Source organism: Gossypium hirsutum, chromosome A13 (genome assembly GCF_007990345.1).
Source record: "Gossypium hirsutum isolate 1008001.06 chromosome A13, Gossypium_hirsutum_v2.1, whole genome shotgun sequence".
Lineage (NCBI taxonomy): Eukaryota > Viridiplantae > Streptophyta > Magnoliopsida > Malvales > Malvaceae > Gossypium > Gossypium hirsutum.
Genome location: NC_053436.1, coordinates 99530083 through 99602171, shown reverse-complemented (window position 1 = coordinate 99602171; position 72089 = coordinate 99530083). Strand labels below are relative to the sequence as shown.

At 34.9% G+C, this 72089-nt stretch overlaps 4 protein-coding genes across 4 annotated transcripts; 1 reads left to right on the top strand and 3 right to left on the bottom strand.

The window, feature by feature from the left end:
* Nucleotides 1-16900: 16900 nt before the first annotated feature.
* On the bottom strand, nucleotides 16901-17575 carry LOC107911055 (secreted RxLR effector protein 161-like). The gene has a single exon (XM_016838947.2). The coding sequence runs from the start codon at nucleotides 17573-17575 to the stop codon at nucleotides 16901-16903; it is 675 nt and encodes a 224-aa protein (XP_016694436.2).
* A 4133-nt stretch (nucleotides 17576-21708) lies between these two features.
* LOC107911054 (tabersonine 6,7-epoxidase-like) lies at nucleotides 21709-22669 on the top strand. The gene is made up of 3 exons (XM_016838946.1): nucleotides 21709-21948; nucleotides 22047-22148; nucleotides 22280-22669. The coding sequence occupies exons 1-3, from the start codon at nucleotides 21709-21711 to the stop codon at nucleotides 22667-22669; spliced, it is 732 nt and encodes a 243-aa protein (XP_016694435.1).
* A 13212-nt stretch (nucleotides 22670-35881) lies between these two features.
* LOC107912962 (uncharacterized protein At1g51745) lies at nucleotides 35882-42345 on the bottom strand. Its single transcript, XM_016841365.2, has 4 exons — nucleotides 41844-42345; nucleotides 39332-39885; nucleotides 38854-39156; nucleotides 35882-37822 (listed from the first exon to the last, which is right to left on the bottom strand). Exons 1-4 carry the CDS (start codon nucleotides 42008-42010, stop codon nucleotides 36528-36530), a joined length of 2319 nt encoding a protein of 772 aa, XP_016696854.1. The 5' UTR covers nucleotides 42011-42345; the 3' UTR covers nucleotides 35882-36527.
* An 8842-nt stretch (nucleotides 42346-51187) lies between these two features.
* Nucleotides 51188-53521, bottom strand: LOC107912960 (probable UDP-arabinopyranose mutase 5). Its single transcript, XM_016841364.2, has 2 exons — nucleotides 52715-53521; nucleotides 51188-52622 (listed from the first exon to the last, which is right to left on the bottom strand). The coding sequence occupies exon 2, from the start codon at nucleotides 52493-52495 to the stop codon at nucleotides 51437-51439; it is 1059 nt and encodes a 352-aa protein (XP_016696853.1). The 5' UTR covers nucleotides 52496-52622; nucleotides 52715-53521; the 3' UTR covers nucleotides 51188-51436.
* Between the last annotated feature and the right edge of the window lie 18568 nt (nucleotides 53522-72089).

The window sequence follows — 72089 nt, the reverse complement described above, 5'->3', positions numbered from 1 at the left end:
TTGTAGACCAAAAATCATCATTTTAATAAATTTAAATATTTGTAAAATAATTGAATTATTAGGTGATCCGATCATATCTAAATAAAAAGAATTGGTGACGACTCCCGTTTCCATTTTCAAAATAAAAAGTTGACACTTTTTCAGAAAAATGGTTTCAACAAAAGCAAAATAAGAGAAAAAAATACTTTAATATGATATTGAATTGGTTGGCGTAATTTGCTTTTCTTTGAACTTGTTGATTTTCACCTTAAGCTCTTTGAATCTTTAATATTGTTTCTTCTTCAATGAGCTTAATAGTCAATTTATTAACATTCCATTTATTTTTAATAGTTTTGTAGTTAATTTGAAATGATTCATAATTCGAAGGTAGTAAATTTAATATGAATTGCACTAAGAAGGAGTTATCTACCATCATCCCTAAGGTCTTTAGTCTTGTTACAATATTAGTTATCTCGATGATATGCTTTTCCATTCCCTTCACCCTGTCATACTTTGTTGCGCTGAAGCGTGTGAAAGAGTAAAATTATTGTACTAAAAAATCACACTAAGTTCAATTCCCAAGAAAGAGAGGTGAATCACGAGGATCACTTAAGTACCAAGTCTTTCCTAGCCAGAATATCCCTCTATCGTAATTTAATAGCACAATAAATCACTACAATCACATTCACAAAATATGAAAAATAAATAGTAAAGAACACCAGAATTTAACGAGGTTCGGCAAATCTTGCCTACGTCCTCGAGCATTACCAAATATATTTCACTCCAAAATACAAGTGAAACTTTACAAATAGGGAGAGAGAACAATGCCTTAAGTAGAGAATGGCAAATGTGGGATTATTAGAATGAGCAAAGGTTAGGCCTATTTATAGTTGAGGTTCAAGGGCCACCTTGCAAAGTCCCTATACAATTTGGGACTAAAAATTGCTATTATCCCATGCCCAACACTAAATAAATATTTGGTGCCCATAACTTTGACCTTTCCAAGGTATGGGCAAGGAATGGGGTATATTCTAATAATCTCCACCTAGAAGATTTGATTAGGATAATCTTATCTTCACAAAATTCTTTCTGTCTTTGACAACAATACTTGATAGTGCCTTCTTCAACTGTTAAACTTGCAGGTTATTGATCAAGTTCAAACAATGTTCGAACTTGGTTGCTGTTACTACCTTGGTCATCATATCTGCGGGATTATCTGCAGTCTTGATCTTCTGAAGACAAATTTTCCCTTCTTCAATAATTTCCTGCACAAAATGGAATCGTACGTCGATATGCTTTGTACGTGCATGATAGACTTGATTCTTTGCTAAATGAATAGCACTTTGACTATCACAATACACGTTAATATGCTCCTGAACCAACCCCAAGGTTTTAGCCATACCTTGTAACCAAATAGCCTCATTTACAGCCTCTGTTACAGCCATGTACTCGGCTTCTGTGGTTGACAATGCAACTGTAGACAGTAATGTAGACTTCCAACTTATTGGTCCTCCAGCAAGTGTAAACACATAACTGGTGGTTGATCTTCGCTTGTCCAAATCACCGGTATAGTCAGAATCAACGTACTCAATAACACCTTTACCAAGTGTATTATCTTGCTTGAACAATAATCCAACATCCACGGTCTTCTGAATATATCGTAGAATCCATTTCACAGCTTGCCAATGCCCTTTTCCAGGATTATGCATATACCTGCTCACTATACTAACTGCCTGTGAAATGTCGGGTCTTGTACACACCATTGCATACATCAAGCTACCCACTGCATTAGAATACGAAACTTGCAACATGTATTCTCGTTCCGTATTCGTCGAAGGAGATAGTTGTGCAGAAAGTTTGAAATGAGAAGCCAACGGGGTACTTACAGGTTTTGTCTGCTCATTCATGCCAAACTGCTGTAGTACCTTTTTCAAATACTGCTTCTGAGTCAAGCTAACTCTATCATGAGCTCTATCTCTCCATATTTTCATGCCGAGAATCCTTTTAGCTTCTCCTAGATCTTTCATCTCAAACTCGAGATTGAGTTGAGTCTTCAATCTTTCAATCTCAACTTTGCTCTTAGATGCTATTAGCATATCATCAACATATAAGATTAAGTATATGAAAGTTCCTTCTTGTAGTTTCTGAAAATACACGCAATGATCAAATTTACTTCTTGTGTACCTTTGTCCTTTCATGAACTGATCAAATCGCTTGTACCACTGCCTCGGAGATTGCTTCAATCCATAAAGTGACTTTGTCAGTTTGCAAACCTAATTTTCTTTTCCAGCAACCTTGAATCCATCTGGCTGAGTCATATAGATTTTCTCTTCCAAATCACCGTGTAAAAACGCGGTCTTTACATCAAGTTGAACTAGTTCAAGATCATATTGCGCAACCAAGGCTAGCAAAATCCGAATAGACGAATGCTTCACAACTGGAGAAAATACTTCATTGTAGTCTATTCCTTCTTTCTGAGCGTAACCCTTTGCTACCAATCTAGCCTTGTATCGAATTTCATTTTTACCAGGAAATCCTTCCTTCTTTGCATATACCCATTTGCATCCAATTGCCTTCTTTCCCTTGGGCAGTGTCACCAACTCCCAGGTCCTATTTTTATGAAGAGACTGCATTTCTTCATTCATTGCTTGCTTCCACTTTACACCATCAGGGTTACTTATTGCTTCTGTGTAAGTAGAAGGAACATCATCATCTGCAATTGGAAGTGCATAGGCCACTATATCATCAAAGCGAGCAGGCTTACGAATCTCTTTTCTTGGCCTCCTATATGCAATTGAATCTTGTTGCTGTAGAGGTTCTTGGGTAGGAACCTCTTCATCATTTGTCCCTCCGATATTAGCTGGATCATCGTTAACCTTTTCAAGCTCCACCTGCTGCAAAGTACTACTGGTTTTGTCATCCTTTTGTGAATCCTTGTTCTTTAACATGGTTGATTCATCAAAAGTCACATCTCTACTGAAAACAATCTTCCTTGTATCAGGACACCAGAGACGATATCCTTTTACTCCATCAGTTATACCCAAGAATAATGCTTTCTTTGCTCTTGGGTCTAACTTAGATTCTTTTACATGATAATATGCAGTGGAACCAAATACATGTAAATAATCATAATCAGTAGCAGATTTACCAGTCCACATCTCCATAGGAGTTTTTCCATTTATTGCAGCTGATGGCAAACGGTTAATTAGATGGCACGCATATATAACTGCCTTAGCCCAAAATTCCTTGCCCAATCCAGCATTGGACAACATACATCGAACTTTCTCCAGTATAGTTTGATTCATGTGTTCTGCCACCCCATTCTGCTGTGGTGTATCCCGAATAGTGAAGTGTCGCACAATGCCCTCATCTTGGCATACTTGTAGAAATAGATCGTTTTTGTACTCAATACCATTATCTGATCGAAGTCGTTTGACCTTTCGACTAGTCTGAGTCTCTACCATCTTCTTCCATTTCAGAAATGCATCCAAAACTTTACTTTTTCTTTTCATTAGATACACCCATACTTTTCTTGAATAATCATCAACAAAAATAACAAAACAGTGCATACCTCCCAAAGAAGCCACTTTGGTAGGTCCCCACACATCACTGTGAACGTAGTCCAGAATTCCTTTCGTATTGTGAATTGCTGGACCAAATTTTACCCTCTTCTGCTTGCCCAGAACACAATGTTCACAGAATTCCATTTTGCAAGATTTTCACCTTTCAACAAGCCTTGCTTCGCCAATGTCTGCAAAGCTTTTTCAGCAGCATGTCCCAATCACATATGCCATAATCTGGTAGCCTTTGAATTTACATCTTTTGTAGGAACTGTTGATGTTAATCCAATAACTGTACTTCCATTTAAAAAGTACAAGTTATTTCTTCTTGTGCCTTTTATCACCGTCATTTGCCCAGCTACTACCTTTAGTAATCCATCTCTCAAAGTGATTGTGAGCCCTTTAGATTTTAGGGCCCCTAATGAGATGAGATTTTTCTTCAGGCTAGGTACGTAGCGAACATCTGTCAAGACTTGGATTGAGCCATCGTGATTCTTCAATTGGACTGTACCCACTCCCATTGTCTTACAAGCACTATCATTGCCCATAAGAACAATTCCACTTTCTAGCTCTTTAAGACTAGAAAACAAGTCCTTATTAGGACACATATGGTAAGTACATCCTGAATCCAAAATCCACTCATCCGTTTGACATACCATTGCCATGCCAACCAAGCTAAAGTCTGACTCCTCATCATGCTCCGCTACACATGCATTAGAAATAGCCTTGCCCTTTTGTAGCTTAGGACAATTCTTTTTCCAATGCCATTTTTCACGACAAAAGGCACATTCATCTTTGGCGGGTCTCCCTTTGGACTTTCCCCTTCTACCAGATTTGCTACTGTGTGAACGACCTCTTACTGTTAAGACTTCTACAGTTGTATCTCTGTGATCTCTTTTATCTTTCTTTCGAGTCTCAGATCTATACAACGCACTACAGACTGCATCAAATGTGATCGTGTCCTTCCCATGAAGCAATGTGGTGGTAAGATGATCATATTCATCAAGAAGGGAATTCAACAACAATAATGCCTTGTCTTCATCTTCAAATTTCTCATCCAAATTTAGCAAGTCTGCTAAAATTTTATTGAATGAGTTCACATGGTCATTCATCGACATACCGAGTGCATACGTGAATCGATAAAGTTTCTTTTTCATATAAAGCCTATTCTCAAGACTTTTCGTTAGAAACTTTTCTTCCAGTGTGTCCCATAACTTCTTCACTGATGTCTCCTTCATGACAGAGTACTTCTGCTCTTTGGCCAAACATAGGCGGATTGTACCACACGCCTGTCTATTGATCTTGGCCCACTCCTTGTCATCCATCTTGTCAAGTTTTTCTTCAAGGGCTATATCTAGCTCTTTCTGACATAAGACATCCAGGATCTCACATTGCCACATACAAAAATTATTGGTACCGTCTAATTTCTCTACTTCAAATTTTGTATTTGTCACAGTAGTCCTTGCTGATGACGATGCTGCTGCCATTTTTCTCCTCAATCCCAACTACTGTATACGTGAACAGTACCGTATACATGAATAGTGCTGTATACATGAATAGTGTCGTAAATGGTCGTATTCCCCAAGTACGAATCTGGCTCTGACACCAATTGTTGCGCGGAAGCGTGTGAAAGAGTAAAATTATTGTACTAAAAAATCACACTAAGTTCAATTCCTAGGAAAGAGAGGTGAATCACGAGGATCACTTAAGTACCAAGTCTTTCCTAGCCAGAATATCCCTCTATTGTAATTTAATAGCACAATAAATCACTACAATCACATTCACAAAATATGAAAAATAAATAGTAAAGAACACCAGAATTTAACGAGGTTCGGCAAATCTTGCCTACGTCCTCGAGCACTACCAAATATATTTCACTCCAAAATACAAGTGAAACTTTACAAATAGGGAGAGAGAACAATGCCTTAAGTAGAGAATGGCAAATGTGGGATGATTAGAATGAGCAAAGGTGCAAATGTGGGATGATTAGAATGAGCAAAGGTTAGGCCTATTTATAGTTGAGGTTCAAGGGCCACCTTGCAAAGTCCCTATACAATTTGGGACCAAAAATTTCTATTATCCCATGCCCAACACTAAATAAATATTTGGTGCCCATAACTTTGACCTTTCCAAGGTATGGGCAAGAAATGAGGTATATTCTAATATACTTCATGGTCGTAAGTTTCTTGGAACCACATAAACATTATCATAAAGAATAATTGTAATGGAAAATCATATATTCTTTACTTAAGCTCATGATACCACATGCAAAATCTTTATGATATTAATATTATGCAAACCAAACTCTAATATTGCACAAACAAAGATAGTAAGATCTTTAGAATGATAGGATTTTCACAAGTTTAAAGATTATCTACTACGGAATTGGAGTTGGTTATTGGGTTTGATGAAGAAGAATACCCTGGTAAAATGACATTTCCCTCTTGACCTTTTTCCTTTATTACATAAACTCTAAACAATGGAGGGTATAATTTTTTTTTATGTGTGTTTGAGTAACCTTAATAAGTAGAAGGAGAATAAATTTATAATGATCAATCTTTAATCCGGTACATCCATCAAATACTAAAGTAAAACACCATATTATCTTAGATTTGTTTGGACTTACAAAATTTGGACTAAAAATCTTACGTCATTTGATTCAATTACTTAACAAAAGTGATCTTATTTATTTTTCTTGTATTAAAATAGTAATGTTAATAATTCACTATGCAGTACTTTGGGCATTAGCCATTTATCGACTGTAAGTGGCAATAAGTGTGATTATTTCATTAGATGGAATTAAAAAATTTTGAGTTAGTTAAATTGATGAGTTTTACTTATTATTCTAACTCAATTTGAAATCTTTTTATATCGAGTCAAAGTAAAATAAGAAAAAAAATACATTAATATGATAAACTGAAATTTGTAATTTATCTGTTTAAGTCTTCAAAATGATTATTTTGGAATTTTAAAAACAAATTTAAAATTTTTATATTCTTTAGAATTTTTAATTTTTATAGCTTAAAAAATGAAAATTTGGAAATTTTATTTAAATATTTTTAAAATTTTGAATTTTTTATTTTTCTTTTATATTTTTTGTTGAGAAAGATCAAATTATTCATTTTCAAAATTGATAGGGACTAAAGGGATATTTATACTAATATATTATTCGAACTGTAAAATTCAACTTGATTCGAATTCAAAAAACCAAATTACTTATTTAAATTAATTTAAAAAAGCTTAATAACTCAAACAAATCAAAATTAAAAAAAATTAATTTTTTGAGAAGAACCGAGTTTTGCCCCCACTAAGCGGCAAGACATGCTTAGTATTTTTTTACTCCTAGTAGGTTTTAATTTCTTTGAGTAAAAGTTTCATCTAAAACAATAACATTACGTTTGATTTGCTATAATGAAATAAAATTATAATGTAATAGAGTTATAATCAGTAATTCACCTGTTTAGTTGAATAGAATGGAATAAGACTATAATAGTATTATTGTGTTTGGTTGAATAAAATGATGTCATAATAACATAAGAAAAAACTTAAATGACCAGAATACTCTTAACAGAATTTTTTTAAGTAGATTACTAATATTATTATTATTGTTGTTGTTGTTATTAAACTTTTAATAGGATTATTATTAAAAATACTTTAATAAAAAATAAAAAATAATTTAATCATATTTTAATAATAGTTTTAATATAATTATATTAAAATATTTTATTTTAAATTATATTTTGAAATTAAATATTTTATATTAAATTATATTAAATTATATTAAAATATTTCAAATATTTTATTTTTATGTTTTTTAAGTTCAAATTTTAAAGGATTAAACTAGAAAATTTTTTTACTAAAGAATGGCTATTTCAGAAAGACAAATAATAGGGAAATAATGATAATTTCATTAAATAAATATTCAACCAAATAAATAAATAATCTACCATTCAATGAATAAGGAAAAATAGTATTCTATTCCCCAAACAATGTAAGTTTTAGATATTTAGTCACTAATGTAGGAAATCTACCAAAATTGAATTACTTGCTCTTCTGCGTTATAATAATGTCTCATCTCTGTCTTTTTCTATACACACAATATTTACAATACAAAATAATTTTGTGATTATGTTTGTCTTTTATTATAAATACAATAAAGTTACGACACAAAGTACATTAATATTAATTTATAGTACTTTGAATAAAAAACCGACAAATCATGATAAATTATGAAGATAATATATCTTAAATTGAAACATGACATCTAATTTTTAAATTATACAATAATAATAATAGATTAATTTGTATATCTATGCGATTCTTGAATTTGAATATATATATATCTATTAAAATATATTATGTAAATATCAAATTAATTTGGGCTGTCATAGTCATAAAAAAAAAAAAGAAATGCTCTCGCCTTCTTCGATTTCTAAAGCAAGCAGTTTTGAGGATGGTGACTCTCTTCCTGAGGATTCCATCACAAAGGCGGCTCGATTCAAGGATTCAAATGTGATTATTGTATGAGGAAGGATTAGCACCCTCACTACGCCCAAAATTGGTATCAAATTGATTAGATACTGTCCTTATGTCTAAATAAAAAAATGTTTTTGAAATGTGGTTCTATTTTAATAACATTTGAGTAACCCGAGTTGGTTGCCAAAATCTTCTTGTTTCGACGTCCAAAAGTTTATAATTTGAAAATTACAAAGGATGCCCAACTATTTGGTCCAACGAAAAACCGAAACCCAGCACAGTAGGGTATGACCCTCGAATTTCCAAACATCGAACATCGCCTTTGTTTTAAAGGGTTTTCTTAAAACACGAGTGAAAACCTAAAGGAATATTCGATTGTTTTGAGCAAATGAGAAATCATAACCCAGCACGATAGGGCATGATTCCCGAATTGTCAAACACCGAGTATTGCCTTCGTTTTAAAGGATTTTTAGAAGACATGAGTGAAATTTTGAAGGGAAATTTGATTATTTTAAACAAACAAGAAGTCGCAACCCAGCACGTTAGGGCACGTTTCCGCGAATTGCCAATAATTGCACATCACCTTCGTTTAAGGGATTTTTAAAAGACATGGATAAAATTTTAAAGGGACCTTCGATTACTTTGAGCAAACGAGAAATTACAACCCAACACGTTAGGGCACGATTCCACAAATTACCAAATATCGAATATCGCCTTCGTTTTAAAGGATTCTTAATAGTTGTGAAACTAGTTTAAAACGCATTAATTTGATTTGAAATAAGACGAAATTAATCATAAAATTTGGATTTTATAAAACCACATTTCGAAAATCAAATGGAAAGCGATGAATGGGGTAATATGTGTATGCATAAAAATACGACAATGGAAAAATGAAGATAATACAATTTATTTAATCAACTACAAGAGCTTAAATGATTAAGCATAACTAGTTTGGAAATATAACTCAATTTCAACCATGCATGGAGAATAATTAACATGACAATATGAAACAATGAATAAATAATATGCAACGATAACATACATGACATAATAAAATGATTACTATTAGATACACAAACAAAATGCAAATCGAAGAAATAGTATGGTATAAAACTATTTTAAAGTAACGACGAATGAATGGGCACATAAAATGTAGGTTGACAAATTTGTATATAAAAAACTAGGGTTAGATATATAGTTTTTTTTGAAATAGACATTACAGAATGAAAGTTTGAATCAAATTGTATGTGAAATATTTTAAACACAAGTACATTTAAAAGTTGACAAACTACATGATGATTTAAACAATATATATAATACAAAAGAATAATAATGAAGATATATGACAAGACATAACACACAAAACAGATTTATAGAAAATATGTACATGTAAGTTTATTGTAAGAAAAAAAAACATGAGATTGATAATAAGATATATATAAATTTTTAAAAGTCTAAAAATTATACATATCTTTATATCAAGACGTTTAAAATAATAGACTACACAAACACCTAAGCAATATATAGATCTACTCAAAAATAATAATTTTATAATTACAAAGGTGGAGTTTCTAAAAATAATTTCACATATATATAGAGAGAGAATATTTAATAAATTATAAAGCAAAAAGTATTTTAAAATTAAAAAAAAAACTATTAAAGTAATACGTTTATAGATATGTATACATATAAATTTAAAAGAGAGTACATGCAAATTTGTATAGAAATGATAATGTGCATAGGGCTAAATTAATTTTATTATAAATTATATAATATACTTAAGAACATGCTTATATATATGCAAGAAAACTATAGGTATAAAAATATATAGATTTAGAAATATATATAAAATATGTGTACTAATATAAGTAAGTATAAAAATAATTTAAACTTTATGCAAAACGTATATACAAAACACATTAGAATAACAAAAATATATATACCAAAATACATGGATAAAGTCAAAAATCATTATATGCATGCAAATACGTTAACTTTATTATAATATATATGTATATCTATATAAAAGAGCGTTTTAAACAAACAAATTTAAAAGAAAATAAATAGATATATATATATGTATAATTACACATAGATGCACGTACATGGGATAATGTTAACTCATTATAAAGTGTATATATATGTATACATAATATATGACAATGTGTAAAAAAATTGTACAAAATACGTAAAATGTGACGATGATATTATATATATAAAAAATTACAATAAAAAAAAGCAATCATCAAGGCAGTTAAAAAATATAAATAAGTAACAAATAAAAAAAACTGGGAACTAAAAGGATTAAATTAGAATCAAACAAAAACAAAAGGGATAACTTGAAGACATAAATAATAATAAAGGGCAATACGCGATGCGCACAAATGTCGAAGGACCTAAACTGGAAATATTCCAGGCCCCTGAAACTCAGCACACAAGCGCAGACTTAAATGCAAATGCGCATAAATTGACGAACTAATTTCAAAGAAAAAGAACGCAAATATCGGCTAATTTGAACACAGCGCGAAAGGGGAGGGACCGACATTGTAAATAAACCCTCACAGCCAAAACGCGCGGGTCATCGGGGCACCAGGGAACGGATCGGGTCGGGCTATCTAAACAGTGTCGTTTCAAGGCTACACACCATGCCTTAAACGGCACCGTTTCACATCGCCGAATAAAAGAGGACAAAGCCCCTGAAAACCCTAGATATTTTAGTCAAAACAATGGCGAGAGGGGAACCCAAGGGTTCTGCGCCGTTCGGCCATCATTTTATCACTGTGACGATGGATGATGACCTTCGGTGACCCATTTTTGCTCGTCCATTTACTCTAGCGTGGTATTTGTCGATTTAGGCCCCAAAATCCCATCCTCAATTTCGATTTCAGCGAAAAGGATGAGGTCTCCGATGGCTCGTACGCGAAGGTAAGTCTCTTCCTCTTCACTTTATTTGCTTTCGAGTAAAAAAGGATACAAAACAAAGAACAATCGAAAAAAAAGGGAATGCCCTGCAAATCTAAACCGAAAAATCACCTTCGAATATAGGTAGCCTATTCTTTGTATTCAATATGTGTATCTTCGTTCGTAACCTTACAACTGATGAAATCCCTTGGCTTTATAGCTGAAGGGGTAAAATGGTAGAAAATAAACCAAAAATACAATATTTTCCGTTGTTTTTTGTCTGTTTTGCTGTGTGTTTGTATTTGCTGCTGTGTTTGTCCCTTTTGCAGGTACGAGACGTGCTGGCGTTCAGGTACGAGAGCTGACGTACAGGCGTGCGAGTGACTGCTAAAATGCTGGAGCGTACCGGGGCGGTGGAGGCCGAATGGTTGCGGCGCATCTACTGATAGGGCTAGGGTTTGGTGAAATTTGTTTAGCATTTGGGCCGTTTGGGCTCAATTCGAGTATTGGGTCAGTCTTTGGGCCGTGGGGTTTTAGTTATTGGGTCTAGGGTCATTTATTAAATTTAGGTTTTGGACTGTAAAAAGGACTTTTTAATTAATGGATTTTTTTATTTATTGTATTTTTTTGTATTTTGGTTTCTTCTTCGGGCCCGGGCAAATTGGCCTATTTACAGATTCAATAGTATCTTCCTGAAGATCATTGGCTAAGAACAAGCAGGCATCATTGCAGGGAGAAGCATTATCGATAACATCATCATCGCTCAGGAAGTGTTGCATTTAATGAGATCCAAGAAGAAAATTCAGTGGATGGCTATCAAAATTGATTTGGAGAAGGCTTATGATAGAGTTAGATAGGATTTCGTGGAAGCTTCTCTCAATGTAGCAGGTACCCCTTCTTACTTGGTTAAAGTAATTATGAATGCTATTTCGTCTTCCTCTATGCAGGTTTTATGGAATGGTGTTCCAACTTAAAAGTTTAGGTCGGTTAGGGGTATTCGGTAAGGATGTCCTTTGTCACTATCTCTCTTTGCTCTTGTATGGAATGGTTGGGTTATAGTTTTCATGCGGGTATTTCCTCAGGGGAGTGGAGTCCCATTCGATTATCTCGTACAGGGCTGAACCTCTCACATTTGTTTTTTATAGATTATTTGGTGATTTTCAGTCGAGCAGATTTGACTCATAGTGGAATCCTCAAGAATTTTCTGAGGAATTTTTGTGAGGTATCAGGGCCTAAGGTCAATGTCAGGAAAACTAATGTTTTCTTCTTCACGGGTGTTAACGAGTCCTTAAGGAGTGAGATCAATGGCATGCTTGGCTTTCAAGAAGTTAATAATTTGGGTCACTATCTCAGGGTTCCACTTTTTCATAAAAGGGTCACCAATGGTATTCTTAATTTTCTGATGGAAAGAATTCGAAGTCGGCTTTCTAGTTGGGATGCGAAACGGCTTTCTTTTGCTGGTAGGGTTACCTTAGCACATTTTGTGCTTCTGGCTATCCCGAGTTATCTTATGTAGTCAACTTTAGGCCCTAAAGGGGTTTGTGACTCCATCGAAGAATTAGTTAGACAGTTCATTTGGGGGGCTACGGAGGGAAAAAGGAAATTAGCTTTGGTAGGGTGGAATAACATTTGTCAGCCTAAGTTACATGGAGGTCTTTGTTTTCGACGTTTGGAGGATCAGAATAAAGCTTTCATGATGAAAATTGGGTATAGTCTTATTATTAAGACTGAAGCTTTAGGGTTCAAGTTTTTAGAGCTAAGTATGGTCTCCAAGAAGGAACGTTAGATTCCATTATGCGGAATAGGTGTTCTTATATGTGGAAACCAGTTGCTAAAGTTTGGCCTTTGTTACATAGTAATATGATCTGGTCTATCGGTAATGGGAGGACAATCCGTTATTGGGAGGATAACTGGGTTCTAAATGTTGGACCCCTCAATCAGTATGTACTAGACCAAGTCAACATTGCTCCTCAAAGTAAAGTTAATGAGATGGTAATCGATAATGGTGATTGGAATCTTGATCTCTTCAGATTGTGGTTGCCAGAAGAAGTGGTCAGTAAAATCATTAGCATTCCTCCTCCTTTATACTCAGCCGAGCCTGATATTATTTCTTGGTTTAGGACTACGAATGGTGTTTTTCTATGAAAAGTGCTTACTTTTTGCTTAAGGAGGAGTCTTGGAATTCGAAGGATGTGAACTAGAATACTGTTTGGAAAATTCCAGGGCCCCAACAAGTTAAATAGTTTATCTAGTTGGTTCTTAAGCAGCGTCTTTTAACTAATCCTGAAAGGGTTAGAAGAGGTATTAGGCAAGACACTTCGTGTCATCTCTGTGGTCATTTAACGGAGGATATTCTTCATACCCTTCGGGATTGTTCTCATGCAAAGGAAATTTGGAAACAAGTCATCCCTTCCAACCATTTTGATAGTTTCTTCGTTGGTAATATTTTTGAGTGGCTGCTCTCGAATTTGCATTTTCAACCTTCTGTTGGTGCAAATATCTCTAATTGGACTTGCCTTTTTGGGATTCTTCTTTGGCGCATTTGGAAGAACCGGAAATTGATCATTTTTCAAGGGAATTCTATGAGTACTAAGGACATCATCAATACCTCTTATAGTTGGGCGAATCATTTTTCCTCTACTCAGACTACAGCAATGGATTGCCAGCCAAATTAGTTTGCTATTCATTAGAATTCAGGTACGTGTTTCTACCTTAATACAGACTGTTCCGTTCACTCTGTGTCTAGTTTTTCTGCTACAGGAGGAGTTATACGTGATGGTAGAGGATAGTGGATCTTAGGGTACAATCGACCTTTGGGGAAATGTATAGCAGCGGTTGCTGAGCTATGGGGAATATTGGATGGGTTAATTCTCATTCAAAAACAAGGCTTTGTTGAGGTCATTATTCAATCTGATAACCTTGAAAATGTTATCTCTATTTGTGGAAGCAAGCCTAATGGCCCAAAAAGCTCTCTAATAAGGAGGATTCAACAAATTTTAGCCTTTGAAGAGAAGTGGTTTTTGAATTATGTTCCAAGAGAATCCAATCTGGTAGCAGATGCTTTAGCAAAAATGGCTTTAACGAGGAGCGAAACATTACACATGTTTGAGGATCCCCCTTTGGAGATTAAAGAGATAATGAAGGAAGACTGTACTCTCGATAATATGTTTAGGAATTAATATTTGTATTTCTTTGTTTCATTTACCAAAAAATATATATATTATGTAAATTTATTATAAAATTATAAAAATATTACAATTGAGAAAGTGAAAACAAAATAATATAAGCGTTTTATACTGATAATAAAATGTCAACCGACATATTAAGATCATTGCATTAAATATTGAAATGTGTGTGCCTTTTTAAAGCATTATTTAAGAAAAGAAGTGTATTATTAGATCATGCTTGATATCGATAGCTTGAATTTCGCTTACCACATTTGTCAATCTAAGTGGGTACTTAACTTTGTGCTTCATACAATTTTTTTCATATTCATTATACGGTTTGAGCAAAAGAATTACTCTAATATTAATTATTGATTGATAGTAGCAGTGATCAATATTATAATTGATAAAATATAATAATAGCGTGAATTATTCGTGTATTATTTATTACAATGTTTATTTTTTAAAAATTATATATTTGGTTTATGTAAAAAAGTTTAATTGACAATTAGTTATGCATTAAATAAAATTTATAAGAAAAACCCATAAACACATTCATTCTAAAGGAATTTTAAAAAATTATTTCTAAGATTAAACTTTTTAATACAAATTGTATTGGAAGATTCTTTGTCTGAATTATCATATGACTCAACTTATTGAGTGAGTTCTTGACATCTTCTAAATGATTTTTTGTTCGGATCCTAGAATTAACCATTTTTTGTTATGGTTCACTGTAATTTGTTACATTATATTTGATATGGTTTTCCTATGATGTGTATTTTAAAATTAATATTTTCCATATATATAACGACGATATCAAAATATATTACCATATATTTATTTATATTTACATTATGTAAATATAAATATATGTTACCTTATATAATATTTTATATATTAAATTTACGGCGACAATTATAGCTAGAACTTTTAAAATGAGAATCAAAATGATTTTAGCTATTACATTAAAGTAAATGGTTCTAAGTTTTAGATTTTATATTTATTTTATCTTATTAAAATAAAATCACTAACACCCAATTTTTCATTTCTTTTTTCTTTCACGGTGTAATTGAAGTCTTAAGGTGAAATTTTTTTTGGGTAATCTTTACTTCCAGCTTTAATTTTTTGTTTGAGAAAAAATTAGAATGAAAAATAAGAGATTAAAATTATTAAGATTAATCAAAATGATTATAACATATTTATTTTTCTTAATTGAATAAAATGGTCGGCCATTTTAAAATGAGATGGTCAACTAATTTTATCAATCAAAAAAAGAAATACTTAATACATAAATTGATTAATCTTAATAACTCTAATATTTTACTTTTCATTCAAATCTTATAGATCATAAATTCGAGAGGAGAAACACTTGAATAAACATAATAAAAATTTAAAATTTTTTCGAGTTGCAGTACAACTTTAACTTAATTATAAACTTGAATAGACATAATAAAAATTTAAAATTTTTTCGAGTTGCAGTACAGCTTTAACTCAATTATAAACGTCTCTTATTTATTACACATGTTATTAAATTTTAAAAGAAAATTAAATATGTAAAAGTTTATATATTTATAGTTTTGTATTTATTTAAATCAGCTTTTAAAATGGTCCAATAGAGGCCATCTGAATAATAATGTAGCTAATCATTACAACTAGTTTAATCAGAAAAAAGGTTAGAAGGAAAAGTTTCCAATCGCAGATCCAATTTTCATCTTTTTATATAAAACCCCAAAAAATGGGAATGGATTATCAGCTCGAAACGTTTTGCCTTAAAAATCTTGTCCTTCAAAACCAATGGAGCTTCCTTTTCCCTCCTTGCTAGTCGTGTTTTCCTCCTTTCTCTTATTGTCAGTCGTAGTTAAAATAGTAAAGAAAATGAAAACCATTGATTCAACCAAGAAGCTGCCACCAGGGCCATGGAAATTACCCTTTATAGGCAACTTACATTAGCTAGTTGGCTCACTACCTCATCGAATTCTTAGAGATTTGGTGTTGGTGTTAGACACACTTTATCCAGATGAAATAAGAACTTCAATCTGGACTTTAACAGCAATGTAATGTACCCGGATGAAGAATGAAGGAAAAATACTTGAAATTCAAGCTTTTAGCTTCAAGCAGGAATAGAAACAGAATTTACCAAGCAAAGAAAATATGGAGCATATGGAAGGAAAATCTGATGATTTCATTCAAAAAGAAACTTTGGCTCAAAGCCATTACATATACCTGATATTGGCTGGTTAAAAAACAACAAATTCATCACCTAAACACTACCTAACTCCACTTAATACATTGGAACTAGGTGATGTTAACTTGTACATTTGAACAAAGTTGGTAACCAGTTCTTTTACCATCAAGTTACGTCAATTGTCATCCAAACATAATTCAAAATGAACTAATTAAAAAAACATTGTTAAAAGTAACAAAATGAAACTGAGATGAAACAGTAGCATTAACATCTCCTGTTGCATGTATTTCATCTGGAAAACTTATGTGCATAAATTCTTGCGTGCATGAATGTGCATGAGCTGCATGTCCATCTTTGTTGCTGCATGTGTTGCATGGGAACTAACTTCAACATTTCTCCTTAGTTTCCATACTTGTAATACCTAACTGCTTTCTCAGTTTTATAAACCTTGACACACCAAGGGCCTTTGTGAAGATATCAGCAACATGTTCCTCTGAATTGCAATGAATCAGCTCCACCTCTCGAGCTTGTTCCATCTCCCTTATCACATGTAACTTGATGCTAAAGTTCTTCGTTCTACCATGGAAGACAGTATTCTTTGCAATTGCAACAGCAGAGTTGTTATCACAAAAGATCTATGTTGCCTCCCTTTGATGTAGGTTAAGATCAGCTAGAATTTTTCTCACCCAAATGGCTTGATTTACAGCATTTGCAGCTGCAACATATTCAGCTTCTGCTGTTGATTGAGCCACCATCGGTTGTTTCCTTGAGCTCCAACAAAACATGGTTGAGCCAAGGGTAAAAGCATATCCAGAGGTGCTTTTCATATCATCACTTGAACCAGCCCAGTCATTATCAGTATAGCCTCTCAACTTCAAACTTTCAGCTTTGTTGAATAACACACCATAGTCAAGACTGCCTTTGATGTACCTTAGCACTCTCTTTGCTGCTTGAAAGTGCTGGACATTACAGTAATGCATAAACCTTGATAACATATTCACAGCAAACAAGATATCTGGCTTAGTTGCTATCAAATATAACAAGCAACCAACTAGGCTCCTGTAGATAGACTCATTGACTGGTTCATAATCTCCTTGGCTTGACAGCTTCATTCCAATAGCAATAGGAGTGGTTGTTGGTTTACAATTCTCCATTGAGAACTTGGACAAAACCTTCAAGGCAAATGTTCTCTGTCCCAAGAAGATTTTTCCTTCTGCTTGGCGCACCTCTATTCCCAAAAAGTATGTCATTAGCCCCAAGTCAGGCATTTCAAACAAGTCCTTCATTTTGGCTTTGAATTCAGCCAACATGTCTTGATCTCCTCCATCACCAAAAGGTCATCGACATAGAGGGATACAATAAGCTGTATTTCAGCTTCATTCTTCTTGACATATAGTGTAGGCTCACTAACACTTCTGTTAAATCCCAAACTGACCAAGTAACTGTCAATTCGAGCATATCAGGCTCTAGGAGCCTGTTTCAGGCCATACAATGCCTTCTTAAGCCTATACACCATTTGTTCTTTGCCAAACTCAACGAAGCCTTGAGGCTGACCAATGTATATCTCTTCTTCAAGGAAGCCATTTAGGAATGCAGACTTGACATCTAACTGATGAATGGCCCATTGCTTTTGTGCTGCTAAAGCAACTAGCAATCTGATGGTGTCAAGTCTGGCTACTGGTGCAAAAGTCTCCAAGTAGTCAAGGCCATTTCTTTGACTGAAGCCTTTGACAACAAGTCTGGCTTTCAGCTTGTTTAAACTGCCATCAGCATTTTGTTTGGCTCGATAGACCCATTTAACACCAATGGTCTTTCTGTTGGTAGGCTTTTCAACTAGCTCCCAGGTTTGATTCTTTTGAATCATCTTGATTTCTTCAACCATGGTTTGTTTCCATCCTTCATCAGCTTCAGCTTCTTCAAAACTGCATGGCTCCAATATGGCAACTTGTGCTCTTTCATAAATTTCAGCCAAAGGTCTAGTGCCTCTGACTGGCATGTCATCAATGTCCATTTCAGGACTAACTTGATTAGGTTCAGCATGATCAGCCATCAGTTCTTCAGAAATAGCCTCTAGGTCATTCTTCTCCCAATTCTAGCATCCTTTTTCATCAAAGATCACATCTCTACTTACTTGAATTTTGTTTGTTAAAGGGTCCAAGATCCTATAGCCCTTCTTGACCATACTATATCCGACTAAAATACCAGGAAGAGCTCTTTTGGACAACTTATCCCTCTTTACAGCTTGTATTTGGCTGTAACATAGGTAACCAAAGACTTTCATATGAGCCAATGATGGCTTGAACCCGAACCAGGCCTCAAAAGGTGTCTTGTGAGCAAGTGCTTTGGTTGGAAGCCTATTCTGAATATAGACAGCAGTATTGACTGCTTCAGCCCACATAGTCTTGGGAAAATTCTTCCCAAACAGTAAACATCTGGCCATATCCATCAAGCTCCTGTTCTTCCTTTCACTTACACTATTTTGTTGAGGTGTATAAGTGTTGGTGAGCTGGTGTCTAATGTCTGCTTCATCAAAAAAGGTATTAAATTCGGATAAAGTATACTCTGTTCCATTATCAGACCTAATAGTCTTGAGTTTACAGCCTGTTTCAGTTTCTGCTGCAGCTTTAAATTTTTGGAATATTGAAAGTACTTCATACTTATTCCGGTGAAAGTATGTCGAACAATACCTGGAGTAATCATCAATAAATAAAATGAAGTATCTGCTTCCATTCAATGATTCAATCTTCATGGAGCCACACACATCTGTGTGTACAAGCTATAGTTTCTCAGAGGCTCTCCATGCTTGATTTGTAGAAAATGGCAATCTTGTTTGTTTTCCCAATTGACAGACCTCACACACCTCTTCTTCCTCAACAAAGTTGGTGAAGTTTCAAACCAATTCTTCACTGATAATCTGAGTCATTGATCTGAAGTTGGCATGCCCTAGCCTTTGGTGCCAAAGCTTGGAATCCTCTGTAGAGGCAATGCAGGTTGAGTGTAAGTCACTTGGCCAGCTGACTTCAAAGCATTTATCAGTCATAGTGACTGACATGAACTTGGATCCAATTGGATCACTTATCTGGCATTCTTCACTTTTGAACACAACAGAATAACCTTTCTCAAGCAATTGAGCAATGCTGAGAAGGTTTCTGCCAATCTCAGGCACTAGCAGCACATTTGGAATGGCTTTATTGCCTGTAAGAGTGCATATCAGCACATCCCCTTTCAGCTTTTATGAACTGTCCAGTACTAACTTTGACTTTGGTCTTGCAGCTTCTATCCAAAGTCTTAAAGATGGTTACATCAGGTGACATGTGGTTAGTGTAGCCACTGTCCAACAACCAGCCTTTTGAACCTTTCTTTTGGCCAGCTGAGCATGAAACAGCAAAGACCTGCTCTTCATGGTCACTATGTCTTCAGCCACGTGAACTTCAACATTTTTGTATTGTGCTTGATTCTGGCCAGGTCTGCCCTTTTGTTTGCAGACTCTTTCAACATGCCTCTTAATTTTGCAATGTTAACATACAACATTTGGTCTGAACCAGCATTTGGCCTCTAGATGACCAGGCCTTTTACAAAATCTGCAGAGTTGATCTCTTCCTCTTACAGCATTAAGCTTAGGCCTGTTTTTTTGAGGTCTTCATGCCTTTGTAGGCTGAGGAACTTGAAGCAGACTTGGTTTTAGCTTGGAAAGCACCCTCTTGGTGCTGCTTCATCCTGCTAGCTCTCCTTTGCTCCTGATTATAGAGGGCATTAATGAGCTCAGTTAAGGAGATGCTTGCTAGGTCTCTTGAATCCTCTAAGGAGGATATTTTTGCTTCATACTTTTCTGGTAAGGTAGAGAGCACTTTCTCCACAATTCTTGCCTCATCAAATTGCTCACCAAGGAGCCTTATGCTGTTAACTACAGCCATGATTCTGTCAGAATACTTCCTGACAGTTTCTTCTTCCTTCATCTTCAAGTTCTCAAAGTCCCTTCTCAAGTTTAGAAGCTGTTGTTGCCTTGTTCTTTCAGTACCTTGGAACTCTTCCTTCAATTTTTCCCAGGCTTGCTTTGGTGTCTCACAGGCCATAATCCTTGTAAAGATCACATCTGAGACACAGTTCTGAATATAGGACATAGCTTTGTGCCTCTTAGTCTTTTCATCAGCATGTTGCCTGATCTGTGCAACTGTTGGATTTGCTCTCAATGGTGCTGGTTCAATATCTGAGTTGACCACCTCCTATAGATCAAATGCTTGGAGATAGGTCCTCATCTTAACCACCCAAATGTGGTATCCTTCTCCACTGAAGACTGGAGGTGCAGTTGGTGAGAAGCCTAATGAAGCCATTGTTTTGAAAGTATGCAAGGACAGGTCCACTAAGATTACTGCTCTAGATACCAATTGTTGGTGTTAGATACACTTTATCCGGATGAAGTAAGAACTTCAATCTGGACTTTAACAGCAATGTAATGTACCCGGATGAAGAATAAAGGAAAAATACTTGAAATTCAAGCTTTTAGCTTCAAGTAGGAATAGAAACAAAATTTAGCAAGCAAAGAAAATATGGAGCATATGAAAGGAATATATGATGATTTCATTCAAAAAGAAACTTTGGCTCAAAGCCATTACATATACCAGACATTGGCTGGTCAAAAAACAACAAATTCATCACCTAAACACTACCTAACCCCACTTAATAAATTGGAACTAGGTGATGTTAACTTGTACATTTGAACAAAGTTGGTAACCAGTTCTTTTACCATCAAGTTACATCAATTGTCATCCAAACATAATTCAAAATGAACTAAATTACAAAAACATTGTTAAAAGTAACAAAATGAAACTGAGATGAAACAGTAGCATTAACATCTCCTGTTGCATGTATTTCATCTGAAAAACTTATGTGCATAAATTCTTGCGTGCATGAATTTGCATGAGCTGCATGTCCACTTTTGTTGCTGCATGTGTTGCATGGGAACTAACTTCAACATTTGGCCAATCAACATGGACCCTTAATGCACCTACAACTTGGTGAAATTTCCACCATCGTTGTTTCATCAGCAGAAATTGCCAAAGAGGTGATGATAACACATGGTATTATCTTTGCTGATAGACCTTATGTGGCCGCTTTGGATATTCTGACTTATGGTTCTAGGGACATTGCCATGGCACATTATGGCAATTGCTGGAGACAAATATGAAAAATTTGTACCGTGGAGCTTTTAACAGCGAAAAGAGTGCAATCGTTTGAATCATTCAGACAAGAGGAAGTCTCAGCTCTTGTGAAATCTATATCTTCAAACCAAGGATCACCAGTCAATCTCAGCAAGAAAATATTTTCCTTGACATATAGGATTACATCAAGAGCAATATTTGGTAACGTATGCAATGACCATGAATTATACTCATCAGTTGTGGATGAATTAGTAAAGCTGGGTTCTGGATTTAGACTGGCAGACATGTATCCGTCTTTTAGAGTGCTTGAACGAATTAATGGACTGAGACAGAAAGCTGAGGCCTGGCTTCAGAAGACTGATAAGATACTTCAAGGTATCATTAATGAAGATAGAGCTGGTCTGGAGAGTGAAATAATAAGTGAAGAAGCCAAGGAAGACTTGGTTACTGTTCTTTTAAAGATTCAACAACTTGGTGGTCTTGAATTTCCCTTGACTGAAAAGGAAATCAAAGTAATCATTTGGGTTAGTATGTCCTTTTTTCCTTTTTTGAGCTAATATATAGACTGGTTCCTCAAATATGCTTCTCTTGCTTGAAGTAACATTGGCTCATAATCTATCAGGATATCTTTAGTAGAGGGAGTGAAACATCATCAACAAGTGTAGACTGGGCAATGACAGAAATGGTGAGAAATCCAAGGCTGTTAAAAAAGGCACAAAATGAGGTAAGATAAGTCTGCAATGGAAAGGGAGATGTGGACGAAGCAAGTATTAAAGAATTAAAATATTTAGCATTAGTTATCAAAGAAACCTTGAGGTTATACCCTCCATTTCCTTTGCTACTTCTAAAAGAAAGTCGAGAGAATTACGAAATCAATTGCTACAAATTCCTTCCAAGACTAAAGTCATAATCAATGCATGGGCTATAGGAAGAGATCCTAAGCACTGGAGTGAAGCTGAAACGTTTTATCCTAAAAGGTTCCTCTATAGTTCTAGTGATTTCAAAGGAACAGGTTTGGAATATATCCCATTTGGTGCAGGAAGAAGGATTTGTCCAGGCATATTATTTGCACTTTCTAACATTGAGCTGCCTCTAGCAAAATTGCTTTACCATTTTGATTGGGAGCTTCCTAATAGAGCGAGACATGAAGATTTAGATATGACTGAAGCCTTCAGCGTGACTGTGAGTAGGAAAGATGATCTAATCTTAATTCCAACCAATCATACCAATGAATCTACTGAATAACATTTTTCTTTTGACTATTTACTGTTATTGAAATAAGGATGTTTTTAGTGTCACAATAATTTGTACATTCAGCACTAAGAACGTGAGGATCAGATTCCGAGAGGAACATGTTTTAGGTTGCAAAAGTTTTTCTGTTCCGAGTTCCACCTCAATTATTCAATTCATGGTTATAAGAAAAACATTACCCTTCATTTCAATCTCGCTAATCTTACTAAAAACACATACAACAGTTATTTTCTCTGATTTTCTCTCCCAAATGTAAAATAATTTAATATAGATGAATAAAAGAATGGTCTAATCTAGTCATGAAACAGCATCATGAATTATAAACATAATTTTTTAGTAATTTTGATGTGATTATGACACTTAAAATTATATAAAATTATATAAACAAGATAAAGACAAACAAACAATTTCAAACTTTTAATTCAAGTTTAAATCATATTGGGTACGATTTTAGGTTTAATTTTTAATGTATGAGTCAAATTCGAATTTATTAGGTTTTACTATTTATTTATTCTAAATTTTGGATATTATTTAAGTCTTTTGTGTTATTTAGGAGTTTTATGTTTCTTTGTCAACAAGAAAGTGTAGTTTAAAAATACTTATTGTTTAGATTATTTAGAGAGCTTCAGTATATTTGAGAGTTTTATTTTGGATGTACTTAGCCATCCTATATAGGTCTCTTTATTGTTCATTAGATACACAATTGTTTCTTCATTAATGAAATTCTCAAGTCTCGGAGTTAATTTCTTTTTGTAAGATTGCATTCTTGTTATTAATCAAAAGGTCTTTAGAGGATTGTAGAAAGGCTTGGTTAGGGTGTGTGGTCACAAGCTGAAAGAAAGGGTTAGAATCGAGATTGAATTGAAAAATTACCTAACCAAAAAAAGAGTTAATCATTACTTGCATACAACAGAGCTTCTTCTTAGACAATGGAATTTAACTTTTGAAGCTTACAAACAGAAGATAACTACTAATGTGTATACATGTTTTTTTTTAAGAACAAGTTTAAATAATATAGACTAACTATTAAGAACAAAATATAGCTAAGCAATCCATTCAACTCAAATCTTGACAAAAATAGGGATTAATTTAGGGGATTTCAACAATAATGGGTTAAGGGTTAATATTGAGGTTAATACAAGGAATGGCTTGTTGGCTCAAGGGGGTTTACTAGGGGTTAATCGTGGAGGTAGGCTTTTCACGGCATGAATGGGTTAATCCTAAGTGCCTTAATCATTTTGATATATCAAATCAAATGGTGTAGTCTCGACATGCATAATCAAGCAAGTTCTAGAATAACAGCTCAGTACTGACGCACTCAAGAAATAATAAAAGTGAGCATGAAAGGATTAATAGATGCTCAAAAGGCTAAAAAATCTCACAAAAATTATGGCTTTTTGATGTTTAGACTCGTGAACTCCAATTCAAAGTAATACCTAGACTTGGGGGAACAACCTATAATTTTAAATTCTTAAAAATCAACTCATCATACTTGATTCTCTAATGTCTTAAAGTTTAAACAAAGGCTTATGTTTGAATTCAAGATATATCAATCAAAATCATAAATCAATTAAAATTTATCCTAAATATGATATGAAAACTTTTCAAAAGAACAAGGCAAGCAGGACATGGCAATCATGGAGAACCTTTCCCGCTGGAGGTTTAGTTCCTATGTGATGATGAGCTTAAGAGCTCTATAGAACTGTGATAAGATCAGGAACTTTTTAGGGGATATTAGGAAGAATAATTAACCGAAATTAGCAATTAAAAATAAAATTTCTAAAATCTAATAAAAATAAAAAGTAGTTCAATAAAAATTAAAAACATAAAATAATAAATAAATATTTTTAAATATCTTCATCGCTGGATGGTTCTCGAGGTGGGACTGGCGATGAGATGTGGAGGTGCTGACAAATCTGCTGTAAAGTAGCATCAATGTTGTCAAATCGTTGAAAACACTACTGCTCGAATCGGGTGAGGCGCTCAGAGATATCAGCATATGAAGCCTCCGTATGAACTGGACGAGAGGGTGGTGGTGGCTGAGTTGGTGGGCCCTCGTGCTGTGGGGGGACATCATCAGGAATGTCCTCGTAGGCCTCCTCCTTGGTAGATTGGGTGAGACGATACTAGGGAGGGTAGGTTCCTCGGCGCCTCTCGATCATCCTCATGCTAAGCATGCTCAAGATGCATTGTGGAGACATCTAACCGATGAGGGTGAGGGATGATTCTTGGGCCGCGGTCTTGAGGAGCCCGAAGTGTCTCGCCAGCCAAGTCACGTAGGGGCCAATAGAGATGACCCCCTTCCGATACCGCTCAATCTGGTGCTGAATCGCAACGGCGATGAAATAGGCAAGGTCGGTGACGTGTCCTTGCGACATACACCATAAGAAGTAGAAGTCGTGGGTGTTGACGACGCCAGTGCTCTCTCTCCTCCCTGTAATCGTGTGTACTAAAATAGTGTGTAAGTACTCAGGGATGGTGGGAGAACTGATGCCTTGGAGCGGCTAGGATTGTAGGAGGCCGTGCTAGGGGCCAAAGTGTGCCAGCACTTCGAGGGAGAGAAATGTATGTGGCGACTGAGAGCATGTAGTTCATTCTCCTCTTTGAACTCCTCCGTATATAAGCCTAGTGCAGCACTAAACTCTGGGACACTTAGCTGGCGGATTAATCCACCTAGGCGAAATTGAACCGTGCCGGGATCATCGTAGTTCGTCATTACGGTCTGAAGATTGAATGTTGAGCATAGTTCCATCGTGAGCTCAAGGTATATTGGCTCGATAATCCAAAGAATAGCTCTTAAAGGTCGATGGTTAGGAGGGTTAGGATCGAATCAGCCAACTGAACCTGTTCTACAGTAGCCCAGTCGATGCAGCGACTCGCAATTAAAGGTCGAGCCCGAAGTATTTGGAACAGAACTTTCTGGGGCCCTCAAGGGAACTGTAGGAGAGGGTGACGAATTTTCACGGTGAGAGCCGCGGAAGAGAATGCTCCCTTCCTCTTCTTTGAAGCAGGTACGGTGGTTTTCTTTCCTCTTGAAGACGAAATTGTGAGCCTGTAATATAAAGAATAATAATAATAGGTAAATGAATTTGAAAAAATAAAACGCATGAATTTGAAACTAATTATTTCAGCCAATACTATTAATATAAAGTAAACTCAACACAATAACAATGAGAACGAGAATAGAAACGTAATCGGTATGAGGTTTTCCTAATCTCAATTTAACACAAAATGTATGATAACTAACCTAGGAATGCAAATTAAATGATAGAAAAATGAAAAATAGTTCAAAATATATGAAGTTTATGTTGATAATAATTATTAGAAATAAGTAAAATAGAAGTGAAAGGAGTAAACAAACGCTAAGGGAAAGAGATTGGGCGTCAAAAATGAAGTGGAAAGCGGTGCACGGGTGTGCCAGGGAGGCCGTGTGGAGTTGCAGCGGCTAGGGTTAGGGTTTTTGAATGGGGAATAAAATGAATAGTGCAGGGTATTTATAGATTTTGGGCTACACGGCCAGGGCACACGCCCGTGTTCCCCAATTTCAGCCCGTGTGATTCGCGAATTTCAAATTTGGACACGTCTGACATTTAGTACACGCCTGTGTTCCTTGGGCATGTGGGTTTACATGGCCGTGTCGCACGACCGTGTCTAGCTTCGTTCGCTTCTCCCACGCCCGTGTGTGCAAGCCTCACGCCCCTGTTAATTTAATAGGTTTGACCACAGGTGTTTTACACGGGCGTGTCGAACGCCCGTGTTGTTTTAATAGGTTCACCCACGGTTCTTCCACACGGGCGTTTCGCACGCCCGTATTGTTTTGGCAGGCTCGACTATGGACATATTGCACGGCCATGGCGTTTAATCGTAGCTCGTGTTGGGGAAATCTTTTGCCCTGTTTTTACACAGCCTTAAGCACGCCAGTGTGCTTGGCCGTGTCTCTATGGAAACACCTGTATTTAAGATTTCTATTAATAAGTTAGGAGTTAAATACCAAAATTTAAATAAATCAACATTGTTAGTGCTCGGGTTACCTCTCGAGAAGCGCTTATTTATAGTCTAAGCTCGACTTACCTCTCCAGTGAATGGTCATGGTGGTTTGAGGAGTTTATCCTCCTCATTCCTGCTATTAATCTCATCAAAATAAGGTTTTAATCGGGTGTTGTTTACCTTAAAAGTGCCGAACTTGGGATGACTCACCTCCACCATACCGAATGCAAAAATACTGAGTACTGTAAGAGGGATTTCCTCATTCGGTATGGTAGTGACAATGTGGGGATCTGCGGCATCTAATAAAACCTTATCACCAGCCTTAAGTTGATTTAGAGATGTATCGGGCTCGTTTTGGCGTAGTTTCAGTTTGTCAGGTGTTCTTGGTTTGTGCATCCACCATTCATCGAGTTCCTCAATTTGTTTACTTCGATCTTCATGAATAGGTCCTCTACTGGTGCTTGAGAACGACTCGTGTGCTTCCTTCAGACTCATTTTCTGCAAAATAGGTTACACCATATTGTTACTTTTAGTAGAATGGTTTAAATGATCACCTTCAATTCTTGATGTGTTGCTAGAATTACGAGCTTGAAGGGTGATTGTTTGGTCTCCCACCCGGAGTGTGAGTTCACATGTGCCAACATCAATGATGGTTTTAGCAGTTGCTAAAAAGGGCCTTCCTAGAATTAAGGGAGTGTTGCTATCCTCTTCTATGTCTAGAACAATAAAGTCAACGGGAAATATAAATTTATCAATTTTAACTAGCACATCTTCAATAATACCTCTAGGGAATCTTATAGTTTTATCTGCTAATTGAATGCTCGTCCTAGTCTGTTTAGGTTTCCCAAGACCTAGTTGCTTAAACATTTTTTAAGGCATGTCGTTGATACTAGCCCCTAGATCAACTAATGCATGATTAACATCTAACTACCAATTAAGAAAGGAATAGTAAAGCTCTTTGGATCTTTTAGTTTGTTAGGTAGTTTATTTTGGAGAATGGCCGAGTAAACTGCGTTCAGCTCCACATGTGACGCCTCGTCCAACTTCCGCTTATTTTCTAAAAGCTTCTTTAAAAATTTCATTGCATTTGGCATCTGCGATAGAACTTCAATAAACGGTAAGTTAATATGTAATTTTTTAAGAGTTTAATGAATTTACCAAATTGTTCATCTAAGCGGTCTTTTCTTGTTGAATATTAATTGCGTTGAGTTGTTCCCTTGGGTTAGGTTCGGTATTACTTGGCAAAATACATTGTGGTCATTCGGAGATTAGTTTGGAAAGCTAGCCTATCTGAGTTTCGAGGCTTTGGATCAATGCTTGTTGATTTTTAAGTGCTGTCTCAGTATTCTGAAAACGAGTTTCTGACACTGATATAAACTTTGAGAGCATGTCTTCAAGGTTTGGCTTCTTTTCCTGTTGATAGGGTGGTTGTTGGTAGCCCGGAAGATGTTGTGGTTTTTGATTTCCTTGACCGCCCCCACAAGAAATTGGGGTGGTTCCTCCAACCTGCATTATAAGTGTTTCTATATGGATTGTTTTGAGGTCAAGGATTATTACCCATGTAGTTTAATTGTTTGTTATCCATGTTGTGTCCATAAGGTTGGTATTCCGAATGGTTTGTTCCACCGCTACTTGCTTCGCACTGCATTACTAGGTGAACCTGTGAAGAATTAAAAAAACCATCAATCTTTTTATTCAAGAGTTCTACCTGATTAGAGAGCATGGTGACCGAATCGACGTTATAAACGTCGGCTGTTTTTGTTGGCTTTGTCTTCATGACTTGCCACTGATAGTTATTCAGTGACATTTCCTCTATAAACTCATAGACATCTTCTGGTGTTTTATTGTTGATGGTTCCGCCCGCCGCTGCGTCAACCATTTGCCGAGTCGAAGGATTCAGACCATTCTGAAATGTTTGTACTTGGAGCCAAAGCAGTAACCCATAGTGAGGGCACCTCCTCAGAAGGTCATTGTATCTCTCCCATACATCGTAGAGTGTATTTATAGGCTTTGGAATGCCTTAAAGCCCTCAAAATTAGCCTTTTCCGAATTGGACTCAACTTGGGCTCGACAGGGACACGCCCGTGGCACACGCCCGTTTTGATTACTTCAAGCCGTGTTTGAGCCTGCCAAATTGACACGGCCGTGTGGTCTGCCCATATAAGGAGGTCCAGGCCGTGTTGATTTCGTACTTTGGCCCATTTTCTCTGTTTTTGGCCTATTTCTCGTTCCTTTTGTTCTCCTAAGCTCTCCTAAGTATAAAACATGAAATTAAATTATTAGGAGAATCGAATTCACTAATTCTAATGAGAAATCATCTATAAAATGCATTAAACATGGGGTAAAAATATGTATAATTTATGGTTTATCAGAATAACCGAAGGCGAATGGCGTAATCAAAAACACCATTAATTTTAAATGTATCACATAGTTCCAAAAAGTTTTCCAAGTAAGCGTTAGGATCTTAGTCCTACAAACCATCAAACTGAACAAATTACGTATCATTTGAATTGTGTTAGGTTTCAGTTCAAAAGTATTTGCAGCTACAGCAAGTCTAACTATGCTCGATTCAGTTCCTGTTAAACAAGGTTTAGCATAATCATACATAGTGCGCGGAGCAGGATTCTGATTAATAGCAATCGCAGGAGGAAACAGATTTTCTTGGTTTTCAGCCATCTCCTCGGTTATGGTTGAAGTATCGTCCTCTTGCTCTTCTGTGTGTTGTAAGCTTTACCTTATTTCTCTTCGATTTTTGCGAACTGTACGATCAATTTCACCGTAAAAAAGTAGTGGTCTGACGGGACCTGTCAGAAGAAAATAAGAGAAAAATTAGAAAAGAAAAGGAAATAAAAACTTAAATTACAAATAAAGTAAATGGCCAAAGTAATAAAAATCGAGTTTTCCTAATATCCTAGTTCTCCGGCAATGGCGCCAAAAACTTGATGCGTGATATTCGTAACAGGTTTTAAAAATTTATAAAAGAATCATTCTTGAGACTAACTTATTATCACGATTAAGGCAAGTGTGCCTATCGAACAGTAGTATAGTTTAGCAAGACCGGATTGTCAAACCCAAAGGAACTACGAGTACTAGTATTTACTTCCTTTTTGTTATCTAGCCTAAAAATTAAGAGGTTTGGTTATCTATACTAATTACAAACTAAAAAATGCACAGAAAGAAAATTTAGGAAAATACTTTTTGAAAAATTCGATTGATTAAGACAATACCTAAGGAAAAATCCACCTAGACTTCACTTGTTATTTGACTCTGAATCAGACGATTTATTCATTTGACTTGATCTGTAGAAATCCCTAAGTTATATTATTATCTCTCTCAAGACTAATAACGTCTAACCCTAGGTTGAATAATTGAAATCTCTTTCTAATTAACACCCTAGAATTGCATTAACTCGATCTATGTATTCTCTTATTAGGTTTCACCCTAATCTGGCAAAATCTTATCACCTTATCTCTAGGCGTGCAATCAACTCCGCTTAATTATGACAAATTTATCTTAGACAAGGTCTATTCCTCCTCTGAATAAGAGCTTAACTTGAATTAATCCCCTTAGGTATTTAGGGGGTTTAGTTCATACTTATGAAAGAAAACATCTCAAAAGCATAAAGATAACAAAACATAAGAAAACCCAAAACTCCTGAAGGAACTTGAAAGGACATCTTCAGTCTTGATGATGAATCCGGCTTCTGAGATGAATCAATCAGCTTTCCTCGAGTAATTCTTTGCTTCCTACTCTGCGTCCCCCTTCTAAGTGCCTTCTCATGTGTTTAAATAAGCTTTAGAATGCCTAAGAGCCCCCAAAATTGGCCTTTTCCGAATAGGGTAATACTTGGGCTCAGTAGGGACATGCCCGTGTGCGATTACTCCAGCCCGTGGTCAAGGCTGTTGAATAGGCACGAGCGTGTAGTATACACGTGTAAGTCATGCTTCAATCCTGCCAAAGGGACGCGACCGTGTGACACACCCGTGTGAGGAAGTCCAGGCCGTGTTGATTTCTCATGTGGGTCCATTTTCTCCATTTTCGGCCCGTTTCTCGCTATTTTTACTCTCATGTGCTCACCTAAGTATAAAACATGAAATTAAAGGATTAGGAGCATCGACTTCACCAATTTTAAGGAGAAACCATCCATAAATGTGGTAAGTATGGGATAAAAATATGTATAAATTATGGTTTATCAACAGGAGGTCTAACTATACTCGATTCAATTCTTGTTAAAGTAGGTTTAGCATAATCATACATAGTACGAGTAGTAGGATTCTAATTTACTGGATTTGCAGCAACTACAGGAGGTAATGGGTTATTCTGATTATTCGCCATCTCTTCGGTAATATCAGTCTCGTCCTCTTGCTTTTCTTCTACATACTGTAGGTTTCGCCTTATTTCTCTTCGATTTCTGCGAGCTGTGCTTTCTATCTCACTTCAAATAGCAAAGGTCCGACGGGTTCCTTCTAGTCATAAACTAGAGATTCTTGCCAAAAGCAAATAATAGGGAGATTAGAAGATAATTAAAAATTAAATTAAAACAAAAAGAAATTTGAAATAAAAATAAAAAATGGCTAAAGTAATGAAATTCAAACATTCCTAATATCTTAGTCTCCGACAACGGCGCCAAAAACTTGATGGTCGCTAAACTAACTAAAAATTCGACTAAGGCAAGTGCACCTATTGAACAGTAGTATAGTTATGGTGAGACTGGAAATATCGTATCCACAAGGACTAAAAGTACTAGTAATTACTATCTTTTTATTATCTAGCCTAAGAATTAAAAGGATGTTTTAAACTAAGATTAACTATCTAATTAACTAAGAACACGATAGAAATAAAAGTTGGAAAATACTTTTGGAAAACCGATAGAGAAGACAATACCAAGGAAAAATCCACCTAGACTTCACTTACTACTTCTGAACTAGACGATCTATTCACTTGACTTAATTCGTAGAAATCCCTAGTTTATGTTAATATCTCTCTCGAGACTAAAAACAACTGACTCTAGGTTGATTAATTGAAATCTCTTTTTAATTAAAACCCCTATTGTCGCATTAACTCGATCTATGGATTCCCTTATTAGATTTGACTCTAATCCGGTAGATATATGTTGTCCTATCTCTAGGATTGCATACAACTCCGCTTAGTTATGGAAGATCTACTCTTAAACAGAGACTTTTGCTCCACTGAATAAGTACATCAAAACCTGAATTAATATCCTGAAATATTATCGCAAGGATTAAAACTCATAATTAAGAATAAGAACAATTATTTATCATATAATTCAAAAGATAATAAGATTCATCTTAGGTTTCATCTTCCCTAGGTATTTAGGGAATTTAGCTCATAATGATGGAGGAAAACATCTCAAAATTGGGAAAACAAAAAAACATAAAGAAACCCAAAAACTTCGGTAGAAATTGAATAGAAATCTTTAATCTTGAAGTAAATCCTACTTCCGAGCTGATTCCAATGCTTGTCTTCAAGTATTTTTTACCTTCTACTCCGTGTCCACCCTTTGATCCTCTTCTAGGATATTTATATAGACTTTAGAATGCCCAAAATTAGCCTTTTCCGAATAAAATTAGACTTGGGCTCGACAGGAACACGGCTGTGTGCCACGCCCGTGTGAAGGTGCTCAGGACGTGTGCAATTCTGATGTGGTTTAATGTCAACACGGCTATGACATATGGGCTTGTGTAGATTACCCGTGTGAAAGTGCCAAGGCCGTGTGAAACACTGAAATAAACCCATTTTGTCTGTTTTTGGCATTTTTCTTGTACTTTTCGCTTTCCTATACTCATCTGGATATAAAACATGAAATTAAAGGATTAGGAGCATCAAATCCACTAAATCTTATGATAAATCATTCAAAAATATGCCAAGCATGTAATTAAAATATGTTACTTCTGAGGTTTATCAGTGTTGACCCCCCACACAGCCTAGGCATTTTCACATAACCAGAGCACACGACCATATGGTCTTTAGTCACCAATTTTAGTTCTGTGTATGCTTTTTTTTACTTGAAATTGTGTCTGTGTGTTCCAACCCTTGGTTAGGCTTTAGTGAGGGTAGTTAAGACTCTGATCTGGGCTTCGGCTTATGTGTTATTTGTGACTGTTGTGTGAGAAGTCTGATTCTGAACCTGGTTAGCTGGGTGTTTGCATGTCTGTTTCTGTTTGACTGTCTGTCGATGTGTTCATTGTTTCTGTGAGGTTGTAAGCATACATGCACTTGCATAAAGTAATTTTTGGGTTGGTTGTGAAGAGAAGGAAGATTGATTCTGATCTGGCAGTTTAACTGCAACTTATCAGTACAGCGGTTTACCGCACTGTACCGTATGTACATCAAATTTGCTACGTACTATTATCTAAGTAACTTTGTCCATATACATGGTGTGTAGGGTTGGATAGGCCTTTCGAGGTCCTATGTGGTGTGTTTGGTTGGATGAGCTTATACAGCTCTTTTGGGGTGTGATTAGGGGACGGAAAGGTGTGTTGGCTGGGTGGGTGGGTTTTTTACTTTACTGCCTTCAAACGCATCTGTTTGAGTATTCTGGGTGTAAGATTATTTGGCTGTATTTTGTCTGACTGAATAACACTTGTGACTGAGTGACTGTGTGTGACATGGTGTGGTTGAATTGTTACATTCTGTTGGGACGCTAGTTCCAAGTTCACTTAAGTATGTTTCGCTTTCGAAATGGTTTCTGTAATTCTGCTATTAGTCACGTGTCGAACTCACACTGAGCTTGTGTAGCTCACCCCCTTAGTGTTTCCCCTTTCAGGTACATTTTCGAATTCTAATGTTGGACTCGGTATGCGGAGGTCTCGGACAGTCACAGTTAAAAAATACTTTAATAGTATTTTTAATAATTTCTGATTTTATAATTAAACACTTTGAATTGTAAGTATTTTTTAGAAAAATGTGGTACGAAATTTTGTGTTTTATGCACGTAAGTGTCATTGGGGCTGTACTTTCTTTTGAAATATCAGGATTTTATAACTAAGAATTTTACGTAACTTAAATGTTGTAATGTTTTTCGATTTGTTAAACTAAACTTTCCTACGACCACTTCGGTGATCAATGTGACCTCCAAAATTCGGTCTAAACTCCTAGGTTGGGTACTGGGGTGTTTCATTATTATTTAAATTTTTTTTTTTAATTTTATACTTGAATAACAATTCTTGTTATTAATATTTTCACCTACATAATTTTAATTAATAATAAAATTAATTATTTTAAATTTATAAATAATATATATCTTTGAAATAATATTATTTAAAAATTTTCAAATATTTAATAGTTTTATAAAATTAAATTTTGATCCTTTAATATGACTTTTTATTAATTGTCAAAGTTTTATCAATTTTATAAAATCAGGTATGGCAGAGTTTGTAATTAAATTATTTTAAATATTTAAATATTTAAATTTATAAATTATTGATATTATTCAAATAATATATCATAATTTCAAAATTATATTCTATTTTAAAATAACAAAAAAATGAAAGTAAATATTACAATAAATATGTCATGTGTCAATAAATTAATCCTCCATATAGCATGGGAAAAGGTTACAAACAGTTGAAAATTGAATGCGATAATTCACTTTTTGTTGAATCCTTCATTTTTTGTAGTGTTGCCAATAGTAATATTGTGGAACTTCGGTTAATCAAAGGATATCTTATTCCAGATTGGAATATAAGAATTCGGCATATTCCTAAAGCTCAAAATATAACTGCTGATCGAATGGCGAAATGCGTTTATGACAACTCTTTGAGTCTGAAACTTTTTAAAGTTTATGACAACAGTATTTTAAGATTACTGTTATCAAAATATTGTTATCAAGATACTGTTGAAAGTCATTTTAGGTACAAAAATCTTAAAATTATATTTACTTTTTTTTATAATTTATATTTACTTCTCAAAAGTTTTAAGGTTTTTTATAATTTTAATAATTACGACTAAAATAACAAACCATGTAAGCATTGAGAGCTAAGCTTGTTGAATTTTTTAGATATAAAGATCAAACTAATAGAATGTATGAATATTGAAGGGCTAAATTTATTATTAAGCTAATAAAACAAAGCCCACGTTAGGCTTCCATTAGACAACTAATAGAAGAGTGACTAAAATATTTAATTTTAAAAAATTAACTAAAACGAAAAAATAAATAATTTAGCGACCAAAATAGAATGAAACAAATAGTTAAGTGAATATTCTTGTATTTTACCTTTATATATAATTTGTTTATATTTTACACTATGCCTTTTTATTTACATTTTTCATTATATTTTTATATTAGAGGAAAATTAAACAGTCCACCTTTACTTAGACTGAGCTTTACAACTAAATTTATGTACCAAAAGAAAAGTTTTACGATTAAAATACGAAATTTCGATTTCATTTTGCCACTAAGTTATAATTTTTTTATTAACTTTTATTTCTCAAAATTGATTTTAAATGAATTAAAGGCAAATTTTTACCCAAAAAATTATAAGTAGTTAATGATAAAAAAAATTAAAAATAAACATATTAACAAAATTATTAAAATTCAAGAAAATAAAATAAATTTTTTATTTCATTTGAATTTTTTTTATAAAAACTAAAAAGAAAAATTATCAATTCATTAAATTTTAAAAAAATATATATCGTTCTTTTATTAGTGATAAATCAATAAAACATTGAGCAAACTCAAAATCCCAAGATTATTTTAACGCAAGATTACTATTTTATTTTCTAAAAACACAAAAACAAAACCAAAGACAATTAAAATGATTATAAAGTCGATTCGATGGGAAAGAAACTTGTTTTTTAAAATAAGTAGAATTTTATAAATCAAACATCCTTCATAACATTATCACATGTGTCATCGATAGGGAATTTTTCTTTTTAATTTTTCTGGAGGGAATTGTTTATGGGAATGTTTTTTGGTTGCTAGCAATCTTTAAGAAGGAACAGTCAACCAAAGCATTTCAAGAATCAGATGAATGAAACAAACATTTGAAAGCTCAATTGACTACAACAAATTGGTAGAAACTTATACGATTATTTATTTTTAGTTCGAAGGCTTTTTTATGCTTAACTGAAAAAATATATATATATGGCAGGATCAAAACAATCATCAAGACTTTTGGGGTAATATCTGCTTAATAAATAGCATTGCCAAATTATCTCAGATCATTTACAAAAAAAAAAAAAAAAAAGAGCACAGTGTAAGTATACTCCCTCACAGTATGTTGCAATATAATATGTGTACAAATCACAAAAACGAAACGTAAAATGAGAAGAAATACAGGTAAATAACAATCTCCAGCTTCTCTCCTCTTACTTCCACCGATAAAACCTATGTTACCCCAACTTTTCAATTTTCCTCTGGTGTTGGTACACTTGTATCAAACACGTACTCACACAAACCAAGTTCCGACCCTTACCCTCCAAGTAACATAGGTAAAACTAAACATCCACTTCCTGACTGCTTTAACAAGAACAGAAAATCCACAATGTTACAGTGGCATTTTTAGACAAAAAAAGAAAAGAATCGAGGCAAACTCCGAAAGACCATCTTGATAATTTCAAATTACCTGTTAGCTAGCTGACAACACTTTTCCTCTATTAATCCCTTATAAGCAGATATTGAAAGCCTAAAATCACTACAAGCAATCAATATAATCATAACATAGAGCTTAGTTTCTATGCCCATTACCTGGTCGATCTAATTATTGGAATCAAAACAAGCACCTCACCTTGACGAAGCTGACAATGAAATGTTGGCGGGAATGCTTTTCGTCAAAAAGAGGAAATTAGCAATGCTTATTTTGCTCTAGTATTTAATTTTTCTTCTATCAATGTACAATGTGATCTAGGACGGATCTCTCACTGCATCACTAGTGGAGAGAATCACTTTATTAGCTGTTTTTGATGGTGGCCTATTGATCTTTTCAAGTAACCTACTGAATACTAGTTTGACAGGTATGCAGGCCACTGTTGTGAGTCCAGATGACTCTGGTTTGATTGATCCCTCCATTTGACAATTACGGCTATCATGTATGGGCCTAGATATGAGAGTATGTTCTATACCAATCGATGACAATGTTCTTGTTTTAGGGCTAGAAAATAAGCTTACTTTCTTTGGTAACTTTCTTTGTAACTGCCTGTCTGTAGGAGAGACAGGAACATGAGAGATGCTCTTTTTAACCAGGGCTGCACTGTGATTGGGACTTACTACATTGTACTTCTTAAAAGGTGGTTTTCGTTCATGATTCAAGGAATGATATTCACCACCTTCATAACTACCCAATGCAAATGATCGGTGAGGACGTGGGACCCTAAAATTTGTCCTCTTGGCAGTCCTCCATGCTGGTGGAAGAGAAGTGTATCCATAGTTCATTAGCCCATTACTGAAATAACCATTAGCGGAGAGAAGAGTCTCAATTGAATTGTCGTCTAGAGCTTCAATTTGAATAGGATGCCCTATTATTGCCTTCCCATCCAACTTGCTCATCAATGAAACTATAGGCACAGGCTCTTTCTGATAGCTTGCTTGGACATTCAAATCAACATCTATCAATATAGATCTTCTTTTCCCACCAAAATTTCGATGGGTAGAAAATTCTGGATCAAAATGCCACACTTCATTCTCCCACTCATTTCTCTCAGCAGCATGGTTTTCCCATCGCATGCCTTCCCAATCATGGATGTTATGATCAAAACTATCTCTACTTCTGGATGAATCCCTTGGCATATATAAAGATCCTGTACCATCAAAACCAAACATTTGGACTCCAAAATCTTTTGCACTCAAACCAGCCACATCAACATCATCGTCGAAGTCATGATTTCTACAATAAGTCTGACCTACCAGCCTTTTTCTGAACATTCCTCGTTCTTCAGAATGTAACCGAGGAGCATATCCATTATAACCTCTTATCTCTGATGCATCCATGGATCTTTTTCCCAGATTCCGTAAGTTCCTTTTCCCTTTAAGCTGCCATTTAGACACCGCTTCATTCACGGAATGAGGACCATGAGGATAAAAGTGAGACATCTCACCAGAAAGAGATGACTCATCAGACTCCCCCTGGCCCATGCTTCCAGCTCCTAGTGTGTCGAGTCTTTGAAAGGCACCCAATCGAGTATCCATACATATAGTAGCACCTGAATAGAGAATAAGAAAATAATAAGAAACAATAATAAATGGATTATCACCAACAATTAGACAGGCCATGATGCTTTCCTGAATATACAATAAAATGGTAGCACTGGCATGTGGTTAGAATCATAGGGGGTCATAAGCTCCCAAAAGTTTACAAATTCCTACACTATGTCATCATAAGTTAGGTCAAGTTCATATATCTATACTGGCAGCCCAAATTTGTTAATCTTACATTAAAATTATGTGATTTACATTATTTTGGTGCATATTTTTATATTGGCATCCCAAATTAATGTAACTGCTCTGCCATCGCAATAGTGCATTTAAGGATCAAGAAGGAGAAATTCTAATTCCATATCTAGCAAGTCAAAATTAGTTTCTGAATACGAAATTTGACCACTTCATAATCCTTATAATTTAAACTACAAATACAATAGCATCATGAGCAAAATATATATGTAAAGAATTTCAGCCAATGTAACAGAGTTATTTCAGCAGAAAAAACAAACGTCATAAGGACACATGAAATCATATACACCTTAAAATAATAGACCACAAAAGAGAATCACAGTGCATCTTTAATTCATGCTGTTGATTGACAACAGATAAATCACTGTCCCCTATGTCATATGGAAACATGAAGTTATACACCCTAAAGTAATAGACCAGAAAACAGAACAACAGTGCATCTTTAATCCAGGTTGTTTTTTAACAACAATAAGTTCCTGTCCTAACCAATCTGAGGACTCAAAGAACACAACTGGCTGTACTGCAAAAACATCCAAAATTGTTCCAGAATCAATAATTTGAGAAGGAAATCTGTCTTGACAGGAATGTTTAATTTCACCACAAATGACGTATAGGGAACAGTATGCGAAACATACAGTTTTCAAGATAAATCAAGTAACAGTGGAAGCAGGATTACATTACTGAAGAATATGCACAATCCTAAACGTAGAACATTTATCCAGGATGTAAGATGATATTGCAAACATAATGCATGAGACTAGAATTAAGACTAAGAAAAATCAACCTGAGTGTGAAGTGATATCCTCATCCATATCTGGTTCGGTCTCAGAAGAATCAGACTCTGACTCAGATTCAGAGGAAGTTGATTCAGAAGAACCAGATTCAATATCTTCCAAGAACTCACTAGAATCATCTTCGATCAAGAGCCTATGAAAAGGATAAGAATCACATTCCAGAAAATGGGAAGGTGACATCTCAATTTGATTTCTAAGAATCTCTTTATAATCCAACACATCAAAAGACTCGGGTGAGAAGTACATGCATTTGCTCCTCTTTGCTCGGAGAACACCTTCCATTCGCTGCTCTCCTGAAATAGAAGCAGAAATAGCACTAAAGTCAGGTTGTAGAAAATGCAGTACTTCTAATTTTACACTACTCTGCAAGACTTGAACAAAAGGGCACCTCCAGTCATATCTCTTGACCAAAAATTCCTCAGTAAATCCCTCATGTAACCATTTCCCTTAATCTAAAGAAGATTTTACCGTTAATGTGCGCAGGTCTTCCCATGCTGGGAACCCTTGTTGAAGGAGATAGAGTATCATCATCCAAAGCACTGAAAGATGTAAGCTTTTGCTTTGCACATGCAATCTTGAGCCCCATATCCTGCATTTCTCTCGTCCGAGGTATGATTTCAGCATGATCATTTTCTAAACTTGGCAGATTTCCAGCTTGATCTTTTTGCAAGAGTACAGGGCTACTCAATGTCTCACCCTTGATGGAAGTATCTTGATTCCTGGATTGAATTGATTTTGTGTTCCCAGGTTTTCCATTACTAATATCTGAACCACAAGAATCCTTCTTAGCAGAACCAGTTGATTTACTTCTTTCATTAGAAAGTCTATCCAATTTTCCTTGTTTTCTCAATAATTCCTTCTCAAGTTCAAGCGCATGAAGGATAGCGTCTTCCCGTCGAGCATATTTCTCTCTTTTCTTGGGTGGCACACCTAGTGAGGATTCTGCCCTTTCAATGCAATCATCAAACTCCCCACATCGAAATGCCTTCACACGCTTAGACTTTTCTAAATTGTACCAATCGCTAAGAAGACAGAAAAAGAAATATATCTTACAAGTAAAATTAAGTGAAAATGGAACAACATATTCCATAATATGAACAAAAAAAAAAGATCTTTTGAACCATAACTTAGAAAAAAATAGAAAATCATCCATCCACAAAGGCGGAGTTTTTAGAATTCACCAGTGAGGTTAGTAAGGTCACCATAGTCCTTCAGGGTATTTACAGAAATAAAAATTTTAAAAATAATAATATAAAAGGTAATGTGACACGTAGAAACATTCTAACACGACTTGTGGAATTTAAAAATTCCATCAGTGGTGTATAGAAAAACAAAATCTTAATCCCATGAATTCTCTCCAAATAAATGACCACAGAAAAATATTTGCAAAATGATGGAAAGTGCAATCTCTACATATTATATGCCTTCAAGTTATTTGCACATTTTCCAAATAAATTTACAGAATGAGACAACTTGAGAAAAATTCCAGACCAATGAGGAGACTTGAGTGGCAAGGATAACAGCTTGGATATGAAATGTAGAAGGGAAGGGAAGGGAAGGTGACAGTGTTTCCATATAACAGAAGAACTGTCTACAAAAAGTGATGTGAATTGATTTGTTAAACCTAGTGGCATTCATTCTAAGATCAGAAATTGTCTACAATTGCCAGAAAATATGCAAAGCAATGATAATATTAACTAATTCTCAGTAATCTGACAATCAAAATTGTATAACTAGAGGCCCAAGATATATGCTACTCCTTTCGTATTAACTTCAGACAGGCTAGTGGAAAGTAAAGATATTTTGTTGGCATAAAAACTTGAGAAAAGCATCAACTAAACTTATTATTCCGAACAAAGGCTTCAAATAACTATACAGATAATCTTTCTCCTAACATCGAAAAAATAAAGGTTGACATGCATCTTTAATGGAAATGTTGAATACATCAATGTAGTATCTCTCACTCTAACATGGATAGAAAAGAAGCAATAAAATAAAATTAACACATATTTTTAGGCTCCACTGTTCAGAATAAGGTAAAAAGGGCCATAGCCAAAGCAAACAAAATTCAACAAGAATTATAGAAGGGATAAATTTATCGCCTCTTTAGCTTCTCACAAGTCACAAATAACAGACTAAACATTATTGTAAGATTAAATTAATTATGCCAGAGCATTACATTAGCTTTCATTGAGCAGGATGACAATATGATGTTCTGTCAAGAAAAACAATGTGAATTTGTGTGTGTGTGGTAGTTATGCTGTTAGGGTTTAACCAATAGTTTTCCTTATTCTTTATAGGTACAAGTACAACATCCAAACAATAGATTAAAAAAAAATCTGAATGGATATTCATATTAGTCTTCCTCCCTCTTATTCTCCCTCTCTTTAATTGGAAATCAAAAGGAAATTCAGATATGAATCGTTCAAACCCTAGAAACCATGCAGGATGGAAATACAACTACCTATATTTTAGAACTACCCGACACCTTTTTGCAGAGTAAAAAGGACCTAGACCCTGGAGTAAACCATCAATCATTAACAACTTTCCTTCAGAGTAAAACATCACTCATTCACAACTTTCCTCCACAGTAAACCATTACTCATTCACAAGTTCCTAAGTAAAGCAGAACTGAGTTCCATATTATAGTGCATCATCAAAATACTTTATACGTCCTTAACATCTTACATTTGTAGAGTCATTCTCACCATTCGTTTTGCTCAGAAAAGCCTTAACTGTCCACAGGTTAAGTTCATAAGAGTAAATATCACAGCTTCATTTCTTCTAAACTCTCGTAACTTGACATTAAGTCACACTACTCTCTATTCTTCCAGTAGTTCAATTCTATCCTTAATACCTAGTACCTAGGTATATAAACATCATGTTAAAACTTATAAATGTAAAAATGCCTCTGGTATTTCTTTTGGAAAAATTAAGCCAACAAAACTCACATGTTAAAAAATAAATAAATAAGACTTACACGCTGGCATCCTCTCTGCCAAGAAGTTTGACTGGAGTTCCAGTCCTCGGAGACGCAAGGTGTGAGGCCGGTAACTCTTCAGGCCCCAGTATCTTCCCCGGCCACCACGATCCGTTCCTCCTGCGTACCCACACGATCAACCCGCCTCCCCCTGCCCCATTCTCCATCTCTTTCTCTCTAAACTCTCTTTCCCTCTCTATCTTTACCCCTATTTCTGTATCCTCCGTAAAATTAACGGATTTCCCATCTATATCTATAAAAGAAAACAAAAAAATTGAAATGAAAAGCAATAAAACTTAAATTAAGGGGTAGCGTAAGGATGGTTCAGCCACCGGCGAAAAAGAGGGAGAAACGGAGGATCCGAAAGTGGGAGAAACCGAGGGATCCGAACAGAGGGATTCGGGTGAGGGTTAGGGCTCCCATTCAGAAACTAGATTTGGGGATTTTGTGCATTTTATTAGCCTTAATTTACTATTTGTTTGGGAAGTATACTCGTTTTCTTATTTTGGTATTAAAATATTTTTATTTCAATTTATATCTAAAAAATTAATCACTTTCGAGTTTAGTATCTAAAATATGTCCTGTTATATTTTTTAACAGTTGCTAACAAATTTAATAACCAATCACAAAATGCTATGTAAAAGCTTTACCTAAAAAAATGTTTTCTTTTATTAAATGGATATCCAAGTTAAAAAAATATAAATATATATAAATTAAAAAATATATAAATTATAAATAATTTGTAAAATAAAATTTAAAAAAATATATGATAATTGAAAAGTAATTAGTTGAAATTAATAATATTATTAGTTGAAATATACAAATTTAAAAATTAAAAAAGATAAAAAACTAAAAAGGTAATGTCAAAAATAACCCCTAACGTTTGACCATTTACTCACTTTGACCCTTTATCTTTTTTGAAGCACTTTTAATTCTTAACATTTTTTTTAATTAAATTGATCTATTTTTAACCTATATGATGACGTAATTGTTAGTTCACTCTCGGTAAAAATGTGAAAGAAAAAAAAAGGTATTTTGCATTTCAAATGTAATTAAAATAAAAATTACTCAAAAAAATTATTCATTAAAAAACAATTAAAAACAAAAAATGTAAAACACTTGAATCAGATAAATTAAAAAAGAAAAAGAGAGCAGAAATCTGCCACTAAATTGATTCTTTGACACCTCGAATGCTTCCAACTTTGAATGAAGCCCGAACTCCGGCGGCAAAATCCAGTCAAGTTGTTGTCAAAAACCATAAAATCCCTCAAAGCAGGCAGTCAACCGATACTTTCCGGCAATTCTCTAGTCAACTGGTTCGAAAATAAGTTTAACAAATTCAAATACCGTGACTTACAGAACCTTTGTGGAATTTCGCTGGTCAAATTATTCTGGGAAAGATCAACTTCAACCAAATTCAAAGCATCAATGACTTTGGGTATTTCACTTGAAAGATGATTTTTGAAGAGATGCACATAAGTTGGATTCTCGAAAGTAAACAAATTACTTGGAATTCGACCTTCCAAATTGTTTCTAACAAACCCAAATGCACTAAACTTGAAAGATTGTTGAAACTTCCTGAGATTTTACCGATTAAATTGGTTTCCGTCATCACTCATCCATAAATACACCAATTTCTTCAAAAAATTAAATTCCTAAGTATTTCCATGGCGAAAAAGCCATTATAAGCTAGACCCAGAGTTTGAAGATTAGACAAATCACCAATTTATTTAGAAAATGTTCCATTGAAAAGGTTTTGGTGTAAATATAACGTTTGCAATAGTAGTAATCTATAATATCTCCTTTTTTAATGGTGTCGAAGACAGTAGTTTTGGGAGTACATTTCTAATATGTGTGACCGTGTTTTAATACTTAGTTAATGTTTATGAAATTGTATTAGGGTTATATTAAATTTTGGTAAAAAAATTTTAAGATTTAATTAGTTAATTGAATAAAAAAGACTAAATTGTGAAAGACGTAAAATTTAGTAATTAATGAATTATATTGACTTGATAGTTTAATTAATGATGTGGAGGGGACTTATGAAGCAATTTGGCCATAAAGTTTATTGATGGACGGTTTAAGGCTTGAAAATATGTTAAAATGCATGTTTAATTTTAAGGGTATTTTTGTAATTAGCTTAATATAGTTTAATAATTAAAAACAAAATTGAGTATCATTTTTCCAAAAGGTTCTTCCACCGAAAATACAAAAGAAATCCACCATTTTTGTGCTAGCAAGGTTCGGTTAAAGTTCCTTTTGCATGTGAGTTCAATATAAGCTTATTTATTGTAATTTTTATATTTTTCGGATAGTTACAACTAGGTCCAACTAACCTTTAGCTTCGTTTTTGAAACTGTTAAGATTTTTGAAATGTACCATGGATGAATACTTAGTATTATGAGATTAGATGATGAATTAGAGTTATTAGTTGTTGGTTATGAGTAAATTATAAAGTTATTTTTGTTAGTTTTTGAGCAAAGGATTAAATTGATGAAATGTTAGAAGTGATAGGGAATTTTAGTGAATTTAGAATAAATGTGGGCTGAATATATCAGGGTAAAAATTCGGCTAGCATGTTATGTTATAAAGTTTTGTTAATTTTGGTATTTTGAGGATATGGACTAAATTGTGATGAATGTAAAAGTTTAGAGAAAATATGTAATTAATGAAAAGTTAAGGGTTTTATTCATTAAATTGAGTGTGAAATGTATGTGAATTTAATAGAATGTATTTAATTACTATATAGATCAAGACATAAGTCATAAAGACAATAACTGAGGAAAGGGAAAATTTGCAAAGTAATCCTTGCGTTTGAATCGAGAGTGGATCGTAGGTAAGATCATAGTGCTTTGTTTTAGAATTGTGATTTATTTTTGTTTCAGATTACTGATTTCTAGTTAATTAATTTATATATAAATGTGAAGCTAATATTGGTTATTTATATAACCATATGAATTGTAAGTATTTATGTATACACTTTAGTATCCCTGATTGCACAATCGTGCCCCTGTTTTCACATCGGTACCCCTATTTGCACATCGATACCCTTGATTGCACATCTGTGCCCCTGTTTTGCATCTATGATGCCCTTGAAAATGGAGTAATTACTGAGTATGTGAATTGAGCACTAGTGATTTAGACTAAATGTTACGGAGTCCTACGAACTAGTTATATACTTGTATGAACGATTTATTTATGGATTGTTATATGGAATAGGTATAATCCTATTATGATAAATTTTCATAGAAAATTTTCATTTCGATTTGGTTGATTGTGAAAACAAACTTACCATGTATTTGAAGATTAGCATGAGCATTTTATAACTTTAATTGTTTATTTTAATCAAGTTAAGTCAAGTAGATGTTATATTATGTTCTTACTAAGCTATTTAATCTTATTTGTTTCTCTCATGTCATTTTGGTAGCTTTTGCATCTCCTTTTGAGTTGTGACATGTGTATATAAGTTTTGTTTGTAAGTTGTTAATGTTAATGGTAATGGATGATTAAGAAGATTGTTAGCTTCTTTTGAGTATGTTTTATGATGTTGGAATATGAAATTTTTTGTATAAATGGTAATCCTGATGTTTATTTGGTAAACTTTGTAGCATGTTCAAAATGCAATAATAATAATATGGTTAGTTTTGGGAGCTTAAATTGGAAATTGATATTAGACAAAGTCTTGTTAGATTATTTGAATGTTTAGTTATGAATTGAGGTGCCTAAGAATGGTACATTGGTTATATGCTTTAGGTTGATTGTTTTGTCATGTTTAAAAGTGTATTAAGAATGTATGTGATATTGGTGTACCTTGTTGGGTAAGATTTGGTATTAAATTAACTTGAATTAGGGGTTAAATGGTGAGTACACAGCCTGGCACAGGCTGTTACATGGCCGTGTGTCACTTATGGTCACACCATACGGTCGTGTGGGCTTTATTGTATTAGGTGCAGGTTTTACACGGTCTAAGACATGGTTTAAAACAAGATCGTGCGTCTCAAGTCAGTGGGTTACACAGTCTAACACATAGCTTACGACATGGCCATGTGTGCCAAGTTAGTGAGTTACACGGTTAAACACACGGGCTAGGGCACGATCGTGTGTCCTTATTTCAAATGCTTACACTGTAATACTCCTAAACCGTATCCGTCACCGAATTAGGGTTACAGGCATTACCTGACTAAAATACAGTTCAGCTTGCTCATATAATTTCATTCTATGTTCAAAGACATATAAATTTCTTTACAAATACTCAACCAAATTTGCAAACATCAAGCCAAATTCACACATTTTTAATATATAGCCAATTAAAAACAAACATACTATATTCATCATATTACATATACAAACTATGATCCAAAGTTCAAACATATTAATATCATCTATTTAATCACATTTTAAATCAACTAACATGTAACAAATTAAGTCATGTTATTTGTACTTAATAAATATAATATTCGAACCATTGACTTTAACATTAATGATACTTGCAAACTTAATATATTCAAGCATATATTATTACATTTCTTCCGACATGCGCATATTAAAACAAATAAAACATAAGTACCATAACAACATTATCACATGATCGAACATACCATAGTTTCTTATACTACATGTATAAATTTTCTAATATTAATAAACTAAATCTATACATAGTCACCAAATGACCAAGAGTATCTATTCTATTATACAATTTATGCGCATAAAACCAAAACAAAATGAACCATTTTGTTGCACAAATATCAACCAATATTACACCCATTTCGCATGTTTATTACTATGCTTATAATTACATATTCACTATCAAACAATTTAGCCAACATTCGGTCATTTGAAATAATTTCAATATTAATTTTAAAATTTTATTCACTCATTGATATTCATGACCGAACCTAAATAGCTAATTCATAGGTAAACATGTCCTAAGCACACACCTTTATTTTGACTAGATTTAGCTATATATAATCATGCATTATAACCTATTTTAACTCATAAAATAACCAAAGCAATTATACACACACTTCCTCACACATGACATTAACATTTAACTAGAAAATCATATTCATGACCATACCAAATTTCATCATTTCTCAAATCGAAACACATATTAAAACATCACAAGTATACCATGAAACATAATTCCCACAATAAGTCTAAAGCATAACCGAATGCACATAAGTAATACCACATATATTCAACCATCAACTAACTTATTAATCAAACCAATTCATATAACCTAATACCATACATATATACACCATGAAATATACTTCCAAATTAAATTTAAGTCATAGTCACATACACACAAACTTTAACATTTTAATCAAGCCATTTTCGGATGGCTCTCAATAAATACATACTTCAAAATCAACATAATAACTAGCCTATACATGTCATAGGTTCAAGTTCAAACTTATAAAATACCACAAAGGTGATTGATAGTGTGATGGATTTCTCTGACGATCCCTGAGCTCATAACTAGCTTCCAAAATCTATAAAAACAAAGAACATACACACACAGAGTAAGCTTGAATAGCTTAGTAAGTCATAAGCAAATAAATCATTTCAATGACATTTATAATTCAATATAATTAAACCAAATCATACCAATCATAAGTACATATATAATTATCAAGCTTGCAACCTCATATATCAATACATATACTCTAGCATTATTTTTACCACTTGGCTGAATACATATATATTCATAAGCATATTTAACTTACATTTTCATGATGCACATTTCATATATCCATATAAAGTATATACTTACCTTACTACTCAATCATTTAACTTAATATATACCTAATCATTTTAGCTCGATTTCACATTCGATCTTAACTCAATATTTCCCGTTGAACCATTCGGAATTAATAAGGATACTCGAATAGTCGAAAAGCTCGTATAACGCCAACGTCCCAGACGTGGTCTTACATGTAATCACATATCGGTGCCACTGTCCCAGACAAGGTCTTACATGAACTTATATACGATGTCGATGTCCCAGACATGGTCTTACACGTAAATCACATATCAGAATCCTATTTCATGACATATGTATCCTAACTATTCCTAAGGTTCGTACAGGGCTTTCAGATGTCGTAATTTAGATCGATTCATGCCGGTAATAAATCATTCCATGCTAAATTCAATTCGGAAATATAGTTATACATACATACAATTCAATTCGGCTATGTATATAGTAAATACATTCAATTTAACATCATTTATTCACTTATGAACTTACCTCGTACGAAGACGAATAGACCGGGTCGACTATTCAACAACTTTAGATTTACCCCGATCCAAATCCAATTTTCTCTTTTCTTGATCTAAATTAATATAAATTAAACTTATTTAATCAAATATTCAATCAAATTCATCCAAAAACACATAAATGGGTAAATTACACTTTTTCCCCTGACATTTCACATTTTTTGCAATTTAGTCCCTATTTCATAAAACACAAAATATTCAAAATTTGAATACACCCATGTTAGGCCGAATTTATCCCTAGTCCATACAAGCCCATATGTTTCATTTATTTCATATTTTGATCCCTCAATTTACAAAATTCACAATTTAGTCCTAAATAGACATTTTTATTAAAAATCACTTAATTAAACTTGACAATCTAACAACATATATTTATTTTTCATCATCAAACACAAAAATCATTAAGCTATCAACAATGACAATTCATGAATACGTCATCAAATTCAAAAATTCAAGCATGAGCTAACTAGTACTTGAAGCAACTATCTTAAAAATGTAAAAATTATTAAAAACCGAACAAAAACTAACCTTGAATCAAGCTTGAACAAGACCGAATATTTGAAAGCTTAAAACCCCTTTTTCTTTGTCAAGTTTCAGCCAACAAGATGAACAAAATTCATGGCTTTTTAATTTATGTTTTATTATATTACATATTATTTCATAATTTACAATACTAACCTTTATAATTTAATAACTAAACCATATATTATAAACCCAAAACCGTCCATGCAACCCTTTAATGGCCTAATTTCCTTTTAAGAACCCCACATTATAAAAACAATAACAATTCGGCACTTACACAATTAGCTAGCCACTTTTATAATTTATGCGATTAAGTCCTTTTAATTAAACTGAGCACACAAACAATAAAATTTTCACATGAAATTTTCACACATATCAATTCACATATTATAAATATCAAAAATAATATTAAAATATTTTTCTGACTCGAATTTGTGGTCCCGAAATCATGTTCCGATTAGGGTCTAAACTGGGCTGTTACACACACGATCTGAGCTATGTCACGTGGCCTAGCCACATGGCCGTGTGACCCCTCTTTTTCAAATTTTCAATTTTTTTCCGATATTTTCTATTTTGATTCTATTTAATTTTGGATTGTTCCTAAATTATTTTTAGGGCCCCGTAAGCCCAATTCAAGGCCTGTTATTGTATTCATACCATGAATAGACATTATTTATTATATGTTTAAATTAATTGTTTAACTTTTCTGAAATAAAGTGAAATGTTCTATTTTGATCGGTAACGCTCTATAACCTTAATCCGGCAACAGAGACGAGATAAGGGTGTTACATAATCTCCTAATATTGGATGGAATATTCCCAAAAAATTATTATTATTAATATCAAGGAAACAAGAATTGATAATCGTTGAATATCGTCAGAGATTTCACCAACAAAATAGTTTTGAGAAATGTTTAGGTATTGAAGCTTTCAACAATTGTAAAGCATAATAGGGAATTCTTTAAGGATGAAATTCAAGGAAAGGTTGAGGAAAGTGAGGTTTAGGGGGTCAAATATCGATGGCTGAGTCATTTTCATGATGTTTTTGTCATCAAGGTAGAGTTCGGTGATGGAACCGGCGGTGCAGATTATCTCTGGCCAATCATAAGGCGAAGATGATGAGTTCTATGAAGAAATGGACGGTGGATTGCCTAGTTGCTACTTAATGTTGAGAAGAAGGGTTCATTCATTGTGGTTTATGGACTATGAATGAATCATTGTGATAAGAAGAAGATGAAGAAGAAGAAGAGAAATGTGAACCAGGTTTGAGACATGGGATCCAAACTTTGAGGCCATTTATTAGTTTCGATTTAGTGACTAAATATTGCCACATCAGCATTTAATTTCATTTGGACTGCCACGTCAGTGCTTAATGTTGATTGTTAGTCAACTAAGTCCATTAAAAATAGACTAATTTGACCCAAAAAAAATAAACGTTAGAGATTAAAATGCTCCTAAAAAAAGATAAAGGGTCAAAGTGAACAAATAGTCAAATGTTAGGGCTATTTTTGACATTACGTCAAAATAAAATGAAAAGTTAAAATAATATTTTTAAAGTTGAAGATAAATAAGTTATTATACCTTTATTTTGTGGCAAATTGGACTAAATTAGCCCTATATGCCAAAAATAAAAGTTTATTGGCTAAATATGCCGATTTTTTTTGAAAATTTAGGGAAATAAGTCGTTTTTGGAGAGAAAGTAAAAAGTACGTCCACCTGGGTGCACTTTCCCTTTAAGTTATATTTCCTAACTTTTTAAATATAATTAGTTTGTTTGATTAGATGATTAAATGTTAGTGGTTTTTCTTTAAATCCAAGTTTGATTCCTCTCTCACCCACATTTATATATTTTTTATTTTATTTTGTTTTAAGTTTTTTATATCTTTAATTAATGTTTTTAATATATTAGCTCTTTTAGCTAAATGGTTGAATAATAATGATTTCATCCTTAAGACCTAAATATTTTTTTTTATTTTTAATTCATCTCTTTAATTAATAACTCTTTTATTGATAAAATCAAATAATAAATATGTAATTATATAATAAAAATATATATTTTACAAATATCATTATATTAAAAATATTTGAAATTAATAACTCCTTTATATATGATATAAACATCAACTCATTTTATATATATATGTATATTTTTCTTTATGTATAATATTTATATGTCAAATATTTAATATTATATATATTTTTTTCTTTATGTATAATATTTATATGTCAAATATTTATTTTCTTTAGATATGTTGTGCGTATGGTAAATATTATAAAATCAATAATTATTTCAAATATCATTATTTTTTCATCTACATTGTAGATATGATATTTCAAATATTTTTACATGTGAAATATTTCAATTAATTATTTCAAATATTATTATGTTTATATTGAAATATTTTAAATATATGCATAAAAATATATAATACTAAAGATTACTAAACTCATAATATGAATTGAAAAACAAATATTATACGTCATAATCTTTTATTTTTCGCATATACAATCTATTTAGCGGCTAATTGAGTGTAAAAGCGTGCGAAACGTAAATCTTAATAATTTGAATTACAAAACTCAAAACCCAGCATTAGAGATTGTCTTAAAATGTTGCCTAAAGTCTTCAAGTTCGGTTTTACCACGTAATATCACTAGCAAGCAAACCAATTCAGGTTGCAGCTCAATTACAAACAGATATTCCACGTAATATCACCATCATGGAAGAGTGAATGATAGAAATAATTCTAGCAAACCAAAAGGCAAAAACACACAAATTATAACCATGTCTTAATCCTATGCCCCTGGTGAGGATGTGCTAGATCCAACTGATTTCCAGAGCATTACCCAATCCACCATGGCTTTAGCTGCACGAGCAAAAATGGGATCTTTCGATCCTAGCTGCTCTTTAACAACATTTGCCACCTCAGCTACACAGTCCTCTGTTGTTGTAGCTTCCCGTGGCAACCTCACCGACTGAAAGAAAGGTACGACTTCCTCCATCAGCTTCACACCCTCCCATTCTTTCCTCAAGCTTGCTATAGCATCACCTCTATCATTTCTCCAGACATATGGCATCCCAGTTTTCACACCAAGTCCCAGGTGATCGCATGCAACCTTAACACACATCCCACTCCATATGTCTTCCATTGTTTCCCACCTAAACTTACCTTCCCCACCCAACCTCAAAGATGGAAGCAAGGCAGGTCCAATCACCTCCCGATTAAAAGCGATGTTAATTCCGCTAATAGGCATCAGGGATCTAGCTGGAACCGTCAGAACTGCATCAACATATCTGGAATTCCTTTCTTCTGGCTTGAGGGCTTGAGTAGGTGCATCATAGTCAGCTAAATTAAGCCATAGCCCACATGACAAAGCACATTGTACCCCACTCCGAAGACTGAATGGGTAGCCACGAACAAAATCTGCACCTTCAGTGAAAGGGTCATACAGAGTGTTAAAAAAGAATGGTGTGGCCGGGGTTGTAAGGTTAGTAATATGCTGGGCAACAGCATCCACCAAAATGCCTTTATTGTCCTTGGCCGGGTAACAGTCATCATCCACGGAGATAATGTACTTCTTCCGAGAAACCAGATAGCCAAAATACCGGCATGAATAGCCAGAGAAAATGGTTGAAGTAGAAGTACCCACAACACAATCTATGTCAGGCTTCTTATAGACATCAAGGTTAAAGCCCTCTGGAATTTTGAGCTCCTCTTTCAAATCAGGGTCTTTAACAATTATGAGATGAAATCGAGAGAATATAGGCCTCCACTCACTCATGAAAGATGTCAGGTCAGAACGTAGTGCTCCTATAACAATATCAATCTCATGATCCTTAATTGATAGAGACATCTTGCCAAATACAAACGTCAACAGAATTCAGAATACTCAAGCCTCTTAAAATCAGCTTCGTTACTCTTTAGACCAAGCTACTGTGTATTCCACTGATTAAACTAATCTCAGAATTTCTTGGAGCATCCTATGGAGGGAACAAAATTCCATTTGGAAATCAGCTAAAAACTCATTTGGAGAGAGAAAAAAAAAGAAAAAAAAATTCTGAAACTAACTTACTGGTAGGAAGGACAGGGGTAACTGTAACTTGAATGTTGAGTGCCTGGATAAGTGAGAAGACCTCGTCCTTGCCAGTAGCTATGAACAGCTTAAGAACTCTCTCGGTTAGCTTTCCAGCTCTCAATGTTCTCTGCTAGAATCATGAGAATTTATCTTAACTAAATGAATGCAACTAGAACCACACAAGAGTTACATATAATATAAGGTTACAGAGGTAAGATTGACCCATGAATCTAGTCAGACAGAAAGAAAAATAATAACAACGAGCTGAATTGTTTTTCAATTATTTTCTGGTTCAAAGCATTTGGAAGACAAAAGGGAAAACAGAAAAGAATTTAGAGAACTCAAATGAGGTTAATTCAGCAATGTATTAAATTTAATAAACAGGGAAACAGAAATTATCATAGCAAAGAAAATTAGTAAACAAGTGGCACCAATAGCAAAATGTTCAGATCAAGTGATCCAAAAGACAAAGGAATCAAATCGAAGAAACTCAACTTAAGGGTGAGACTTGAAAAAAATAAAAGAAATGCACTTTAATATTTGAATTAGATAATCAAAAGAAAATTGAAATTGCAGAATACAGACTAGACAACACAACAATAAAATTATCAAGTACGCTCTGAAGACTCAGCCATATCCCATCAAAATCAAATGACTCAATTTCTCCATACATACATGCAAATCAACACATGAACAACTCATAGCTTTACATAAAAAGAAAAAGCCAAAAAGCAATTAAGAAATTAAAACTACCCATCTATCCAGATGGCAAGAAAACTCTAAGAAGACAAAGAAGGGAAAGAAAGAGAAAGAAAATTTTACCAAGAAGAGTTCGATGAGAATGCGATCAGGAAGAGGAGAGAGATCAGTGATATTGGAAAGGTTATGGACAGCAGAATCTAAAGTTAGAGATAGCAAACAAGGCGGGGTTCTCATTCATTTAATTACTAATTTCATTCTCGTTAATTTATATTTTCTGAAAAACAAATAAAAAAGAAGAAGATGAGATTCTTGGATCTATAACTATAAATTATATGTATAATTACAAAAAAAAAATCATATAAACATAAAGAAGAATTGGTCTAAGTTCTTGATCCCCTTTTGCGGTATTGAAGGCGATAGATCTGCAGCGGTTTCTCCGTCCACTGTGTTCGACAAATTTTTCTATTCGTCATCTTCAGACAAACTCGATGTTTATATTCACACGTGTGGAATTGGACTGGGTCGGTTGAATCATGGGCTGATAAAATAATGGTTTCTACTTCAAATCTGGATTGATTGAGTTATCCTTATCATTCACTCATATTTTAATTTCAAAAATGGGATAGGTCATCCAATCCAACTTAAGAGGATGTTTTAATAGACTCCAGTAGTAGACATCATATCCTTGTTGACGAACATATAAAAATCTTTATGGGTAAACTATTAAAATAGTCACTTTTATTTGTCTCATTTTACATTTTAGTCACTTCTATTTGAAATGTTACATTTTAGTCACTTACGGTATCGTGTTGTAACATTTTAGTCACTGAGCCATTAATTATTGTTAACGGTGTGACGATCAGCAACTTGGCACGTTAGATCATCATTTCAAACGAAAATTTTAGGTTAAATTATAAATTAGTCCCTATATTTTTTTCATTTTGAGTAATTTAACTTTTTCTTTTTATGTTATTTTGACTTTTTTTTTCATTTTCTTCTGCTTTTCCTTTTGTTTTCCTCCCTTCAATTATTTATGTCAACAACTGACAATGACTGGTTGGTTTGGAAAAGGAATGAATAATGATATAAAGCAACTTCAGATAACATACTCAGGTGCATGATAGCTGAAGGTTCCCAAATTCGAATAGAATGAAGACGAGCAGCCATGTCGAGATCCTAGTTTGAGAGGTTAAAATGTGCAATCTTCGCTTTGAAGTCTTCAAAAAAAAGGACATTGCTAGATCTTATATCTCTGTGGATAATTGAAGGCTGAACCTTCTTGTGCAAATATTCCAATCCACTTGCCGCATCAACCACAATTCTTACCCTCTACATCCAGTCAAGAACCGGACCCGGTTGTGCCTCTTGAACTTCCTTCCTTCTTGTGATTCCCAAAAGCAAGAAACAAAAAATGTCAAACTAAAATACCTTAACCTATATGCACAAATGTTTTAACAAATGAAAAATATAGAGAAAATATGTTAAAAGAAATGGAGAAGGGAGGAAAATAGAGGGAGGAGCAGAAGAGAATGAAAAAGAAAGAAAAAAAAGGAAAATTAAAAAAAAAAGAAAAAAATTCAAATTGCTCAAAATGAAAAAATATAGGGACCAATTTTATAATTTAACCTAAATTTTTTGTTTGAAATGATGATTTAATGCGTAACGTCAACTTACTGTTACACCATTAACGGAAATTATCGGCTCAGTGACTAAAATGTTACAACACGATAATGTAAGTGACTAAAACGTAACATTTCAAACATAAGTGACTAAAATGTAACTTAAGATAAACAAAAGTAACTATTTTAACAGTTTAGCCAATCTTTATACTTGAGCCCTCAACTGTCTTTTTATTCGATCGACAAACGTTTTTTTTTTATTTACTTTAATGTTATTAGTGGCTTTCCCTCAAAAAAAAATTGTTATTAGTATTTTTGCTTTGTTTTTTTTTGGTACAATATTTTTGCTTTGCTAAAATCATATCAAAAATAAATTTTAATATTATTTTAATTAATGTTATTAACAAAATAATAATTATTTTAATTAAATATTATATTAATATTTTTATATTAAAAGTCTTTTAATAGTATCGAAATTTTATTTATAGTTATATAAGTAAAAATTTTAAACTAATTACTTTAATAAAATTATAACTCTTAATAGTAAACATGATAAGTCTTTAAAATGACAAATTCAACCATATAATGAATAACAAAAATTATATTTATTAATTTAAATTTTTTTCTAAACTCGTAAAGTAGCGATGTAAAAATTTTGCTTTAGTCGCTAGTTGAGGCGATTATCTAAAAATTTGAAAACCAACTTGCGATTTTATTAAAAAGGAGAGTCACCACCGATCCTTTTTCCTAGGTGTGATCGGACACCTAATAAATCCTTTTTAAAATTTTTTTTAAACAAAAAGAAGGCCGAGTTTAGGTCTACGTTTAAAAGCCAGAGAAAAAATAGGGTTCGGGAGTCGGTTACGCGCGAGGAAGGTATTAGCACCCCCGCGACGCCCAAAATTGGTATCTCATTAAAATGTGTTGTCTTAATTTTCAAAAATGCGAGTTCAATGTAACATTTAATCATGATCCGATCAACACATGAGAATTTTTATAATTTCGATTTCTTTTGAGAAGGACATTCCGTTTTTAACACAAGCCGATTGATATTCACCGAACATAGCGATAAATATCGACGACTTAATGTTAAATCGGTGCGTTGCCTTATTTATTGAAAATAAAAAATGAATAAAAAAAACTAATATCGATGTTGAAATAAGATGTGATTTAATAAGCTAAATTCGGAACAGGCAAATAATAATTAAAAGTTAAGAATATACGAAGCAAATAATATATAAAACATTGACGATGTATATGTGATAATAATAGTAATAATGCAAATATGAAATAGTAGTGAACATATATATATATATAAAACATATAATACTAGATTAAAAAATATATATACAATATATATTGAAAACAATAATAATATAAAAAACTAATAATAATGATATATGAATATATACATAAATGTATTAAAATATATACGTAATAATAGGAATAAAAGGTATATACATAGTATTAAAAATGTGTACATAATATAGCGTTAAAAAATACATACATAATATAGTTATTAAAAAATATATACATAAGATAATATGTAAAAAATGTAATATAATATTAGAAATATATACATGACATATATAAAAATACAATATTAAAAAGATATATATACGTAATATATAGAAATGTATACATAATATAGTATTAAAGTATTTACATAGTATATACATATTAGAAATAAGAAAACGACTATTAATAATACTACATGAATATATACATATATATATTAAAAATAAATACATAATAATATTAAAAGTATGTACATAAAATATTTACATATGATATAGTTATTGAAAATATGTACATAATACATGTAAAAATATATACATAATATAGTATTAAAAGTATAGTATTAAAAAAACATGATGTATACATCTAAGAAATAATAATAATGTTAAAAACAAATATTAATAATATTACATAAATATATACATACATATGTTAAAAATAAATACATATTAATATTAAGATGATAATAATATTAAAATAACCATTGATAATTTTACGTATAAATATATATATAAGTGTAATAATAGTAATTATAATACTAATACTAATAATAAAAATAATAGTAGTAAAAATAAATACAATAATAATCATAAAAATAATATAAATAATATGTACATGAAAAATAATAATAATATAATAATGATAATAGAAAAACAAAAAAGACAATATGATATAATAATAACGTAAGGAAAATAAAGTAATAAATAATAATATATTAAAAATAAATAATTTAATAATAAAGAAATGAAAGTGAACAAAAAGGACTAAAATTGAACAAAAGAATGAGTTTTGGGGCCAATTTTAAAAGAAATAAAGGGAAAAGGACTAAAATACAATACGCGCGTAATCTGGGAGGACCAAAACAGAAAATATTCCTTCCCTTCAAAACGCAGCGCATCAGCAGGGACTAAATTGAAAAGCGCGACGAATTTCGGGGCAAAATTGAAATACGGATAAAATTTAATTGCAAAATCACTGAAAAACAGAGGGGCTAAATGCGCAAATAGCCCCTCAGATGAAAACACGCGGATCCTGAGGTTGGAGTGGGTCGGGTCGCACGGGTCGGCTCAAAACGACGTCATTTTGAGGTTAAAAGGCAGCCCCCAAAACGATGTCGTTTTGGGAGGCTATAAAAGGCCAAATTTTTTTTAAAAAAATTCACTTTCAACATTTGAAAGAAAAAAAAGGAGAGGAAAGGAGAGAACTCTCTGGACGAGTCCAACATCTGGCCATGGGGGGCCCGTCGTCGCCGTCACACCGACCGCTGTCGTCGCCGGCCACTGTACACGGTGGCCGGAAAGGTAAAAATTTCTCTTTTTTTTGTTATTTATTTCTTTTTGTTTATATAGATATAAATGTAAAAAATGAGAAAATATATAAAAAAAAGATTCGAAATATACAAAAGGAAATGAAAATCACCTATTTTCTTCCGATTTGGCTTTTGTATTTCTCTATTTTGATGCTATTGAATCACTGTTTTACTTTAAAATCTAATGCTTTTGTATTGTTCAAGATTGCCGAATGCTTTGTGTTTGTAAGGAAAAAAAATTACCCCCCCTTTACAACATTTTGCTTGGCTTTTTATAGCCATTTTTTACATGATTTGCTAATATTTTCTATTATTTTTGCTATTGTTGCGTGTGTCGAAACTATTTTTTTGAAAAACGGGAATCGACTTTTGAAAACGAAAATTGGGAGTCGCCACCAATCCTTTTTGAGGTGTAATTGGGCCACCTTATAAAACATTTTGGTCCACGAATTTTAAGAAAATGGGTTCGGGAGTCGGTTACGTACGAGGAAGGATTAGCACCATCGACACGCCCAAAATTGGTACTTAATCAATTAATTAGTGTCTTAAATGCCGAAAATTAAAAATTTGGACAGAGTTCAAAATGCGATCCTCCTTTTATTGGCTTTTAAAACATTTAGGTAAGTCAAATGTGTATTAAAGACCATCTCACCTTGAGGTAAAACATTACATCCAGTACGTTAGGACATAACATTTTTGACCCTCAAATGTGATCTTGCCTTTAAAACGTGCGTTTTAGCTTTAAGAGGATATTCGAATATTCAAAACAATCAAAGAAAGCGAAACCCAGTACGTTAAGGCACGATCCTTTGAATTCTTTAAATACTGAACATTGCCTTGTTTAAAATTTCAAATGAAATGTAATAAATAAATGAAATGTATTTTTATTAAAAAAACTTGATAACATAAGGAATAAAACACGTGGCAATAACATCTCATGAATAATCTAAAATAATAGGGAAATGCAAAGGAACAACTTAGAATACATGCAATAATAGCACATCATAAATTATAAAAATACCACCATTTATGTCCAAGGGCCAATGAATAAGAAACCAATTTTAAAAGAAGTTTCAAATAAAACACCCAAATAAAATATAACGAGTTTTTAAAATAAAATAAAATAAATAATAGGGAAAAGAAAATTTGGAAATATAACTATATAAACTATAAGAAAAATTTAAATAAGTAATAAATATAAGAATTTAAAAAAATAAATAAGGGAAAAAATAAAAGAAATAATATATCATATGGTAATGTACAAATGAATTTTAAAATAAATATTATAAAGTAAATAATTTGAATGAAAGCTTGAATTGTATCAAAAATAAAAAAAATAAGAAAAAAAAATATATGCATGAAAGATTAAAAGTAAATAATATACAAAAAAATGAAGGTATTTAAAATAAACCAAATATACAAACAAAATAGGATCCCTAAGAACCCAATTATACATGAATAAACTTAAAAAAAAGGGAAAAAAAGATTTATATACGTATAATAAATTTAAGAGGGAAATATATATATATATAATAAATATAAAGAGAACATTCATATAGAATAATATGACATCACTACATCTTTAGAGGGTAAAAATGTATGCATGATAGCATTAAATTAAATATAAATCTTTAAAACATGGAAAATATGAAAGAAGATTTGGAAATAAATAAACTATAGAATAAAACAATTCAAAAAAATGAAATTATAGAATGACGAACTAGAACAGTATAAAGTCAATAGCATAATCCAAGATAATACATATTAAAATAATAAATTTAAAAGAGGAATACAAAACGTGAACCAAAGCTTAATTGAAATAAAAGCAATCCTATAGAGACAATTAATAATAAAAAAACATAGAAGGTGACACAAGGGCCAAATCACAATGTGCGCAAATGCGCGGGGACCAAAAGTGCAAATGATCCAAATTCCAGAATGCAGCACGCAAGCATGGGCTAAATTAAAACTGTGCATGAATTTCAGGGAAAATTTTAAAAAAATTTAAGGAGTACTGAAACACGGCTCAATTGAACACTAGCGCAAAGGGAGAGGACCAATTGTGCAAATACCCTACTTTGGGGCCAAAATGCATGGGTACAGCACCAAACGGTGCTGTTTTGTTTTGCCTTTTAAGCCCTAAAAAAATCTGCTTGAAATCATTTCAGTTTTGCTTTAGGAAAACCTAAATTTCAAGACCTCCCCATATCAACCACACATGCCGCACGCCCAAATGGAGAACAGAGGCGATCCCGACTCCCTCCTGGGCCCGATCTCAACGACGGAGGAAACTCCGACGACCACGTGATCACCGGAAGTCAGGTAAACTCCCTCTTTTTTTTATACTTTAGTTTCATATAAATAAAAAAAATCTAAAGAAAGGAAGAAAAAAAATGATAGAGAAATAAAACAAAATGACACAAAAAGTAAAACCACAGTAAAATCACCTTGATTTCTTTTTTTAAAATCTGCTTTACTTTGATTTTTCTGCTTATCTTCTTTGAAAAACAAAAAAAGGTCCCTTCTACAATACATTTCTAAGGCTTTTATAGCCGATTTCACAACCTATTTCACTTGTTTGCAAGTTCATGAGCGTGTACGTCTCCTACGTGGAGGTGGAGTGACGCACGGTGCAGAGATTCGCGCGATGTACGGAACTTGGGGACTGCTTCGGTTGCAAACAGCAACTCCTTTGCTTGCTGAAATTTGTTTATGCCTTGGGCCTTGTAGTTTGGGTTTGTTTTTTATTTAGTTTTGTATATGTGTGGGCCTGTGCATAAATTGGGCTTAACAGCTGCCCCTCTTTCTCGTTGTCATGTAATGGGAACGAATCAAAGATTACAAAGGCAATTTTGCCCGGTCATGTTGGCTTCTTGGTGTAACCTTATCGCAACCCACTGCATCCTATTGCTTCCAAATGTCTCATAGCTGTTTCATGAAGATACGATTTGTTGGAACTTTATCTGCTCCGCTCTTGCTCAACGAAGATAAGATCTGTAATTTTAACCTGTTACCCTATTGCTTAGGGGATTAAGGCGAGTCTTCGACCTGCTCCACCACTGCTCGGAGAGCCAGGATCTGTAAATTTTAGCCTGTTACCCTACTGCTTAGGGGGTTAAGGCGGATCTTCGACCTGCTCCACCACTGCTCGGAGAGCCAGGATCCGTAAATTTTAGCCTGTTACCCTACTGTTTAGTAAAGATAAAGCTGATGATTGGAATCTGCTCCATCACCGGTACGTGGAGATAAAATTCTCCAAAATTCGATCTGCTTCACTCCTGCTCAATGAAGATAAGATCTGGTATATTTAGTCTGCTCCACTCCTGCTTAGTGAAGATAAGGTTGATGGCTGAAACCTGCTCCATTGTCGATACATGGAGATAAGATTCACCAAAATTTGATCTGCTCCGCTCCTGCTCAGCAAAGATAAGACCTGGTATATTTAGCCTGCTCCACTTCTGCTCAGTGAAGATAAATCTGATGATTGGAATCTGCTCCATCGCCGGTACGTAGAGGTAAGATATTCCAAAATTCGATCTGCTTCACTCCTGCTCAATGAAGATAAGATCTGGTATATTTAGCCTGCTCCACTCCTGCACAGTGAAGATAAGGTTGATGATTGGAATCTGCTCCATTGCCGGTACGTGGAGATAAGATTCTCCAAAATTCGATCTGCTTCACTCCTGCTCAGTGAAGATAAGATCTGGTATTTAGCCTGCTCCACTCTTGCTCAGTGAAGATAAGGCTGATGATTGGAATCTGTTCTATCACCGGTACGTGGAGATAAGATTCACCAAAATTTGATCTGCTCCGCTCCTGCTCAGCGAAGATAAGACCTGGTATTTAGCCTGCTCCACTCCTACTCAGTGAAGATAAGGCTGATGATTGGAATCTGCTCCATTGCCAATACATGGAGATAAGATTCATCAAAATTTGATCTGCTTTGCTCCTGCTCAACGAAGATAAGATCTAGTATATAGCCTGCTCCACTCCTGCTCAGTGAAGATAAGGCTGGTGGTTGAAATCTGCTCCATTGCCGATACATGGAGATAAGATTCACCAAAATTTGATCTGCTCCACTCTTGCTCAGCGAAGATAAGATCTAGTATTTAGCCTGCCCCACTCCTGCTCAGTGAAGATAAGGCTGATGATTGGAATCTGCTCCATCGCCAGTACGTGGAGATTAGATTCTCCAAAATTTGATCTGCTTCACTTCTGCTCAGCGAAGATAAGATCTGGTATTTAGCCTGGTCCACTCCTACTCAGTGAAGATAAGGCTGATGATATCTGTAATCCTGCTACATTGTCCACTGGGGAATCCATCTGTAGAAGAGTGATATGCTTATGCTAGATGATTAGGATGCCATGATTAATATGAATCAAATGCTCCTAACTACATGTATTATGGATGTTAAATGCACAAAATGCAAAATGTCATGAGAATGATCCATTTTTAATTTTTGGGTTGTCATCGCTCGTTGTTTACTAAGGTAACATCCCTGACATATGCCTTCTTGTTCAGCTCGGTAAAAGAGGACTTGAAGATGCGGTTAATCCCTTATTTCTCACACGTTTCTAGCTCTTTTAAGCTCGGTGAGTTCTAAAAAATTGTCCTGTTTCAGGTTCTCGTATTGTTTAGAAACCTTTCAGAGTAATATGCAAAACCTTATTTTGAGAGCATTATTAGTTCATTAATCATTATTTTAATAAAATACTCGAAAAAGATAATGATAGGTAGAACTGAAATTTATTCGAGTAAAATTTGCGAAAGATGTATCAAAAAAGAAAGCAGACATTGTTTGAGATACAAAAACGGATGAAAAGGAGCAGAATAGGTGCCCCAGATTTCGCAGTTTGAGCTCCTCTACACGAACTCCTCGAGGACCCTTTTAAACTTGGCACGCGTTCAAGGGATCTATAGCATTTTGTTGATGCCCCAAGATGTAGCTTATCTCCTCTTTGTCGATTCAAGTGTAGTGAGACTGCCGTTTGCCCCAGTTTGGATCGAAAGTTGAATTGCCCTTTGTGGGTTTTCAAGTCAAAACCCCTTTGGTCTCAAGGCGCCCTTTTACGGGTTTTCACCTTAGCCTCTCCCTTTTTTTTGGCGCCCTTTACGGGTTTTCACCTCAACTGCTTCAAGCAAAATATCTTTTGACAGAATCCAAATTTATCGGGTTAGGCAAGCTCTTGCCATCCATCTTTGCTAGTATCAATGCCCCTCCAAAGAAAGCCTTTTTTACCACATAGGGGCCTTCCCAATTTGGCATCCATTTCCCCTTGAATTTTTTTTGCATAGGGAGAATCTTTTTCAATACTAAGTCCCCCTTATGGAACACCCTAGGGCAAGCTTTTTTGTTGTAGGCTCGCATCATTCTCCTCTGGTACATTTGACCATGACGAATAGCTTTCAGCCTCTTCTCTTCAATCAAGTTTAGTTGATCGTAACGAGATTGGATCCATCCTGCTTCGTCTAACTTTAGCTCTGATAAAACTCAGAGAGAAGGGAATTCGACCTCAATAGGTAAAACTGCCTCCATCCCATAAACCAATGAGAAAGGTGTTGCCCCGGTAGAAGTTCAGACAGATGTCTGATAAACATAAAGGGCAAATGGGAGCTTCTCATGCCAATCTTTGTAAGTCTCCGCCATCTTCCCCACAATCTTCTTGATATTCTTATTAGCTGCCTCAACCGCCCCATTCATTTTCGGGCGATATGGTGATGAGTTGTGGTGTTTAATGTTGAACCAACTGCAGACTTCTGCTATTGCGCTATTATTCAAATTCAACGCGTTGTCAGATACGATTCTTTCTGGCATACCATAACGACATATGATCTCCTTCTTCAAGAACTTGCTGACCACTGACTTTGTGACATTGGCGTACGAAGCAGCTTCTACCCATTTGGTAAAGTAGTCAATGACCACAAAAATGAATTGATGTCCGTTGGAAGCCTTTGGCGAAATTGGCCCAATGACGTCCATGCCCCACATTGAGAATGGCCATGGGGAAGTCATAACATGGAGGGGTGAAGGAGGCACATGAATCTTGTCTCCATAAATTTGACACTTATGGCACTTCTTAGCGTAATTGATGCAATCTCCTTCCATTGCAGACCAGTAATATCCGAATCTCATGATTTGTCGAGCCATTGTGAAACCATTGGCATGTGTCCTACAGACACCATCATGGACTTCCTCTAGAATTTTCTTTGCCTCAACAGCGTCAACACATCTTAACAATACCTGATCCTTTCTCTTCTTATATAGGACCTCATCGTCTAGGACATAGTCACTGGTTAACCTCCTCAATGTTCTTTAATCATTTTCAGTTGCTTGATCTTGTACGCACGGTTCTTTACATATTGTAAGATATCATGATACCAAGGATGATCATCTCTCTCTTCCTCTTCATCGACATTACAGCAGTGAGCTAGAACCTCACAAATACTCATCTGAATTGGCTTCATATCCTCCTGTTCATTTACTTTGATCATGGACGCTAGTATGGCCAAGGCGTCAGCCATCTGATTCTCGTCTCGCGGGAGGTAATGAAAGATAATATCATCAAACTCTTTAATTAACTCCAGGATTAACTTTTGGTAACTGATCAATTTGGGATCTCTCGTTTCTCACTCGCCTTTAAGTTGATAAATTACCAATGCAGAATCTCCATACACTTCTAATACTTTGATTTCGCGGTCTATAGCTACTCAAATTCCCATGATACATGCCTCGTATTCTGCTATGTTGTTGGTGCAGTCAAAATCCAGCTTGCAAGTGAATGGATAATGATCTCCATTTGGGGATATCAGTACTGCCCCAACTCCATTTCCAACGGCATTTGATGCTCCGTCAAAATTTAATTTCCAAGAATGATCTTCAGGCATGTCTCCTTCAACGATTGCTACATACATTAGATCTTCATTGGGGAAATTGAAATTCAAAGGTTCATATTCCTCCAAAGCTTTACTGGCTAGGAAATCTGCTATTGCACTCCCCTTCACAACTTTTTGGTTTACATAGACTATGTCAAATTCGAAGAGCAGAATCTGCCATCGGGCCATCCTTCCATTTAAAGCGGTTGACTCCATCATGTATATGAGAAGGTCTAGCTTTGAGATTAGCCAAGTTGTATGGTACAACATGTATTGCCTCAACCTTCGTGTTGTTCAAACCAAAGCACAGCATAGCTTCTCAATTGGCGGATACCTCATTCACACTCAGTAAATTTTTTACTGAGGTAATATATCGCTCTTTCTTTTCTCCTAGTCTCATCGTGTTGGCCGAGGACACACCCCATCGAATTATCAAATACTGTTAAGTACATTATCAATGGTCTACCATGGCTTGGTGGTGTTAGCACTGGGGGACTGCAAAAATATTGTTTAACCTTTTCAAAGGTTTTTTGGCATTCATCATCCCATAACCCAGGATAGTGCTTTTTAAGAAGACAGAATATGGGGTCACACTTCTCAGTCAGTTGCGAAATAAACTGTGCGATATAGTTTAGTCTCCCTAGGAAACCTCGGACTTCTTTCTGAGTTCGTGGTGGAGGCAGCTCCTGTACAGCCTTGACTTTATCAGGGTCGACTTCTATTCCCTTCTCACTGACTACGAAGCCGAGTAACTTTCTGGACCTAGCTTCGAAAGTGCATTTTGAAGGATTGAGCTTTAATTGGAATTTTCTCAACCTTAGGAACAATTTTCTCAACACTCGCACATGCTCCTCTTCAGTTCAGGATTTTGCAATCATGTCGTCAACGTAGACATCAATTTCCTTGTGCATCATGTCATGGAACAAGGTTACCATGGCTTTTTGGTATGTGGCTCCTGCAGTTTTCAACCCGAAGGGCATCACCTTGTTGCAAAACATTCCCTATAAAGTTATGAATGTGGTTTTTTCCATGTCCTCAAGATGCATCTTGATCTGATTGTACCTGGAGAACCCATCCATGAAGGAGAGCAGTGAATAGCCTACCGTATTATCCACTAGAGTGTCTACGTGAGGCAATGGAAAGTTATCCTTTGGGCTGGCCTTGTTTAAATCTCTGTAATCTACAAACATCTGCACTTTCCCATCTTTCTTAGGGACAGGGACGACGTTGACCACCCATTCTGAATAATTGACCACCTGTAGGAATCCGGCATTAAACTGCTTCTTGACTTCTTTTATTTTCATTGCTACATCAAGTCTCATCCTTCGGAGCTTCTGCTGAACTGGCTTGTACTCCTTTTTTGTAGGGACACGGTGCACTGCGATATCGATACTTAGACCAGGCATATCCTGGTATGACCATGCAAAGACGTCCTTGAATTCTTGCAATAGCTCAATGAGGTTCTGTCTTGTTTTCTCGTTAACGCAAGTGCCAATTTTAATTTCCTTCCCCTCTTCCAAGGACACATCTCAGTAGTCTCTTTGTGTGGCAGGATCTGTTCCTCTTCTCGCTCCACCATCCTTAACAAATCGGGAGATAAACCACAATCATTGTCCTTTTCAAAATCCTGAAATCCCTCAAAGCACAAGTCTCGCTCAAAAGGAGATTCCAGGCTCGCATCAGCATTACTTATGACGTTGACATCCGGGGGCCTATTATGAGTATAAGAGAATACCCAAAGAAAACGAAATGAATAATTCCTTTGTATGGTATGATTGTGTATGAAATAAAAAGGAAGAAAGAATAATTACTCGAACCGATATATCAAAATGCATTTTTTATTGAAAATAATAATGTTTGAATATGAGCCTATTTCACAAAAGATTATTATTGTCCCTAGGCTAGAAGACAACAGGTGGGTTTTGAATATTACTCTATGTTAGCTCTAAAGATTACAGGAATTTCTTCCTCAGTCCAGTTATCCAAAACACTACTAGGCTCATACGGGCAAATGCCTGATAAATTCCTTTCCATTGCTTCCTCTTCAAATGTGGCGTTGATGCTCCAAATTCCCATCGCATCTTCAGCCATTCTTTCTTTCACCTTATGCTGTATGGAATGAATAAACCCTCCAGATACAAATGTTTAGGAAATGTGGGGGAAGTTCATCGGTTCCCACCTGACTTCTGTCCCACTCAATCTCGCTCTCCGCTGTTCTTGTTTCCTTTCAAACTCCTTCTTCACTTGGCTCGCATCTGGACTGAATCCTAAACCAAAGTGATCCCACTTGCCAACCAAGATTGGCACTCTAACTTGTCCACGGAGGTGCCTCTCGAGTCCTCTACCAGGTAACGCCCTTTTCCCAACTGTCAGCTGCAGGCTCATTTTCGTAGCCCCTAATATTTTAGGTATCGGAATCCTGCTTCCTTCAGCTATAAACATTGCGTTTACAAACTCTAACGATCGAAATGAACATTCAACCGCTTCGTTGTCATTCTCTACGTAGGGTGCATCACTGGTAACTGACGCAATAATATCCTCCTCCGCATTTAATGTTATTAGCTATCCCTCAGTAACCATCTTTAGCTTCTGGTGTAGTGAGGATGGCACTGCCCCAACTGAGTGAACCCAAGGTCTTCCTAATAGACAGTTATAGGAGGGCTTAATATCCATCACGAGGAAATCTACCTCGTACGTGTTTGGGCCAATCTGAAGAGGTACCTCTATCATTCCCATTACTTTCCTTTCTATGCCATCAAATGCTCTTACTATGTTCTGACACGTCTTCATATGGGAACTTTCTATAGGTAAACGGTTTAACGTAGCCCAAGGCAATACGTTCAATACAGACCCATTATCAACTAGTACTCTGGGTAGCGTATACCCCTTGCAACGTGTAGTGACATGCAGAGCCTTAGTAGACCCCTTACCCCCTGGCGGTATCTCATCATCGCTGAAGGAGATGAAATTGTCATCGCTTATGTTGCCGATGAGATGATCCAATTTGTTAACCGAAATGTCATCCGCAACATAGGTTTCGTTCAACACTTTCGTCAATGTGTTGCGGTGGACCTCTGAATTTAACGGCAGAGCCAATACCGATATGCAATCCGGTTGTTAGTGTAGTTGTTCCACAACACTATACTCGTTGTGTCTTAGGAACTTCAAGAATTCTTTGGCTTCATTTTCCATTACTGGCTCATTAACCAGTGGTTCTGATCTCTCTACTTCTTTCTTGAGCATGACGGGTTTCCCTTTTGCTGGTTCGGCTTCTGTGTTTGGCGTGCTAATCGAACCCTCCTTCTCTGAAACTTCTATACTACAATTATAATTCCAAGGCACCCTATGACTATCTTTATAAGGGGAAGCTGTTGGCTTCCGGATTATAACTCTTGGTGTAACTTTTTCTTCACTTCACTAATTCTAGGATTCGAAATAATTATCACTAGACGGCTGGCTATGCAGCCTTCTTCACTTCACTGCCCTCCTAGAGAGCATACATCCCCCTCTTCGACAGACTCGAGGAACTCTAATTCCTTATTATCCATTAGACCTTGTACTAGGGCCCTGAACTTAATACAATTCTGGATCTCGTGATCTTTCTCATGATGGAACTCACAGTAGTTCCGTGTATCCTGGATTTTATCCCCCAGCCCCTGCGGGGCTAAACCTCTCTTCTGCATTTCCTTCCAAACTAGCTTCAATGGGGTTCTCACCTCCGCGATATTCAGCTTGACTTTCCTCCCCATATTCTCAATTATGGCGTTTACCCCTTTATCAGTATGACTGGGCAACAGATTTCCCGTACTAGGTGTATCATCAAATTTTACAACACCTGCTTTGATAAGCCTTTCCACGCACATTTTGAACGAGGTACAGTTTTCTATCGAGTGCCCTGTAATCCCTGTGTGGTATTCGCACTAAGTATTTGCGTTGTACCACTTAGGGTATGGGGGCTGTAACGGCTCTATGTGGAAATGAGCCACTACATGTGCATCAAATAGACTTTTGTACAACTCCCTATATGTTACTGGTATGGGAGTGAATTAAAACTTCTCTGTATTCTGTCTCGTGTTAGGCTCCTACCTTGGTGAGGCCTGCTAGCCTGTGACTATCGCCCTTGACTGATTAACAGTGGTAGGTTTTGCGTAGCCTGAGCTCATGTTACCTACTTTATTCTCTCTTTTCTTCGGGGCTGACCTTCTCATGTTCTCCCCAACTTATATCTTACCCGATCTTATGGTATTTTCTATCATTTCACCAGACATTACTATGTCTACGAAACTCTTGGTTGCATTACCTAACATGTGAGTAATGAAAGGCGCATTCAATGTATTGATGAAGAGCATGGTTGTTTCTTTTTCTAGCAACGGTGGTTGGACCTGTGTAGCGATCTCTCTCTATCTCTGAGCATACTGTCGGAAGCTTTCGCTTGGCTTCTTCTCTATATTCATGTGTGTGATCCGGTCAGGTGCTATATCTGTTATATAGCAATACTGCTTCATGAAGGCCTGAGCTAGGTCCTTCCACAACTTGACTTGGGTACTACTCAATTGATTGTACCATTTTGCTGCAGCCCCACTCAAACTGTCCTGAAAACAATGGATCAACAGTTGATCGTTGTTGACATACCCTGTCATCCTTCGACAAAACATCGTAATGTGAGCCTCAGGGCAGTTGGTTCCGTTATATCTTTCAAACTCTAGAATTTTAAACTTCGGGGGAAGTACTAAATCCGGGACCAAACTCAGTTCCTTTGCATCTATTCCGTAGTAATGATCAGCATTCTCTAACTCTTTAAACTTTTCCTCCAACCATTTGCATTAATCCTCAAATTGTTTTGGGACCTCAACCTTTGTCTTTTCCACCTCTGCTGCGTTGTCGAAGTCAGGGACCTGGGGGTTTGCCAGATTATCTCCATAGTTGGTGCTCGATCCTGCTGGGAAGTTTACTGGTGCCGAGGTACCAGTTTGATAAAGAGGTTGGACATTAACAGACACCTTTGGTGGTTGTGTTTGCATGTTCACTGGCGCAAAACTTGCAGGACAAGCGAAATCCTCATTGTCATTTCTCGTGTCCCCCATAGGGCCTTTTCCTTTGTCAGACCCTCCTTTAAACAGCTGTGTCAGTTGGCTTATCATGTTGTTTTGTGATTCCAGCATGTTTCTCTGGGACTCCAACATTTGGTCTCTTATTTCCTGCTGGATCTTAGCCAACTGCTCTTGCATCTGAGCCTGCAGTTGCTCTTGCATCTGAGCCTGCAGTTGCTCAAACCTCTGATCCATATCCTTTGTTTTCCTTCATGTGTAGTACCGGTGTTCCTGGGTAACTACATAAATGGCTGCTAATTAATAGGGTTCTTTTGTGTATATGATGTTATGCGATGCAATGCAATGCAAATGCATGACATGAATGCAAAAAGGAGACGTCGATTCAAATTCAATTTCATTTAGAAAACTTCACTGAAAAATAAAATCTTTTACATAAAATAAATTACATATACGGTATTGCCCTAACACCTAAAGCTTTTACTTTCCTAAGAAGGCAGGCTAACTCTCGCCCCCGATCTGACTCTAACTCATATTTAACTTCTAGCACATCTGCTTGGACTGTCAAAGTCTGTAAATGATCAGCTACCTCTCGTATCTGAGCTATAGCTTCGCCCATTAAGTAATCCCTATCTCGGACCTAATCTTGAGATCGGTGAAGTTGCTCCCCTAGTTGCTCGTTATTTGCTTCCAATAATTCAATTTGATATTCACAGTTCTGAAGTGTAGTCTCCAGTTCTTCTACTTTCCCCTTCAAATTCTCGATCTTACTTAGGCTAGCCCTTAATTCAATCACTGAGTTACGACTCCGATGTTACTGTAGTGTTGTTTCTAACTCTGCCACTCGAGCTCTTAACATCTGCTTTTCATTCTGGCTATCGTCTAAACTCTTTTTACAAGTGACTTCTCGAGCCTGAGAATCGTGGAACTTTCTTTCCCACCAATCAGCCCTAGCCTTTTCCTCTTGGATTTCTTGCCTCCACTGTTCAGACGTTTTACCGAAGCCAGTATTTCTCATTGACTTATGCAGCTGCTTGTAATCAGTCTTCAGACTGTTCAAGTCCTCCTCAACCTCTCTCTTTCTTTTTCTCAAATTCTCAGTCTCGAATTTTTGAACATCAACATCCAGCTTTAAGTATACTTTTTCCTCCTCCAACTGCTCTATTTTCTTTTCGAACTCCGAAGTTTTCTTTTCAAAGTCTTGCTTTATGATTTCCAATTCGAAGGGGACCACTCGCAGATATTCCTCTATCGGTCGAGCTTTTTCTAAATTTGGCCTCGGGATATTGTCGTTAACCCTTCTACTCCACCATTCATTATATTCAGGAGTCACCATTGGATTCATAGCAACTCCCTTTATCCGGTAGGTTTGGTTCCAAGCATTATAAATATCGTGGCTCTTTTTCTTAGAGTCTTTCTTCCCATACGAGAACCCACTCTGAGCGAGCCCATGCGTCATCGGTATAAATTGTCTCGATCTATATTGCTTCAATACAAGTAGAGGGGCGTATCCAACGGCTCCCCAAATCCCCAACAAAGGGACCCAATCATAACTCCCACATCGGTGGAGAATCTTATCGAAAACCATCCAAGGGGCCTTCCATTCGATATCCTCCTCTTGGTGATTTTGAAGTATCACCATCCATTTTTCCTCTGTTATGTCATCTCTTCTCGATATGGTCACTATCTCTTTCAAAGGTGAGTAATCTCTGAGAAAAGGTCGGTAAGAGGCCTTTTCTACCCTCCAAAAGTGACTATGAAACCATACTAACAAGAGTTGTGCACACCCAATAAATTTGCCTTCACCTGCCCTCCGACATGCACTCAAAGATCTGAAAGTCTCAGCCAAGATTGCAGGAACAAGCCAGTCGGTCAAATAGGTCGGCGACTGCTTCATCTACATGCCTTAAAGCCTTATGGAAAATAACCAAACGATAAATGCTCAAGGCGAAGACATCAACTCTTTTCTTCATATCAGGGTGTGTCAGGATCAGCTCTCTCAAATTCTCCCAAGGGATGCACTTTCCACTGCCTTTCTGCTGGACTCTCGCTGCAACCCACTGCTCACTCATCCCAGTGATATTCATCAACCTCTTTACAAAGGTTGGGGTATTGACAGCTCTAGAATAAATCTTATCAACTTGAAACCTCGAACAACGAAGCAAGACTGTATATTCCTCGACAGTAGGTGCTAGATCCACCTTTCTAAAAGTAAAACAACTGTAGGCGGAATTCTAAAATTGAGCCATGGCGCGGAACAAATACCTATCTACCTTAACACCAAGGAGATAAGGAATATCAC

Coding starts and splice junctions, on each gene's coding strand:
- LOC107912960 (XM_016841364.2), bottom strand. CDS start 52,495: ATGTCTCTATCAATTAAGGATCATGAGATTGATATTGTTATAGGAGCA.
- LOC107911055 (XM_016838947.2), bottom strand. CDS start 17,575: ATGTTGGCTGAATTCAAAGCCAAAATGAAGGACTTGTTTGAAATGCCT.
- LOC107912962 (XM_016841365.2), bottom strand. CDS start 42,010: ATGGAGAATGGGGCAGGGGGAGGCGGGTTGATCGTGTGGGTACGCAGG. Junction 39,886..41,843: donor GGCAGAGAGGATGCCAGCGT/GTAAGTCTTATT, acceptor CTGTCTTCTTAG/CGATTGGTACAATTTAGAAA. Junction 39,157..39,331: donor AAGACCTGCGCACATTAACG/GTAAAATCTTCT, acceptor CTTCTATTTCAG/GAGAGCAGCGAATGGAAGGT.
- LOC107911054 (XM_016838946.1), top strand. CDS start 21,709: ATGTATCCGTCTTTTAGAGTGCTTGAACGAATTAATGGACTGAGACAG. Junction 21,949..22,046: donor AAATCAAAGTAATCATTTGG/GTTAGTATGTCC, acceptor ATAATCTATCAG/GATATCTTTAGTAGAGGGAG. Junction 22,149..22,279: donor TAAAAAAGGCACAAAATGAG/GTAAGATAAGTC, acceptor TCTAAAAGAAAG/TCGAGAGAATTACGAAATCA.